This window comes from Mesocricetus auratus, unplaced genomic scaffold (genome assembly GCF_017639785.1).
Source record: "Mesocricetus auratus isolate SY011 unplaced genomic scaffold, BCM_Maur_2.0 Super-Scaffold_100007, whole genome shotgun sequence".
In the NCBI taxonomy this organism is placed as follows: Eukaryota; Metazoa; Chordata; class Mammalia; order Rodentia; family Cricetidae; genus Mesocricetus; species Mesocricetus auratus.
The window spans coordinates 3,878,888-3,950,976 of NW_024429191.1; positions in this window are offsets into that span (position 1 = coordinate 3,878,888).

Consider the following 72,089-nt stretch of genomic DNA (forward strand, 5'->3'; position numbering starts at 1 on the left):
CCAGGCCTTCTCACTGACACTCACATTTGGGGGGTCCAGATCAGTCCCATGCTGGCCTCCCCACTGTCGGTCTGGGGTCCAAGAGCTCTCCCCTGTTCAGATTAGCTGTCTCTGCTGGTTTTGCCAGCCCCTTCTTTGCCAATTTGCTCATCACTCCTCTCTCTCTGTCACTGGGTTCCTTGGGTTCAGTTCAGTGATTAGTTGTGTGTTTGCCTCTGCTTCCATCAGTCACAGGATGAAGGCTCCCGGATGTCCTGTTGTTTTTCTCCAAAGTTTTTTTTTAAACTGTTCTTGAGCTTTTGTCTGAGTCAGTTTTTAAAAGTGCTATTAATTGCCTAAGAACCCCTAAGAAGGAACCCCAGCTTCTCTGACAACAGAACCAGGAAATTGCTTCCTTGGTGCTACGAACATTTCCCAAGGCAGCCTTTAACTGCCAGTCCTCTTAGAGGATGGTCTTGCCTGAAAAAAAAAAAACCAAAAACCTGCTTTGCTCAAAGCAGGTTTATCGGGTGTCTGACCAGATAAGCCGAGAACACTCCGGACAGACATCTCATCTCCGCTGTGACATCTTTCTGAGTCTTTCAATCAGTTTACATTACACTCAATGTTCCTTCTCTTCACATCTTCCCTCTTCATCCACCTTTCATCAGGTGCTGACCTCCATAGCATCAGCTAAATGTCCTGCCACCCGACCTCTAGATTCTGCTACCAGGGACAAGGTGATATTTAGGACATGGTTTCTAAATTATTTATGATGTGGCCACACAGATGTGTTAATTTTTCTGTAAATAGATCCTACACACATGTTTACAGGTTAGCGGTGTTGTGCACAGAATACTGGTGTGTTAAAGATATCTACACCCAAGACTCTGGAAACTGTGACTGCTTAATGGGGCATTAAGGTGGGAGATGAGATTAACATGGCCACTTGTCGCACCTGCTGTGCGGCCTGCATCCGAGAATGTAGCGAGGTGGTCGGGATAGATGACACAGAGACCGGTCGGTTGCTTTAAGAAAACTTTATGCTTCCCAAGTCAGCTTAGGAGGAGACCCCAGTCCGCTTAGGAGAGAGCTCTCAGGAGAAGTCTCTCTAAGAAAAAGGAGCTTCCCTTTTTAAGGACTTCTGCCATTCATCTACATACCATTCTTTCCACCTTCTCACCCTCCTGGCTGGTGGTTTAATCTCCGGCCCCAGAATTGGGGAGACACCACAGGGGGGACAGGAAGAGGCATCTAGCTGTAGGGGGTGTGAAAGGCATGGTATTTCAGTGAGCAAGCCCTTATCTGAGCCCCATCAAGAGCTTTAGCACTAAATTGTTTTCAGTAAACATTACACAGCTGCCTGCTCCCAGGCCAAAGGGGAAGTGGGTTTCTGCTCAAGGTCTGGTGTCCCCACAGCCACTCAGATAGATTTAGAATGGAGAGATTATTCTGGGCTGTTTGGGTGGACACACCATAATCAGACAGGTTCAAAGGGAAAGAAGTGATAGCTGAATTAGGCTAAGAGATGCTGTAGGCTCTGAAGACAGAGCGCTTACCAGACAGGGATATGGGTGGTCTTCTGCAGTTGAGATAAGCAAAGAATGCATTCTTTTGTTGTGATTCTAGAAGGCCTGTGAGCTGCCGATAACTTGACTTTAGCTCAGGCAACAGTGGATCACTGGAGATCTTCCCCTGAGAGGTGTAGGTGTAGTGTGTAGTTTATCTTTGACTCTCCCCGTGTTCTCTCTCTCTCTCTCTCTCTCTCTCTCTCTCTCTCTCTCTCTCTCTCTCTCTCTCTCTCTCTCTCTCTCTCGGTGTGCTGCTTCAGCCATGATATTCTGTTCCACTTCAGGCACAAAGCAGTGAATCCAGCTAATTTTGGGTTGAATCCTCTGAGATGGAGCCCTGATAAACGCCCCCCCCTAACTGTTTTCCTGCAATGAAAATTCCAGTATGTGATGTGACCCTTTTTGGAGAACTCTAGGATAATATGTGTCAAAGTTATAGACATGTTTCTAACTCTTTATTCCCCAAATGGATGGCCCAGAAGGAGCCAGTTGTAGACTGTAACACCAGGAAATCACAGGCTTGATGCTGGCTGTAGTGTTAATACTATATGCAGCTTTCATCCACAATAAAAGCCAAATTGAATCCAAAATTAGGAAGCATTTTGGAATTGGCAGAGTGAAATATATGAGATAGTTGAGGTTGGGAACATTTTAAAGGCTCCTTGGAAAAAACAGTAATACTCCTACATCAGTCTAAAGGAGGCCGTGGGAAACATCAAACTGATGGGACAAGTAGGCTTTTCTCATTTAAGACTCAAGAACCTTCTGACTTATTCTAATATTCCTTCTTTTTCTACATACTACATTCTTAGGAGTTTAGTCAGTTTTATGTCTTGTGGTTTTCTTCATCTAGGCCTGACTGTTTTTGATATATTTTCAAATGAGTGATGTATTTTGGCCTTAGAATAATAAAGTGATGCATAATTAATTTCTTTGCACACCCATATTAATCTATCACAGTATTTGCTTAAGTATTTCAGAACCAATGTTTTTATTAATTTGTATGTGCATATATGTTTGTATGTCTGTGTGACATGTATACAGGTACCCGTGGAAGCCAGAAGGGGGCATCAGAGCTCCTGGAGTTGGAGTTACCCAAGGTTGGGAGCCACCTGGCCTGGTTGATCTGACCACCGGAATTTTCTCTTCAGCCTCTCAAATATGTTCTTTATATAATTGGTTAAACTCATGTGAACAGATATGAAAGGTTGTAGGCACACACGTGCTCATGCGCATGCACACACACACATGCACACATGCATGTACACACTATATATACATAAAAAATTTAAGCCACTAAATATTTTCTCTTAGTTCTGGTGTCCAACTTCTGGAAAGGCCAAACAAACATTCACACATAGAATTTGGGGTGTTGAACACAAGGAAGGAAGAAAGGGTAAATTAAACGAAGAGGCCGTTCCTGTGAGAGTATAGAAATGTTCCAGTAGCTGGAGTGTTGTAATTCAAGTGTCTGATAAGATAGCAAGTATTTACTTTCCCCTCATCCAGTAAATATCTACTTTGAGACTACCTCTCTCCTCCCCTCAAGCCCCAGCATCTTAACTGATTGCACTAAACTTGAGAACCATTGCATATCTGTTAACATGATAGACTCCCAGGTTTGACCCACAAGAGATTTGGGCTAGATAGGCTTAAGGTTGAGTGCTGGGTTCTGAATTTTTATCAGGCTCACCAGGAGGGTTTGATTTAGGTCGTGTGTGGGCCACATCTTATGAAACTCTGCCCTGCTGGAATATCCAAACCATCTCATGTCTGGAGTTCCTGCATGAAAACAACTGATGAATTGATCTCCACCAGAAGCAGCAAGTGAGTTAGTTGGGGACCTCTCCTCTACTCCCTCTCCAGAGAACAGTGCAAAGTAATCTGTTTCAGAAAGGAAAATCTCTTGCAAGTCAAATATTTCTGTCCTATGTAGGTTTGTAGAGAGCCCCTTTTCTATCAGACCTCTTCATAACATCCTTTGGAGTGATGCCAATAAAAAGTGATTGCTCTTGGAGAGATTTTTATGATGTGATTTCAACTAACAAAGGGAAGAGAAAAATCCAATTAAATTCCAGGGAGGAATGACAGAGGGTGATCAAAATAGGGCCGCACTGTCTCAGGCAGTTTCCTCTGTTGGAACAGACACTGTGGCAGAGTCAACACCTCTGCAGACAGCAGGTGCCCTGATACAGTGTCCTGTACAAATGAGTAGGGTAAGAGAGATGGAAAAGTGCCATATGACTTTTTAGAATGCTTGAGATTCAAAAATCTCTTTGAAATGATATCTTAATGTAATAAAAAATGTAAATGTACTGGCTTTCCAGCCTGGAAAAAAATAAGGATCATACTCAACAATTTAAACTCACAGTACTGAGAAAATAAGTGGTTGCTGGATGGTGTTGTAGAGGGACTTCAGACTCTGTGTGACACTGAGAGGATGTGAATAAATATCTACTTAGCTGATAGGAAACTGATGACATGACAAAGTAATTATTCCACCAAAGCCTGACTTGGTCAACTTTTAAGTTTATTGGAGTTACTTACAAGCATATGGTGAGGGTTCACATAACAGGAGTGTGGATGACTCAGAGGCAGCTGCAGTGCTGACCCTCATCCCAGTATAGGTGACAACTCAGGAAAACTGGAACTTTGGAGCTCTTTGAATGAATTTTAGGTAGCTTGAGGGCTGCTAAGTTTTAGAGCCTTCCTGATATTTGTGAGTTGTTTGTTTCCTGAATCTTAATAGCCCTCACTTCAGAACTTCTTGCGTCTTAATGAGCTTCCCTTCAGGCTGGGGTGTTTTGATTAGGAAGAAATAGCTATGCAGCCCAGACTTTGGGATTTAGGGAAGGTTGGGAAGCCAGGTTAGGGAAAGTACTGTTTAATTGTTAATGGTTCCACAGCTCTTGAAGATGAAAAGAGCTCAGATCTGGGGGAGGATGAGTCTGAATTTCCAGGAGTGGAGTCAAGACTGGTGACAGCTAGCTAACATCTCTTTAGTGCTTTAAAGTTGATACCTTTTATGGAATCAGTTTCATATTTACAATAAAAAGTGTGTTTTAATCAAGGAAGTAGTTGCAGATTTTCAAGTAGATCTATTATATTGAAAATCAAAGGATTCTTCTTTTTCACCCATAAGTCTTCACTCTCAGAACCATTTACTTCTTCCTTCATGGCAGGAGTAATATTTGATGCTCTGAGCCATCAGGTTTTATCTGATAGGGGTCTTGGCAGAGCAAAGATGAATTGCTGTGCATAATATGTTTTTCTTGACTGTGATAATTGAGACATAATCATAATTAGGAATAATGGAATGATTGACATAGAATAAATGCTCAGTAACAATCAGGATAACTTTATTAAGTTCTTTGCAGAGATGAATCATCTTGAGTTTTCAAGAACTGCTGTACACTCTCAACTCGTACTTCTCACGAGAGAATTGGTGTGTGCAGGAACTCAGTAAAGCCCCTGATCATTTTGATAGGTTATGGAGATAGGATTTGAGTCCTATAATCTTGACTTCTATGACATGAGCTCACTTTCTTTGTGCCATTTGTGGTGGTTAATCTTCATTGGATTTTGAATCACTTAGGAGATACACATCTGGGCTTACCTGTGAGAGTATTTCTAGGTTTAACTGATGAGAGAAGACCCAATCTGAGTGTGTACAGGGATTACTGTCTGAATAAGCAGGGGAAAAAATAGGAAACCAGCTGAACATCAACATTTATCTTTTTTCACTTCTTGACTGGTTACACTCTGTCTCTGAGCATACTTCAGTTGTTAAGGTGGACCATATCTACTCAAACTGCAAGATGAAATAATCCCTTTCTTCCTTAAATTGTTTTTAGTGTATTTTTCACGGCAGTGGAACAGTAATGAACACACCATTTTTCCATGGACAGATCTGAGAAGTGAGATGAGGAACCCATGGTCATACAGAGAGGAGAATGCTGGAGCTTGCTGTATAAGCAAGGTTTCTAGACCTTGCATCTTGGGTCTCTTTTAACATGCAGCTCTCTTTCTTATCTCTGAAGCTTTCCCTCCACTTAGAGAAACTTTTGGAGAATCCCAGGAAATTAAAGAATAACGTCCAGCCTGGCAGCCCTTCCCTGGAGCACTTAAGTGAACTGCAGAAAGGCCAGGCCATTTATTTTCGGGAACAGCCTAATGATCACCCAGCAAGTCTAGTTACAGATGTGGTTCATCAGGCCACCTGGATATACTAGTGCAAAAAGCTCACAGTCCGTCTCAGGCTGATGGATTGCTTGAGTTATTAATACGGAAAAGGAGGGAGATTTACTTTCGGTAGTGGAATTAAGGTGCTCCACTGCACCCTGGACTAGTTGTTTTAAAATAACAGGGGACCGAGTTTCTCTTGGAAAAGGACTTAATTTTTATTGAAAACCTACCACCTTCAAATGGCCGGGAAGTTGAAGAACTATAAAACTGTCAAACAGACCCATTATTAAAAGCTTTATTTGACAAATCTTCCACTGCTGGGGCAGCTCGTGCGTTTTCCCTCCTTTCTCACAAGAAATAAAACCACTCACTTATGCAAACTGCTGACAAGGAATGGAAACAGATGGACTTCTAAACACAAGGAGAAACACCCTGGCCCTTTTCCTCAGCCTAATGGAAGCCAGAGCCATTCATAAATCTTGGGCCGCTTGGGCAGAATGGTGGCTCAAAGCTTCTCATCTCTTGGGTTCATGGCTGAGGAATAAGTCCTTTTTCTGGAAGGCTCTCTGTAAATGAGACTGGTTTAGAGGCAAGGAACACTGCTTTGTCAACACAGGTCTTCTGTATTGATTTCTATTGCCCTATTAAGAACGGTCTGCAGATGGTGAGACTTAACTCACATTTACTATTTCACGGTTTCTAGGGGTGAGAGGACCAGGCATAATCTTATTGAGGTTTTTTGTCTAGAATCTTGGAATTCTGAAGGCCAGATGTCAGCCAGGGCTGGATTTTCATCTAGGAATGAAGAATTCAGCCCCCCATTAGCACCATTGTTGGCAGCCTCTATTCCCTTGTGATTGCCACTTAAATTTGTTGTTGGTTGGCTGTCTAGCCTGGCCATTTCTGACATGTGAACTTCTCCAGCATGCCTGCTTATTTTATCTACCCAGAGGAACCTCCAGTGTGCTAGCAAGCTAAACTACTACACAATGAGCATGTTCATGGGGACACAGCCCATCACCTGTTATGTATGATACAGAATGGAAACGAGTTATGGATTCTGTTCACATTCAAAAAAGGGAACAATATGATGTTTGGAATAGAAGATGGGCATGCATTTAAGTCATGGTTTCTCCTTGACTAACATGAACTGCTGGTAATGAAGGAAGGAAAGACAAAAGGAAGGAGGGAAGGAAAAAGCTCCTTTCATGGGTGGCTTTGGACTCATAAGAAATGGGTAGTTTTCTTTTAGAATACTTGTAAAAGAAGAAATGGAAGCTGGATATGATGCTACATGCTTGTTTCCCAACACCACGGATGCTGAGGCAGGAGGATTGCAAGCTTGTGGATAGTCTGAGCTACATAGTAAGACCTTGATAAAATGTAGAGGACGGAGGGATGAAGTTCTTTAACGAACAAGCTATCTTTGAGTAGCAGAGCAATGCCTTCAAGCAAGTCTGGTATGATTCACTGAAATCTGGGCTGCAAGTGTACCCATAGAATAGCTATTGTCATTATGATTTCTACCTGGCTTATATGATTTGGGACTCTAACATTCGAAGTTTTAAATAATTGCTTTTCCCATCCAGAATAGACTTTCTTATCGACTGTCATTTTCTGCATGCTCATTCTGTTTGTTTACCAGAAGCTCCGACGGTCACTTAGACATACCAAGCCCTAAGGAAATAATCAGTGAACTAGCATAGTTGTCAATTTTATTCTGGCTGAGTGAGTGCACAGGAATTAAGAAGTTATGACTGGGATGGAGGCTGATATATAGTCAGTGTTCTTACACACCGCAAGTATAAGTCAGGGCTTCTCTACTTTGGCAAAGTTGGGCCAGGTCATTCTTTGCTTTGGGAGATGTCCAGGACACTGTAGGAGGTTCAGTGTTTTAGTTACTTTTCTATTTTCATGCTAAGACACCATTATAAATACATCTTATAGAAGTAAGTGTTTACTGAGTTTATAGATTCAGAGGGCGAGTCCATGACCATCATGGCAAGGAGGGAGCATGGCAGCAGGCAGGTGGCATAGCATAGTACTCAGGCAGTGGCTGATCACTTACATGTTGAGACAACAGTCAACAGTCAACATGAGAGAGGGGGAAGGGGGGAAGAGAAAACTAACTGGGAATGGCATAGTTACCTTCTTCTAACAAAGCCATACCTGTTAATTCTTTCCAGACAGTTCCACCAACGGGAGACCAAACATTCAAATACATGAGCTTATTGGGGACCATTGTTACTCAAACAACCACATTTAGCCTGCCACAGGACTTTCTGGCCAGCCAGTCTAGCCTTCTGCATGTGTTCTAGGCTAATGAGATATTGTATCTCAAGAGAGAGGTTGACAGATGGCATCTGAGGAATGGAGGTGATCCTCTGATCTATGTGGATGCATACACATTTGAGTACATCTGCACATACACACATTCTCTCTCTCTCTCTCTCTCTCTCTCTCTCTCTCTCTCTCTCTCTCTCTCTCTCTCTCTCTCTCTCTCTCTCCAGCCAAGTAGATGTGAAGTGTTACCACACCAATTTTAATTTGTATTTCTCTAACAATTAATGATGGTGAGCATATTTTCTTGTTTGTATGTTTCAGGAGATATAGTCTTAGGAGGCTGCAAACCATTTCTAGCTAAAGAGTTGTATTTAACAGTGGCCTTGGAGGTGACTGTAGGGAGGACACGATTTTTAGGCAATGAGATCTTCTCTGTTCCAAAGACACTGATGTGCAGAAGTGCACTGGACTGCTTAATGCCTGTGTGAAGTCTTTCCCAGATGTTGTAGGGTATGAGAACTCCCTGGTATAAACTATGCTCATTCATCTTGGTTATCAAGTAATATCCCGCCTACAAAGTCTGCTGAGGAAAGTGCGGCCAGCTGCCATCTCTTTAATATTTAGAAATCTGCTTTAATAAATCCTAGTCCTTCCTGTACATTGCTATCTGTATCCGTACTCCCCAGTTTTCTGGGAATTCGATGGGATGGCTTATTATCTGTTAGCTTGTCAGAAACAGGCGTGAGGACAATCAAATGCTCATTTTTTCGCATCTGGTGTTCTGCGGGGAACAGCATTTAGACCCCTACCGTGTTTAACTGTATAAATGGTCTCTATCTATCATCTAAATCAGAACTGCTTCTGTGCAGAGCAAACCATTTCAGATAGAGACCCACATGTGGTGGGCGCTGGGGAGGGGGCAGCTTACCTTACCCCTATACCTCTGTACTGCCGAAAAAGCTGAGGACTTGAAGTCTCACTACAGCACTTTATTGCCATTCTGTTGTTTGGCTGTGTGTGGTGTATGTGAACGTGTTTGCATAAGTACCTGCATCTGTGCATATCTGCATGTCTGCACCTTTCATGCCTCATTCCTGTGTTTCCATATGTGGCATCTGTCAGTCATTCACACATGCTCTTATTTAAGGCTTTATTTTTGCATAATCTTTTGGTAACTTCATGTCTACCTGTGTTGATTTGTGATATCTGTCTGTATCGGTGGCTCTCCATGCCAGCTCAGACTGCAAAGGTTGGTATGTGCCTCTGTGCTTTCTATGCAGCTATCTTGGCCTGTAGGTTGAGAGAGAGAGAGAGAGAGAGAGAGAGAGAGAGAGAGAGAGAGAGAGAGAGAGAGAGAGAGAGAGAGAGAGAGAGAGATGTGTGTGTGTGTCAGGGTGGGGAGGGAGCTCCCATGTCTCATGAAAGCATACCGATTTCTCATCATGTTCTGTGTCATATGGAAGGATTCAAAGTATCCATTTCCTTGCTGGAGGAGTGTTATGGGCCGGGACCGCTGTGACAAGAAGCAGCCATCCTTGCTTGGAGTGTAAGGTGTGGCTTGCAGTGCCTCTGGGGACTACTTCTCTCTGTGTGCAGTCATCTGCCATAAGCACTCTAATGGAGAAGAATCACCTGTGTTGAAACCAACACCTTCTTGCTTTCAGCTGCTAACACGTCATGCACACAGCCTCCTACCACCATGCTTCCTCATTCTGTAATGAAGGTGTTTAGAAGTGGTAGGACTGGGGGTTAAGGAGACAATTCACTAGGTAAAATGCTTGTGGCATAGGCACGAGGACCTGAGTCTGGATCCCCGGTATCCATGCCAAAAATTGAGTGTGGTGGCACATGCCTGTAATCCCAGCACTTAGGGGCTTGGCTGAGACAGGTGTATTCCTGGGGCTTGCTGGCTTGAACTGGCAAGCTCCAGAAATATTGTTTCAAAATAATAAGGTAGAAAGCGATTGAGGAAGACACTCAACATTGACCTCTGACCTACACCCCACCCCTAGAAGTTGTGAGGCTAGCATGGTTCACCCTTTTGCCAGCTGCTCTGGCATCCCCTCTCTTCCAGATATGTAGTGATACTGGTTCTCTTGTGCAAATTCCTGACTTTTCTTTTAGCAACTTGTCCTGTGCTGTGCCCCGCTTTCTCTGTCTGAGCTACCATGGAGGGCTCACCTCCTCTGCCTTATCATGTCTAGCAGGCATGAGGATGGTGACAGCAATAATTGTCACCAGTCCCATCATAATCAATCCTAACTTAGCTTTACACACACTTTGTGAATTACAAAGCCCTGGGGCCTGGCACACACAACCCCCTTCACTCCCTAAGTCAAATTAACAGCCTAAATGAAACAACCACATTCCTCCAGCAGAAGCTGGTATTGATGGGGCAGTCACAGTATGTCAGACACGATGCTGAACTTTTCACATCAGCTAAATGATCAACATCACCCCGAGAAGGGGTGCTGAATGACAGTGTTATCACAATGAAGGGGGAACTGATTTCAGGACAGGTTAGGTGACTTTCCTGAAGTCACAGTTAGTCAGTGGTACAAGTAGGAAAAGAACATGGACATTCTGTATGGACTTTATTACTGTTGCTTTTATTTACTTAGCATATAAAACAATATCTTTCATTATGACTTCTTGGACACATATACCATTGTGTTTTGCCCAGATCTGTGCATGCATTACCCTCTCTTACCTCCTCTAACTAGTGCACTTCCCACCCACAAATAAGTTAGTGCCCCTTCTGCTTTTATGTCATGCACACATATATTAAAATCTCAATTCTTCATTTGACAGAAAATATGCAATGCTTGTCTTTGTTTCCCCCATTGCCTTCTTTTGTCTCCTGTTGTACCATCCCTCTTTTTACCCCTAGTTCATCTTTATTCACAGCGACCAGCTGTTTCTGCTAGTTGTTCATCATCTTTCCAGAATGACTCTATACCTGTGCATGTGTGTACATATGTGTGCATTAGCATCCATCCCTCTGTGTGTGTGTGTACATATGTGTGCACTGGCATCCATCCCTGTGTGTATGTGTACATATGTGTGCACCGGCATCCATCCCTGAGCATGTATGTATATATGTGTGTATCAACATCTATCCTTGTACATGTGTATACATATGTGTGCACTGGCATCTATCCCTTTGTGTTTGTACATATGTGTGCACTAGCATCCATCCATGTGCATGTGTGCATATATGTGTGTATCAGCATCCATCCCTGTGCATGTGTGTATATATGTGCATTGGCATTCATCCCTACTTATAGCAGCAACACACGTGGGCTGGCTTTTTATCTTCTTTTCTTTATTTTCCATCTTTCAAATTCTTTCTAATCAGGACACAAAAACAGCTCCAGTTTGTAAACTATCTGCCTATTATATAATTACACAAACATGCATTTATTATCCTTCCAGTCTCCTGTTGATGGACTTTTGGGCAGTTCTGGATGTTCTTCTCTTACAGACATGATTATAATTAATAATGTAGCCCTAGCATCATTTCTCACAAGTGCAAATCTATCTGGAGGATGGATTCCTAGAAGTGGAATCATGTTGGCTTACAAAAAAATGAATGCTTGGTTAGTTTAGTTTTCTCAGGGAGGGGGGAATGCATGGCAGTGCTGATCCAGAGGGTAGCCATGCCATTGTGTGCCATTATGTCAGAATTAAAAATCGACTCATTAAACAGTTAATGGGGACTTGCAATGAGTGGTAACTTGGAAGCTCTGCTCACTGCCCCTCCCTCTTCCTTGAGGAGATGCATGAGTCTCTGAGGCTGGAAATGACTCTGATAGCAACAACAGAAGACATAACCCCCCCTTAAGAGCAGCATAGAGTCTGAGCCTTCCTTAAGGTGTGCATTTTTACTAACTTTGGCTCTGCTTTTGCTTCACTGGAGTTCATTTCTAATCTTCTTCATAGCTGGCCTGTGGGAATGGGTAGCATGTGGCTAGTAAGGCTGCTCTAAATAGAAAAAGAATGAAGCGGGAAACAGAGGATGTGATCTCTGCCTCAGAATCCCGTGAAGTTCTGGACACTGAAGATTGTCCCTCTGAGAAATGAAAATAATGACACCTAACCCAGTCACTCCTGATGCTGCAGGCTTGTGATCTACTTGAAGAGGCTGAGGCAGGAAGATTCAAGTTCAAGGCTTCCTTGGACTACAGAGAGAGACTGAGGCTAGCAAGTGCACCTTAGAGATAGGCTGCCTCAAAAACATAAAGTAAAAATAATAAGAAAGGTTGGGGATATAGCCAGCGTCAGAACACTTGCCTGGTGTGTACACAGTCCTGAATTGTGTCTCCCTGAATAGCAGCAGCAACAGCAAAAATGACAGCAGCAGCAGCAGCAGCAGTGATAACAAATACAACACCACAGTGCCCCTACATGGAGCTCTTCTGGGAGTTTAACTAGTCCATGTATTCACATACTAAAAAGACCTTCTGCACCCCATGCAGGGTTGAGACTATTTTGAGTTCCAGAATGTAGAACAGAACACAATTTACAAAGTTTCCTGATCACATGGATGTGGCAGTCTATGGTATCTGCCATGTAACAGACACTAGAGAACAGAAAGGGGTGTTCTGGCTATATTTGCCTTGAAGGGTTAGGGCATTTGTTTTCTATAAGGGAGGCGGTGTTGAGGGTAGTTACCTGCAGATGGAATCTGCAGACACAGTTATCTGCTGTGGGAAAGACACATAAGACAGAGAGACCATGAAGATGCTTAGAGAATAGAAAAATATGGCTCAAGACACAGCAGATTATGGGAGTTGAACCCAGGACTTTATGCATTATAGGAAAGCACTCTATCACTGAGCCATAACCCTAGTCACTTTTTAAAAAATATATATTTGAGATAGATTCCTTCGAAATTGTCTAGGCTGGCCTTGAACCCAGTTGGCCTTGCATTTGTGGTCCTCTGCTGGGTGCAGCATCCTTTCTCTCTCTCTCCAGGGTTCACAGCCTATTTTCCTGGTTTCCATGCTGAGTTCTTTCCATGTTCTCAGCTCAGTCTGCACCTGTCTAACCCATGGCTGCCTGTGTCCCACTGAGTTTCAATTCACACAAGACCCCATGCACTCTCTCCATCCCTTTGCGCTCTGTGGCCTGCGTACTTTAGCAAAATACCAACTTTTGCCCATGTGTGTTCTGTCAGTTCCCTTATGGTTTTTAATCACTCTCTTTTGACTTGATAAATGAGTCTCGACTTCTCTTAACTTTCCTGAAGACCCAGGGTAGAAAAACATCCTTCCCAGTAGCTGTAGCAGTACTGAGGGAAAAATGAGCCTCCTCCATACTCAATAAATCACTTTGTCACCTTAATCTTTTATTGATCTCAATAAAAGTTGTATTTTGTTTCTTAACAAAAATCCACCAGGGAAGACATCCTATACAGGTGGGGGCATGATAAGAATCATGGTCAAGCCATCACCTCATATAGTTATTTATGGGAGAGCAATGGATTTGAGAGGGACTGGGGGTGGAAAGAGACTATGGAGCCATTCTCACAAATGATGCATTGTATTTTAAAAGACACACTTGACTCCAGGTAGCCCACTCCCAGACAGGACTCTGAAGCTGCATTTTATGCAGACATTTATAAACAGGTTGTAAACATCCTGCTTCTCCAAGATGAGAAAGCAAAGGCTCGTTCAAGCTTGCAGGTAATGCATCTGTGCGGTCAGTTAAATTTAGAACATGGCAATCATTGTAGCCCAGGCCGACTTGATCTCCAGGGGAGGATTATCAAAACAGGGTACTCAGGGAGGAATGGCAACATTTCACCAGGGCCAGAAAGAAAGCTCTTGTTAGGGTTTGAAGTAAATATATTTTCCCCTTGCTGCAGAAGCAGAGAAATAGTAATAAAAAATGGCCTTCAGTGTTAACACACGTGTCTTCTCATCTTCCCCCAGGGTGTGAGTAAATGGAAAGCGTGGTGATTTTGTCTGAAAAAACAAAACAAACAAAATGAAACAAAACAACGAACAAACAAGTAAAACAGAGCAGTGTGCTAATGCACGCTGTCCTTTTCCTGACATTTCCTGTGGGTCTGAACTCAGCTGTCATTTCCATGAGGACATCACCCATGACCTCCATGTCTCCACCCTGACCCATGGTAGAAATGCTGTGGTGCTGTAAGATACAAACCAGATGAGGTGCATGACTCCAGTGAACTTTTGGTCTCTAGTGATGTAGACAGAGTCATCCCCACTTCCTAGGTTTCAGCTACCAGTAGTCAAATACTGAATGGAAGATTCTTGAAATATACAAGTCATAATTTGCACTAGCTTAGTCATACAATACAGTTATGATTGTTTTATTTCATTGTCTACTACTGTTAACCTCTTCCTGTACGTAATATATACATTGAACTGTATAGTAGGTGTGATCATATAGAAAATATATGGCACAGAGGCAGGGGCAGCTGGAAGGTGCAATATATAAAGATTCATGCACAAGCCTGACAACATGAATTCAATCCCAGAACTTCAGTATAGACAGAAAAACTGACTCCACAGTTACCCTTTGACCCTCCAAATGTGACTATGTGATGTGTACCCCATGCATACATACTCAGCAATGATAATAAGTGTAATTAGCAAAATGAAAATACATGGTATAGATTTAGGTGCTATCTGTAGTTTCAGACTTTCTAATGAGGGCCTTGGAATGTGTCCCTGATAGCTATGTGGGATAAAGTTTCTACAACTGTAACTCAAAACTCAAATCTTGATACTTGGTGCATGGTACTTAATTCATGGGAGCTAAAATTTGTCTTCATTTTTTTTAATCTGATGGACAAGTGTTACAACAACACTTCTGGACTGAATTGTGTGTGTGTGTGTGTGTGTGTGTGTGTGTGTGTGTACAGCAGGGATTCAGGGTTCATTGCTCTTACAAGAGAGATAAGATCTAAATAATCTCCAAAACCTGTTTCACTCTTGTCATAACTCCAGTTGACATTGAGTACTGTTAGTATGCTAAGTCCTGAGAGATAGCGCTAACAATGAATGACATTTTCTGTATGCCTACTGTATGCCATGCACTTTGCTAAGCACATTTAATGTATTCATCTCTTAATATTTCTATCAACATCAGGATATAGGTGTTGCCACGATCATTGTTTTTTCCATGGGAGAAAACCCATGGCACAAAGAGATGAAAACAAATGTTCAGTTTTCCAAACTGGTAAGGGCAGATTGGTTTTGGACTCCAGGATCTATGGTTCGAGGTCACCAAGTTCCTCTAGAATTTAGTGATTCTATTTCTACTATTCTCATTGCTGTGAATCCACAGTCACAGGCCATCCTGCATATTCAAAGCAACAATGGAAGATGTCTTGCATCAATCTGACCAGTCAGAGATGCTGGACAGGAGCTGCTTTGTTCAGATGGGTCCAGATGCTGTGAACACTGGGCACATCTTGATGACTGCATATCCATGTGGATACCGAAGCACCTCTGAGTGTGGGAAGTGAGGGCTGATCATCCAGCTTCCCAATGGGCTCCAGTATGAGTCCTGCTGGAGAGTGCTGTTTCCCCTCTGCTCTGCTCTCCTGGAAGCAGTACAGCTATACCATCCCATTAGCGTATGCCACCTAGGATAGGCTGGAGAATGGAGCCATGACTCCAGGAGAATTTTGTTGTTGTTGCTGTCATTCTCCCCTCCCCACTCATATACAGCAACTTATCCATTTGCAGGCCGTAGAAATCTCAGGTCTTTACACATTCAGGGAAATATAAAGTACTACATAAAACAAAGGGGGTTGTTAGTAAAACAGATGCAGCATTAACTGCACTTGTGAGAGCAGCATAAATAAAACAGTGCATGCACTAGATAGTCCTTTTATATTGCTCAGACTTTACAAAACTGGCTTCCATGCAATGGTATAGAAAAAACTGAAAACAGAATTACCAGAATTAGATCTTTAAAAACACTGTTTGGGTAGAGCTAATGGAACCAGTGCTTTCCATTGTTGCAGTTATCTCTCAACAGATATTTGCTGGAGGTTGCCTACACAGCAGACCACAGCTCAGTGCGTGTTTATGATGGATGTCTGGCTCCTACCTTCCAGGAGCTCCCAGGTTTCACCGTTATGTCGATGTTCTTAGGGGTGGGGTGATGGGAAGGAATTTGGCAATGTCTGGAGACATGCTTGTTTGTCACAATTGTTACAGAATTTGATGTCTCAGCCTGTGTCCCAAGAAACCATTTTCAGCAATCAATGATAAAAAAGCAGAAACGGATATTTATACAATGTCATCCCATTGGATAGGGGCACGAAGAGATTTAACTAGCACCTTATGCACTCCCCAAATCCGTCTTAGGGATCTGACTGAGATGAAAGTTTAAACAGAGAGTCAGGGGGATGCATACCAGTCAGTGAGGCCTTGCCCACCCTTGGAACCTCACTGGCCCTGTAGGCTTGTCAATCTTCAACTCTTCTTGGCCCAGGCTTTTCTTCTCCCAACACAACGTTCTTGGGGGCAGATTCTAGTCTCTTGAGGTACATTGTTTTAACAGTCTGATAGCATAGGCGAATTTGTGGAATGTATTTGTTTCCACTAGGCATGTTACACAACTGGCAGAATGTGTTAGTGCCATGGCAGGCAGAACTGGGGGTGCTGCTAAACACTGTACAGTACACCAGGCATCCTACAGAAAATAATTACTTGTGACCCCCAATGCCAGTCATGCCAAGGTTTGGAAACTACTTCAGAATGTCATCGTAAGGACTCATGCAAGGCCTGCAGGAACTCAGAAGAAGCATCTGAAACAGGTAACCACTTCTATGGAGAACGTGACATTCACCATGTGAAGGAGCTCAGCGCTGAGAGATCAGTGAGCTCGTGTGGTGGAGAAGAGAGAGCAGGGTGTGGAAAGGATGCGTGTGATAGAGGTGGCATCATGGCTTAGTGCATTCTTGTGTGTGAGGTGGGTATATCTGTCAGTGTGAGGTTGTAAAGGCCCTTTACTGCTGCTCTCAGGACTCTGAAATCTCTAGATCAGAGACAGCACTCTGGCCTGAGGGCTATATTTGTCCATGTCCATGTCCGTAGTCATCAATTGTTTTCAATGTGTCTAAATTTTTGAAAGAGAGTTTTGAGAAAATTAATATTTGTGACATATGTAAGTGACATGCACTTAGATCTCAGCATCCATAAATGAAGTTCACTGATCTCATGTTAGTCATTATTTATCAGCATTCTCACAAATAGCAGCAGTATTAGATGGCAGTGGCAGGAAGCTGTGTCTGTCCATTATTTCGCTGATACAAACAGAAAATAATGTAGTAATAATATAGAAATTGTCATGACAGCTTGGAAGATGACCCAGGAATTGGGAGATGTCATTTGAAACTATTGTTAATCTAAGCAAGATGTTATTAAGGTTGCGTATCAGTCAGGATGTGCTAGGGTGTGCAGGGGTAACAAGCAAGCTCACAGAGCTCAGTGGCTCTGAAGCATGGGTTCTTATTCATAATGCACTCACTAGAGTCATGTGTCAGCCAGGATACGAAAGTTGTGCTGCAGTAACAAGTGAGCCCCAAGCACAGAGTGAATTTTAAGGGTCATTTCTTATGCATCTATTGTAAATTCGCTAGGGTTTTATTCTAGAGTTTATTTGCCAGCATAGATGTCTCTGTTTGAAATGTTTCAGTTCCTGCAGAAGGAGGAACAGATTCAGTGAGGTTCATCTTGTTCTTAGAATCACACCAGAGAGAGAAACCAAATGGTTCTGATAACATTCCATTGGAGAAAGTAGGTTTGGTGGTGACTCCTGAGGTCCACAGGCATGGGAATAATCTTCCTATGAGAGTAGACAACAGCAGAGTTAACAAAGATAAGAAACAGATTTCTCTTGTCATTACACAGGGGTTGGGGAGGAGGATGGGGTGGGCAGTCTGGGGGCTCACTGGACACTGTGCTTTCTGCCTTCAGTGCTTTAGTGTGTGTGACAGTGGAGGCTGGGAAGCATGATGATGACTGAGGGTGGGAGACTGAGATAGGTGTGCCTGCTTGGAGATCACCAGTTCTGTTTCCCTTGTGATTGTCTTCCTAAATTAAATTACGAGATAAGAAAGCGTTTAGCACACTGCCTAGCACAGAATAAAGTATCAAATATTTCAGCAATGATTGCTTTTTATGAACAAGTGGAATGATTACAAAACCCATTAAATGATTTATCTACACACACACACACACACACACACACACACACACACACACCCTTTCCTGACATGGAGCTTATGCTGTTAGCAATATCCTGGAAACCTAAAATCCACATTCAATTTACAGTCATTTTTTTGTTTAGGTGGGACTGTGATGCTATTAACCCAGAGAAGTTTTCGGAATAATTAGAATTCTTTTAGGATTCCTATCTTTCCAGTAAAATAAACAACCAACCAACCGTTTGCATGGTGCTTGAGAGCCCTAGAGCTCAGGGAGTCTGTCAATACTCAAGACCAGGCCGCATGAACTAGCTATGCTTACATTCCCCAACAGGCCAGAGAGAACATACGCAGCAGTTTAAACTAAAATTGTTTGGTTGCATTGGGAAGAACAAGTTTTTGCCTCAGATGGAAATATGGTTTAGTAGAATCTACATTGAACTGAGAAAAATTACATAAACATATACACAATCACACATCAATATTGACTTTAGCTCTCTAAAGCTAGTCAACTTGGAGGCAAACATTGTACACTGAACAAATATTTGGGTTCTCATTACGACCCTGGCCATTGTGCTGTAGGATTTGGGAAGGGATGAAAGTGGAAAATAAGACGGAGGAATTCCCTGGCCTTGCGTGTGGAGGGGAATAAGCATCAACAGGTAGGTACGTATAGTGCTGAGTTGTGACTCCTCTAGTGAGTAAAGGTGGCAAACTGAGGTGGGGTGTGGTAAAGCGTGAAGGAAGCTCCCTCTGTGGTATTGTGTGTCTCTTCGTTGCTCTGACAGGGCAGGCTGGGGATGTATCATTCAGGAGAGGAGTCTTATTGGAGGACTGAACTCTGCCAGTATTTATTTGCTGGGACGGGGGTGGTGGTGGTGGTGGTGGTGGTGGTGGATTGCTCTCATTAGAGAAAGAAAGCGTGCAGGGGTGCTGCAGTGGGAACATACTTGGGACTTCCATGCAGCTGGGTGAACCTAAGGTGAAGGAGAGAGGCGAAAGCTGAGAGAAGTGACCAGGGTGTTATGAGACTGAAGGAGCATGGCTGGAGTGATGGGACAAGGAAGCAACACTGCCCACGCCTCCTTTCGGAAGGACTGATTGCCATGGCTTCTATGGGGGAGAGCTTTGCTGGATGGCGAAGTTACGAGTGGGTTAATGTGGGTATCAATAACAGGAATCTTTATGAGGAGTTAAACATTGTACTATTGGGGGAAGCTTTTTGAGGTTAAATAGTATTTGCTAAGGGACTGCATACAGTGCAGGAGAGAATGCACGAGACTGAAAATGACCCCACGAGTTTCAGACAGAGTAGCTGGATTCTGTCATCTGTCGAAATGAGGAAGGACCAATGGAGGAGGAACCGGTAGGGCTGGGTCAAGAGCTCTGCAGCTCTCTACATAACCAGGGCTGTGCACTCAGAGATGACTTATATCCTCGGAGCACTCAACATTTTGCAGAAACAATTTCATGTCAGACGTAGGAGCCAGGCAGGATGGATGCTATTTGTTTCCATTTTGAGAATGAAAATAACCAGGCTCAGATAGAGTAAGCCAGAAACAATGTAATAGACAGGACAATTTTGAAACATGAGACAGAAACCAACTCCAACTAGCTCAAACACAGGAAAATGGATTGGCTCTTGTGAATGGCGGAGTCTGAGAATGTGACTGGGGACTGACGAGAGTGTCATCTGTTCAATTTATCCTAGATGCTACCTTCCAACTGGAGGCACCCTCCAAACTCCTAGAGGGGGATCTCAGAAGACCGTGTAATATCTACTCAGGACAAACTCCTTTTTCCTTTCAAATATTCTTGTAGTAAACATCATGTCCGGCTAGATGAATATTCAGGGAAGGGCGTTTAGTGAGTCAGCTAGTGACAGGCTCTGGTTCTAATTTGGGAGAGGAGAATATCTTGGACCCCTGCCACCTCTCTGCCAGGAGAGGTTGCCTTCTTCTGCCCATAAAAGATAAGGAATTCCCTAATAACCAAAGAAGCAGTTTCCCTAAAACCAGTTTCTGCCAGACCATCTGGGACAGAAATTTCCTGAGACTCAACTCCAGCTGGAGCAGACATTTAAAGGGTCTAGTTTCCAAGTCTGACTTGGAAGGCTCCTCAGCCAGGAGCCTCTTTTCTTGAAATTCTACTAGTAAAAAGTTATTCCTTCGGGCATTAACTATCACCATTCCCTCTGCCCAGTCCTCTTGGCACTGATGAAAATCCTAAGCTCTTGCAAAGGGCATTCCTGTATCCTCAGCCTCTTTCTCTGTGTGTCTCCATGAAAACAGAACTTGCTTGCTTTCTTCTCCCTTTATTGGCTGGCTCCTTTCTGTGTTCTTTTGTTCTCTTATGACACAGGGTCTCCCTATGTAGCCCTGGCTAGCCCAGAGTTTTCTATGTAGTCCAGGCTGGCTTTGATGTGGCAGCTCTCCCACCTATGCACCCTGAGTGCTGGGTACAGGTGGACACCATCACACCGACTCCTTTCAGGCCACTTGGCTGATGTCTTTCCCATCCCGCAACATAAAAATGCTGTTTTCTCAGACATCAGCCCACACCACGATTTCTGCTGCACCTTTACTTTCTCTTCAGGCACTTCTATCTCTTCCTGTGGTAGAGGCAATTGGCTGCCCTCCTGACAGTCACGGCTCCTTCTTCTGTCACAAAAGTCCATGTAGTTTAAGTGTCTCTAGTCAGGGATGCAGTCATGGAAAGTGCGTGACTAGCTCTTCCATTTGTAGGACAAAGGTTTGAGATAGGAATGAACTGGTCACAGTGATTTGATGATTAGCTTAGGGAGGAACTTGTGACCAAGTTCTTGCCAATGGGGTTCAGTATAAAAGGTGGGGATTCTGGGAGAGATGTTCAAGAATTTCAACCATCTACAACCATCTCCTGCCCATGAACAATTGAAAACAACCTTCCCCAATGCTTGAATGCTGTTTTCCCTGTCCTCCCATGGATGAGACTTTAACTCCTATGTAGGACTGCATGCCAGTGTTACCTCTCTATAGCTCCTTCTTCATACATGCCTAGGTCTTCTCTCTGGTCCTTCAGTCTCCCACGTTCACCAGTGTCATGGAACCAGCCAGGATGAGAAACTTTCTTCCTTGACCGTCAGTTGTTCTAGAGCACAGAAGCGGGCTTTTGCTATTTTTAACCATCCTAATGACATGAAAAAAATGTTCCAAAGTGTAACCTGGAGCATTGAGAAAGAATTGGTGACATAGGAAAGACCAAGAGTTAAATGGAATGAGGCAATCTTGGGAAACACGCAGTTTGGATATCTTAATGTTACAGGATACCTGTCTTTTTATCTTTTTTTTTTTTTTTTGGTTTTACGAGACAGGGTTTCTCTGTTTTGGAGGCTGAGCCTGGCCTCGAACTCACAGAGATCCGCCTGCCTCTGCCTCCCGAGTGCTGGGATTAAAGGCGTGCGCCACCACCGCCCTGCTTGTCTTTTTTATCTTTAATTTTCAATTTGACACAGCCTGGAGTCACCTGAGAGAGAGGAGAGCCTCGATTAAGAGATTGCCTAGAGCAGAATGGCCTGTGTACATGTCTTTGGGGGGAATGTCTGGTTTATGAATTGATGCAGGAGGGCCCTGCCCACTGTGGGCAGCACCGGCCCCAGGCAGGTAGCCCAGGGCTCTTTAAGAAAGCATGAGCCTGTGAGTAAGTCAGCCACTAAGCAGCATCCTCCATGGTTCCCGCTGTGCTTTCTTAGCTATGAGTGAGCTCCTTGATCACAGGTAATGCTATGTGGAATAGCAAGCAGTTCTACCTTGAGGCTCCTGCTGTGAGTCCCTGCCCTGGCCTCCCTCGGTGATGGATTGTAACCTGGAAGCAGAGGTTGCTCTTGGTCAGGGTGTTTTTATCATAACAACAGACAGGGAGATAGACAGCTGCTCAAGTCCTCCTCAAGACATCTAAGCCCGATGTGATGCACTCACCACTCACCAACTCTGCCTTAAGTCCACAACACTGGGAACGTCGATGTTTTAAGCTCATGCTTGCTATGCTATTTCAGACAGCTGTGCCCTTACACCCTGTTATTATTCACAGAACTTCTCTCTGTCTCACTCACCTTCTCAAACTCTCATCTTTAAAAGCCATATTCCACATCACATTTCCAGGATAATTTTTCAGTGTCGTCTTTTACAGGCTTACTTGCTTCCATTCTGTATTGCTTCTGCAATTGAATATGCCTGAAAACGTGGCAGTTGGGCAGATAGGCTGTCTCCTGCTCCTGCCTCCTACTCAGAACTGTAGGTTCCTTGCCCGCAGAATCTAGCTTTCTTCACAGGCTTAGGTTTCAGTCCAGTGCATCCCAGAATGAATCACAGCTTCCGGTTGAATTGAGTCTCTTGCTTTCTAATCCCACCTGGAGCTCGTCTTTGATATGCCCATTTAGACTCTGGCACTAGGTTCAAGCCAATGGGAAACTTGAATAACATGGCTACCTTAACACTCTGGGCATTTGTATGTATGCATGTGTGCACATGTTCCTGCATGTGTGAGTAGACAGGTGTTTATGCATATGTACATGTGCATGTGATGGCTAGAGGCCAACCTTGAGTATTGTTCCTCAGACACCATCTATACCCCCTTTTTTTTGAGACAAGGTTTCTAATTGGTTCAGGGATCACCAGGAAGCCTAGGCTGGCTGACCAGTGAGCACCATCTATCTGGAATTACAACTGCTCACCATGCTGGCTTCTTATGTATGTGAGTTTCTGCGGATCGTGCTTGCAAAACAAGCACCCCACTCTGAGTATTTATTAGAACTGCCTTATGGCTAGGGAGGTAGTCTTTCACTTTCTCTATACAGCCACTTTGCAATAATACACCGGCATTTGTATTTTACAGACAGTGCACAGAAAGGTTAAGTCAAAAGGTCACAGAGTCAATAATGGACAAATCAAGGATTCAAACTGGGCTATCTGACCCTGATCCTGGCACACTTCAGGAATTAACAACGCATGCCAACCTGTTGTCACTGTGGTCTGCCATATTTCCTGCGGCCTTGTCCCACATCTTTGCAACAGGGCTTTTCAATTCAGAAGTCTGCTAGAATTACTTCTCCCACCTCTAGCTGCAGAAAGCTCCGTGATGTACATCACTGAGAGCCCGTGGCAGAGTCTTCAATCTTCTCCACACTCAGCCACTTCCAACCTTGACCTTAGAGTGGTGGAGATGATTCTTATGGGGCTGTTACTCAAAGGGAAAGTGAAATGGCCCCTGTGGGGAGACTGCAGGATTTCCGTTCCAGCCTTCTAATTTCAGATCAGCCTGAAGAAAAGAACTATGCTAGACGCCCGATCCGCAAAATTAGGTGAGCTCCGTTTTCTGCCTCTCTTAAGAAATATGGGCGCCGCTCTAAAAATCTTTTTTTAATCTCCTCTCTGGTCCATGTAACAGGAAATTGGTCTCTGCCATAGGCCGATAAATCTCCAACTTTTTATTGAATATTAAAGAAAGACTTCAAGTCAAGTTCAAAATCTCTGTGCTCGGAGCATCTTACATAACGTTGCAGCTCTGGTACCTCGGGTCACAAGAGCTTTAAAAAGAAGGAGAAAAATGGGAAGCCTGCAGGTCAGTGGCCCTCAGGGATGATTACTTCTCCTTAAAAATAATAGCCTATTACTCTGGAAATCTTAAACAAGGCATTCCCTTGCTGGCTTGCACATTATAATTGAGAAGAAGGGGATTAACAACTGCTGGTCTCTGGGTGTATCTACAACGAGCTTGCAGTGCCTTCTCCCAGTAGACTTTGGCCTTTCAATAGCTGTAACAGGTGATGGATGGTGGAGGCACTTCTACGATACCCTTTTAGGACTGAGGCTTTCCCTTCTTACTGCATGCTCTAGCCATGTTTCTCTCTCAGAGACGTCTTTGGCCTGAGAAAGCTGCATGACTTAAGGTCTTTTGTAGTTTGAGTGTGAAATGTCTGCTGTAGCAGGACAAAGTCCCTTGCTAGGAGGAGGTAGGGCTTGACCTTTGTAACCTGGTTCTGCTTATTCGGGGGAGGCTCTGACAGAGGATCACAGTTACTCATTTACGCTGGACCAAAGAATCACCCTCCTTGAACTGGCAAGGTCATCTTATTTCATGTAGTGCTTTGAAAGGATGCACATGGAACCATGAGAGAAGAAGTGGGAAACAGAGCTAGCCTGCCAGATCACCCAAATGAACCCTGGTGGAAATGGGATGGCAGATGTCACAAACAGATTTCCCTCACCCCATCTCTCTTCATGCTTCCGGTTCAGCAGAAACGTAAGGAGGCACACCCCTCACTGTTGTGAAACTACCTGCTGCAATTCCTTCCCACTCACGTGGAAAGCCTCTTGGAGCTGGGTGCCAAAATAACACCCTCTCCCTTAAGTTGTTTCACGTCAGACATACTGTCCCTGCAGACTAGTACAAGGTCACATCCTCTTCCTGAGTGCAGCCCAAATGCATGAATGGAGGAAACACAGAATGGAAAACAGGTTTACTTGTCCGCATTCGTAGCAACACCGAAGGCCCTGCCCCTCCAGAGGCCTCCATGCTGTGATTCTCTGTTTCCTCCCTCCTCACCTCAGATTTCCCATTCTGCCATAGGTGTGGACCTGCAACAAACTTCCTCCTGCATGGAGAAGTCTAGGGCTCTGGAAACCCTTCTTAATTTAGAAGCACCTTGATTCATCCACATGTTAGAGAAAGTTTACATGTTTTCTATGGAATGATCTGTAGAGGGAAACAATTTTGTGATATTTTAAGATACAAACACATATATTTTTTTCAGATAAAGATGGTTTACTTTTATTTCTGTTGCTGTGATAAAGTATCCTGACTAAAAGGAACTTAAGAGGAAAATAAGTTTATTTCAGTTCACAGCTCTGGGTTATGACTCATCGTTGTGGGAAGTTAAAGCAGGAGCTAACGTAAGACACCCTGCTTGACATGTGCACAGGACAGACCAACGTAGACAGTTCCTCATTGAGACCCTCCTCCTGGGTGATTCTAGGCTGTGTCAAGTTGACAATAAGTTAACCATCATAGAGCATATAGAATTGGCAATTACTATTTTCAAACGAGTGTTCACATTATGGATGGGGCAGCAGAAAGCAAGAAAAACGGGGTATAGGAGGATCCCAGAGGTCCTTTATTTCTGTTGGTAAAAATAAATGTGTGCATATCTATTTTATTATTGGCTGTGTATTTTGGAGGCTGATGCATTCTATATAAAATCCAAAGGGGAAATTTTATAGTTGCATGTTTGAAACTTGTCTCTCCCATTTAAGAGCTGTGTGGCCATAGACAAATGCCTTGGCTTCTCTGATGCTACTACTTTGTAAGGAAGAGAAATTCTTTCACCCTCCCTCTAATGACCACAAGCATTTAAAGGGCCATAGTCAAGATCCAAGTAGGAAGCCTTTCTCTACTGGGGAGTCAGATTTCTGCCGGTTCTGCTTCAAGTTCAAAGCCAGCCTAGGCTATATATTGAGGCTATCTCAAAACAAAAAGCAAAACCATGGCTATAAACAAACAAACAAACAAATAAAGACAAGCAACAAAACAAAGATAGGTGGACAGGTTTCTCTCAAATATATCTCAACACAGATATTCGACACTAATAAATATCAACTTGAACAAAACTTGTCATTAAATGGTGCCCTATAAGAGTGATCTTCCTTCCTCATTATGCCATCGTCACATGGGCACTTCACATTCAATGTCCTATATATAGATCAGCAGTTAAAAGGGTTGCCAAGGGCTGGGGAGATGACTCAGGGATTAGGAGCATGTACTGATCTCTTACAGTGTACCAGCTGGGGTTGGGTTCTTGCCCATGCTGGGTAGTTCCCAATTGCTTGTGACTCAAGCTCAGAGGAATCTCATTTTTTTTTTGCCTCTGTGAGTAATACACACACACACACACACACACACACACACACACGCACGCACTCACGCACGCACGCACGCACGCACGCACGCACGCACGCGCGCGCGCATTCAGGTCAGTTGTTTCTGTCCGTTTCTCCAGACTGGTCTTGACCCCTTTGCTTATCACTTCTCCCTCTCTGCAACTGGATTCTAGGAGTTATGCTCAGCGCTTAGCTGTGGGTGTCTGCTTCTGCTTCCATCAGCTACTAGATGAAGGCTCTAGGATGGCATATAAGGTAGTCATCAATCTCATTATCAGAGAAGGGCATTTAAGATAGTCTCTCCACTACTGCTTAGATTGTTAGTTGGGATCATCCTTGTAGATCTCTGGACATTTCCCTAGTGCCAGATTTCTCTTTAAACCTATAATGGCTCCCTCTATTATGGTACCTCTTTTCTTGCTCTCTATTCTTCCCCTGACTCCATCTTCCTGCTCTCCCCTCCTCTTCTCCCCTTCTCTCTCTCTTAACTGCCTCTCCCCTCCCCCAAATCTCCCAATTTGCTCAGGAGATCTTGTCTCTTTCCCCTTCTCTGGGGGACCATGTATGTCTCTCTTAGGGTCTTCCTTGTTTCCTAGCTTCTCTGGCAGTGTGGATTGTAGGCTGGCAATCCTTTGCTCTATGTCTAAAATCCATATATGAGTGAGTGCATACCATGTTTGTCTTTTTGTGACAGGGTTACCTCACTCAGGATGGTTTCTTCTAGTTCCATCCATTGGCCTTCGAATTTCAGGATTCCATTTTTTTTCCTACTGTGTAGTACTCTGTTGTGTGAATGCATCACATTTTCTTTCTCCATTCTTCAGCTGAGCAGCATCTAGGTTGCTTCCAGGTTCTGGCTATTATGATTGATGCTGCTATGAACATGGTTGAACATATATTCTTGTTGTATGAATGTGTATCTTTTGGGTATATACCTAAGAGTGGAATTGCTGAATCTTGTTATAGATTGATTCTCATTTTCCTGAGGAACCACCATACTGATTTCCAAAGTGGGTGTACAAGTTGGCACTCCCATCAACAGTGGAGGAGTGTTCCCCTTTCTCCACATCCTCTCCAGTATAAACTGTCATTGGTGTTTTAGATTTAAGCCATTCTTACAAGAGTAAGATGGTATCTCAGAGTTGTTTTGATTTGCATTTCCCTGATGGCTAAGGATGTTGAGCACTTTCTTAAGTGTCTTTCAGTCATTTTAGATTCCTCTATTGAGAATTCTGTATTTAGTTCTGTACCCCACTGTTTAATTGGATTATTTGGTGTTTTTGTGACTAGCTTCTTAACTTCTCTGCATATTTTGGAAATCAGTCCTCTGTCAGATGTGGGGTTGGTGAGTATCTTTTCCCATTCTGTGGGCTGCCATTTTTGTCTTGTTGACTGTGTCCTTTGTCTTACAGAATCTTCTCAGTTTCAGGAGGTCTAATTTATTGTTGATCTCAGTGTCTGTGCTACTGGTGTTATGTTCAGGAAGTGTTCTCTTGTACCGATTTGGAATGATTATTTTTAGTTATCAATGAACTTGGGAATCAGGAGAAATAAATTCCTTTTTGGATAATGAACTCACATGTCGATACGATTTGGTCTCTTCATCACAGTCTACCAAACCAACCAGAGATGCATTTCCTGGGCACATCTCAGACTGGCTACACACCTTTTAGCACCATCCAACACTCAGTTACTGCCCTTCACATATCAGAGAGTGGGTTTGGCTGTGTTCCTCCCATTGTCGAGTGTCAATGCTTATCAAGAAATGGGCAACAAAAGCAAAATAATCCCCTTTCCTGTCTTTAGGCAGACCAAGTCACTCTGCTAAGACTCTCCCTACAGTTCATAAAGCAGAGCTTCTAAGACTGGCTGGCAAAGATTGAATATGCAGTATGTAAATCTACCAGAGCAGAGCCCTGCATGTAATAACTGCTATGCGAGCATTGTAATTGTTTCATTATTATTGTTTTATTACTATTCACAGCATTATCACTATTATCGTTTCCCAAGGTCTTATGGGTTAGCTCTCCGGCTCTCATAATTAATTCTTATTACATTTATTTATTTCTGTGTCTTTGGGCGGGGGTGGGTGTGTGCCATGGCATGCATGTGGAAGTCAGAGGACAATTTGTGGCAGTTAGTTCTCTCCTCCACCGCAGGGTCCTGGAGATTGAACTCAGGTCATCAGGCTTGGCAGTAAGGGCCTTTACCCAGTGAGCCATCTCATTGGTACTCTTATACTTAAAAAGACATTTACCTCCCAGATGCTCCTCTCTTATGCTGCTGTGTGCAGACACCTGGGCTTTGTGTACGTTGGCTCATTGGCAGTTAAACACTAGGTCTTGTTTTCTTGGGTTCTTCTGGGGCTTTCTTTTTGCCTTTTCTCCTAGTTCCCGTTTTCAGCCTGATAAAGCCACCCATACCCATCACTAAGCTCTTGGCTGTCCTAGAGGCCAGAGGCGTGTGGACACAGAGCCAAACAAATTAGAAGGTCAGATACCCACACTCATACTTCCCCTGAAGCAGCTAGGCGCTCCTCTACAAGACCCCCTAAGCCAGGTGCTCAAAGAGGTTAATTTCCAGGAAGATTTCCAAAGACATGACTAACTACTATATTCCAACATCCACGACAGCACAAGCATCACTGCAAAATTAGTGACCAGACTTTCAGGCTCTCACAGGGAGCCCGGCTGGGCTATAAAGCTCACCCTTACAGGCTGCTTTTTCTGATAACCCCCACTCTCGCCCTTAAAGAAGCCAGCGATGACTTTTTGATACCACCCAGACTCCAAAGTAATATTCAGCTTACAAACCCTCCCCTCCCCCAAAGCGAGTTATTTGCCAGATCCCAAATGGTCCGAGGTTGATGGATGGTGGGTGATTTCTACATCAGCACACCTTGGAGCCCCAGAGCTAACCCTCTGACAGCGTTAGCATAAAAGATTTACATTTATGTTACGAGGGCCACACAAGAATAATAATTTTAAGATACATTGCCTTGGCTGCTGGTGCGGCTGCTGGTGCACCCTGGGAAATCTTGCAGCGGCAGGAGCAGAGCAGCACTGTAATTACAAAATGGCAGTGCAGGAGAGGGTTTTTAAAGACAGGCAGCTAGAGACCAAAGCCATCTGCATGCCTTGGCGGATTGAAATTACAGTAATATATTAAGACATTACCTGAAAAACCCAGCACCATTTAAATGATTTACTTTTCAGCCCCGGCAAGCTTTAATTTAAGGATAAAGTCATTCAGAAAGCTAATCTGATAGGGGAGGCATTATTTCACACAGTTAAGTTAATTTACAGTAGCTGATTGTTGTGGTTGCTTTTGTATTGTTATCTTCCTACAAACAGCTGATCTGCCAGACAGAAACAGTAGATTGCTTACCTCAGTGTCTTAATTCAGCCGGTGAGCTATCTGTGATAAAGGTTTATTTGTAAGCAATAATGGGAAAGTCATTTTGAAGCCACCCTGATAACACTGATGAGAAATAATTTTAAGGGAGAAAACACACAATTAAATAAACAAATGGACTCACAAGGCCTGCACTCCTGTGTCTGTTTGTCTAGAATTGCTGCCTAGAATGGTGGATGCCTGCATGGTGAATCTTCTCACTCCTTTCCTATACAGTTCCTACCACTTGGTTCTCCTCTCTGCCCCCTATTGTGGTTACTACAGTTGTCTTTGTATCTCTTAAGGACTTCTCTATAATCATACTTACTTCTTTAGAGAACACTGACTTTTCTGGGCCCCATGAATTTAACTGCTCACTTGACTATCTTATTTCCAAAGGAGGGGAAAATGAGCTTTGTTTTTTTTTAAATTTTTTAATTTTTTTTGAATTTTTTGAATAATTTTGGGTGATGGGGAGGTGAGATGTCTCAGCGGGTGAAAGCGCCTGTGGCTAAGCCTTATAAACTGAATTTGATCTCTGGGACCCACAGCGTGGGAGCAGAGAATAGGCTCCTGAAAATTGTGCTCTGACCTCCCCACAAGTGTCATTCCACACACACACACACACACACACACACACACACACACACACACACACACACACAGAAACTAAATAGAACATTACAAAATTTTAAATAATTATTTTGAAGACAAAGTTTCATGTAATCCAGACTGACTTGAACTACAAATTCTAAGTGGTGGTATTACAGATGTGCACCACAATGTCTGGCCTTTGAATACATTATTTATCATTTTAGAGAGAGTCAGGATATAAAAACACCAGGAAGAAGGCTCTTGAAAATCATTGAACAGGTGAGGTGATGGATGAGACTCTGAGAGGGTGACAGGAGGGATTGTGCAGAAACTCAAGGGGGCATCAGCTGGGCTCAAGCATTTACCTTCATCTGTGTGAAGATGTTTTTCTTTGGGTGGAACATCATTGTCACTTTGTGAGTTGATCTAGACAGAAGAAGTATTGCTTTTGGAAAAGTGGGGACGGCAGGGCATACTTCCCATCCCAAATGATCAGGAAGGCATTTTCTAGTATGTTAAGAAAGAAAATCAGAGGATTAACACCTGTTAGGAGTCACCAGGATAAAACGATGCCTTAACAAAAATGAAAATGATTTAGTCCATACTTATTAGAATCACCACTTGAATGCTTATGGGATGGACTCAAGTATATGTGGATGTTGCTCTGTTTCATCTTTAGTTTATAGAGGAACAACCCAGGTTCAGGAGTGTCCATACTTTGGTCAAGAGCAGGCAGGAGGAATCCCTTCCTATATGAAAAGTATGGCGGATGGAATATGAGAACATTCTGCTGCTGGCTCTCAGGAATGCTATTATGTGACACCATTCATCCGGGGATGTGAACAAATGTGTGTTCAGTCCAGATGGTGGACCAAATGAATGAATGAATGGTAGACATATCACTGAAAAGTCTACCCCAGTATGGATGATGATTTATGAAAACTGAAACTCTGGAGTTCTGCATGACTTGGAGAAAGCATGAAAGTTTAGAGAGAGTGTCCATCAAGGCTGGGCTGGTTTTATCTCTTTAGCAGGCTTTACTTCTTATATAACCTTGGAGAGGTGTCCTGTGTATCTGATCAATTTCAGGTACTCCCTGAGACTTATGAATTGTTTGTTTCCTGAGTGTTAAGGACTTTTATTTAGATTCCCAAATGTTAATTAGCTTCCCTCCAGACTGGAATGCTTCAACTAGGAAGAAGTTGCTGCACAACAGATGCCCACTTCTTGGAGTCTATATCTATGTATAGTCATCTCCTCTTGAGTAAGGATTATCTCTTTCATTAGGCTGTGATGGAAAACATCAAATTAACTGAATACATAAAACCCATCAGCCTAGCTCGCTCTTGGAGGTAACCCACCACTGAACACATTTTGTTGTTTTGAATAGTCACTAAATAGCCTATGCATGAATGGTTCAATTAATCAACAGATGAATGAATTTCTTCAGCTGTAATATGACGGCATCTAGCCAGTGGGGTTAATGAGCTAACATGGGCTAATGTAGCAGAGCATGTGTGTCAACTAATATCCATGTATAAAGACATAGGCTATAAAGAAAATAAAGGAACAAAGTATTAAAGAAGTCAGAAGACAGTGGGGACAACACCCTCAATCCAGGGAGAAGTAAATTGCTTATTTTGCACATGAATGGCTGTCACACATCTCTGTGTGATTTCCTTCAGTGGGAGCTGGGTTTTTTTTTTTAAAGATTGGCTTCCATTTTAAGTGCACCTCTTCAGTCTTAGCAGGAGGAAATGGATCTGAGAAAGGAAAGTCAAAGGAAATCACTGGACCCAGAGGGTAGAGACCCTGCCACATAAATGATGACACTGGTTAATCTTCTGGACTGCAGCCTGTGGCTTCTATGGGTAGCCTGATTACCTGCAAAAGAGACTAAAGAACTTGAAAACTTGGAGGGCATAGGACAGCTAAGCATTTCCTAGACAAAGTACTCCTCCCAGGGCAGGGCACAGGTGTCTGACACAACCCATCATCCTTTCCCAACCAGGTCCTCTTCCAGACAGGTGTCAGTCAACATATACTAGAAGATGTATGTGCGTGTTTTAATAATCCTCTGTATTAGGCTATGTAGATATCAGTTTATGGACAGTCGTTTCCGAGTCTAGACCTATTTCTAGTTATAGTGACTGCATAATTTTTCTCACTCTCTACCACCCCCACCCCAATGAATCTGAGATTCTTAACAGAATGCATTTGGCTAACCCTGACTTCCCACTTTCCCATTGTACCCCTCTGAAAGTTCTCTAAGCCACATGCCATGGCAATTGGGCCTTCTTTGTCACCTGAAAGACTGTGTTTACACCCATCTGATGAGTTCTATTAAATATGGGGCCCCAATGCATTCAGAAGCACCAACTCCTTTTCCAAATACCATGTCCATTTGACAAGACTGAAGTAGATTAATTAACGTGGTGGGTCTATCTTCTGCCCAGCTGTCTTGTGCTGCAATGGAGACCAAGAAAAATCCATTAGATTATACTGAAAGATAGCAGAAGAAGGTTTAGATTAAGTTTATCTCTCGAGGCAATTTTATTAGATAGATTAAGTTTCTGTTCATCTCTCCAAAGACGGCAGTAATAACCAGTGTCATGACTTTCAAATCCTTTGGACTGCAGAGGGTAATCAAACATGGTTGTCTTTTTATCCTTCTCTTTTACTTCTTAGCATTCTACAATCCTGCCTCACTCATCTGTCAGAGGGATAGTATTAAGGGGATCAGTGTTGACAAGCGATAGTACAAATTATGTAATGCTGATGACATTTCACTGTCTCCTTTTGATCTGCAATTCCCACTCTCAATCACTCCTATTCTATAAAAAACATTGAAAGAGAAAGGCAGTATGGACACCACTGACTGAGGTCCCTGAACCCCAGGGGCAAAATGGGGTGAATTTGAAGTGTTCAGGAAGCTTCTGAATTACATGTGGGGCTTGGGAAGATGGCCTGACTGACAGAAGGGGAAATTGAGGTCATCTCCTTACAACAGGCCTTTGACAACTGTCACTTGGGACCACAGTGCTATCGTCCCATGAAATATTTGACATGTTAGGCCATGCTGGCGATGGGCTTTCTATTCCAAGCATGTCCCTCCTGACTTTTCCTGCAGCAGAGGTTCCAGCCTTCCATTTGGGGAACTGATGGGAATTAATCTAAGAGGAAGAAATGAGCTGGTTTTGTGAGTGGGTGGAAGACCGAAAAGCTCAGTACAGGGAGCTAGCTTTCCTGGAAGACATAGCACTACATTTAGACTGGGAAACAATAGATCAAGCCAGATGAAACATCTTCTGTGTCTATCAACAGAAAGTTTAACTGAGAAGGGGGCACATCTTTCCTTATTGTGTTTCCTTTCCCATGGAGGAATTTCAGTTTCTGTAGCACCCTTGGACTTCCTTCTGGCATTATCTACCTCCACGACAGGCCTTCTCTTACAGTGTCTTAAAATGGCTAGAGGAGTGAATAGGTAGGATAGAGTTTGGCTGATCTAGACTGGTTATTGGCTTAGCTCCTGTATATTCATTAATTCCGTAATCGTTTATTAACTACATACTATGTATTAGATATTAGAGGATTGTTTTAGTTAGCGTTACTCTTGATGTGACAAAACACCATGACCAAAAGCAACTTTGGGAAGAAAGGGTTTATATAACTCACATTTCCATGTACCAGTTTATCATCAAAAGCAGTGAGGGCAGAAATTCACACAGGACAGGAACCTGGAGGTAGGAACTGATGCAGAGACCATGGAGGGGTGCTGCTCACTGACTTGTTCAGCCTGCTTTCTTATAGAACCCAGGACCACCAACCCACAGATGGCAGCACCCACAATGGCCTGAGCCCTCCTACATCAATCACTAATTAATAAATGACCTACAGACTGATCTTATGGAGGCATTTTCTCTATTGAGATTCCCTCCTCTCAGACAACTCTAGTTTGTGTCAAGTTGACATAAATTTAGCCCTCACAGAGACTGAATGGCAAACAATGCATTCAAAGCTTTAACAGAGGGCTGCATGTACTGATGAAAGAGTACTTGCCTAGCATGAGCAACGTCCTGGATTTGATCCCCAGCACCACATTAAAAACAACAAACAAATTGGGTGTGGTGGTTCATGCCTGTAACCCCTGTGCCCGAGAGGAGAGGTGGAGGCAAGAGGATCAGTATTTCAGTGTCGTTCTCAGCCATGTAGCACATTTGAAGATAGCCTGCGCTACATGAACCCTGTCTCAAAGAACAACAAAATAAAACTTGATAGGTACAAATTTGTCATTTCATTGATGGAGTTAGATCTGCTTCATCCATGTTGGCATTTCCATGACCTGCTATGTGACTGCTACACTGCGTACTTGAATAACAATTCATGAATAAATGAATAGGTAAATGCATATACACCTCTCATACACTTCCTAACCACTAACACCAACTTGCTGAGAGGCAGAATCATTACTGGAAAAGTTTCTCAAGACACAAGAAAACACTATCACTCAAGACCAGCAGTGAAATCCAGGAGGAAGAGATAGGTTTCAAGGCCCTATTTCACAATGAGGTATCCTTTGGAATGTAAAATGAAAACAAATAGAATTTTAGTAATCTATTTTTGCCTACAGCCTGGAAAAACCCTTATGTCAAAAATCCCTGCCTCTAAATTATGCCTTGTCTACCCATTATGAATTTTATTAACCACTCTTTTATTAGCAATCTTATTACAGTTGATCTGCACATGAATAGAAACAATTTACAAATGATCAGGGTTGGATTAGAAAAGCCATAAACTCAATGCAAATTGTTAGAAATTATTTACTGGCTTTGCACAAATCTGCATATAGATTGAGGAAGTCAATCAGAAAGGTACCTTCAGGTATTCTTCACAAGATGCGATTGTGAAGATAGATGCAGACGGGCATGTGTCGTGCAGAATAGAAACGGAAATAAATAGTTTCATTTGTCAAATACGTTTAGGTGTGGGTCTTCTCATTTAATAAGTGCTTTGGAGCATGGGATAGCTGGGAAAACTGAAGAGGAGTGAGGAAGTGGCTTGACTCCAAACATAAGGTCAGGAGTCTGAAATGTATAAAAGGATTTTGGACAAACAAAAGGTGGAAACATTGGCCCAGCACATTAGGGGACTATAGATGCGTCATCTGGTAACCTACTAACTCTCTGAGATAGGCAGGACTGAAATCAGTGACAAATGAATCACAGCTTGGTTAAGGTCACATAGAAATCAGGACTGGGGTCCAAATCATGTGGTTTTTGTTTCTGAGGATCCATCTGGGAAAGCCTTGACTGTTTCCATGAGACTTCTTTTCTGAGGGTTTGTGGGTTCTTGGACATCTCTCTCAAGTTTTAGTTGTCTATCAGAATCACCAGACTTGCACAACCCTGCTTCTGCTTTTAGTTCTCCTGTGGGGGACTGGCAGTTTAGTGCCAGGAACTTGGGCTGGGTGCTAGGAGGGTCAGGTTCACTCACCCACTTTCCTGTTTGACCTCGGACAAGTCCTCCCTCTCTTTGGAACTTGCTTCATAAAGGAGAAGGGGACGAGGTTTCCCCAAACTCTGGAAGTTTGCCAAGTTTTTGGTTAGCGCTAGGAGATATGATACCTGCTTTTCTTCCATCTGAGCAGATGGTCCCATTGCAAAAGGGACATTGGCCTGAGTCAGAGCAATCAAACCTCACTACCAGGTGGGGAGCAGTGCTCTACCTAAGTGAGTAGACCTATGAATGCAACATGAGCTGTCCAACTCCAAAGTCTACATTCTTTTTCAGGGTAGTGCAGGGGGAACCTTTATTATTTTTAGAATTTATTTATCTATTTACTTATTTTACATCCTGACCGAAGTCCCCTCCCTGCCCAGTCCCTTCCAGCTCTGCCCGGCCCCCCAATCATCTCCTCCTCCACTTCTGTTCATAAAATGGCAGGCATCCAATGGATATCAACAAAATATGACACACCCAGTTGTAGTAAGACTAAGTACCTCCCCTTGTATTAAGGGTGGGTATGGCAACCCATAGGGTCACAAAAGCAAGCCAAAGCCTTAGGGACACCCCTTCTCTCATTGTTAGGAGTCCCACAAGAAGATCAAGCTACACAACTGTCCCATATATGCAGAGCACCTAGGTCAGTCCCAGGCAGGCTTCCTGGTTATCAACGCAGACTCTGTGAATGCCTATGAGACCAGGTTAGTTGATTCTGTGGCTTTTCTTGTGGTGTTCTAGATCCCTCTGGCTCCTACAATCCTTCCTCTCTCTCTCTTCAGTAAGATTTCCTGAGCTCAGCCTAATGTTTTGTCTCTGTATCTGTTTCCATCAGTTACTGGATGAAGCCTCTCTGATGACAGTTGGGGCTAGGCACCAATATATGAGTATAGTAGAATATCATTAGGCATCATTACATTGACATTTTTTTCCAGTTGTGATTGGTTCTATCCTAGAACAGGTTATCCAGCATGTGGGTCCTGGCACTCCAGGCAATGTCAGGGATGGGCTTAGTCTCATGGCATGGGTCATAGGCTAGACCAGTCATTGGTTGGCTGCTTTTACCCTAGCACATCCCATAGGCAGGGCAGACTGTAGGTCAAAGTTTATGTGGCTGGGTTGGTGTCCTAATTCCTTCACTGGAAGTCTTTCCTGGTCATAGATGTTCATTTCAGGCTACATAGCCACTGTTGCTAGGAGTCTTATCTGGGTTATCCTTGTAGATACCCTTGCACCAGGTTTCTACCTAAACCTGATATGCATGCCCTTTCCAGTCATCTCTTTCAGTACTTTTCCCTTCACTCACCCCTACCCTGATAACACATGTTCCCATCCCCAACCTCCCAAAGTACACCCACAAAATCTCTTCTTTTTCTCCTTCCCAGGGAGATTTGAGTGCCCTCCCCTCCCCAGCCCTCCTTGTCACCTATACTCTCTGGGTCTGTGGATTGTAACATGATAATTTTTTTTTTACTTTACAGCTATTATCCACTTATAAATGAGCATACACCACGTTTGTCTTTCTGGGTCTGGGTTACATCACTCAGGATGATTTTTTTTCTAGTTAAATTTGCCTGCAAATTTCATGATGCCATATTTTTTAACAGCTGAGTAATACTCCATTGTGTAAATATACCACTTCAGTTGAGGGACGTCTAGATTGTTTCCAGGTTCTGTTCTTTTACAAATAAAGCTGCTATGAACATAGTTGCTGTTAAAGGCTAGGCTCACAAGTTTTTTTTCTCCTCAGGAGCAGCCTCTAACAGTACAGAGCTCAAAGGGAAATCCACAGAGTTGGTGAACTGTGACATTTTTATCCGAGGGGGTTAAGGGAAAAGACACTCACACACTCTCTTGATGTTTTCTTTCCTTATTCTTCTGTATTCTGATTTTGTATTCTATATTTGCTTTTCTTGTCTCTATCCAGAAAGGACCCTTCTCTCTCTTTTGATTTTTTTCCTTCTAACTCTATCTTTATTCTTCCTCATTCTCTCATTCTTGATGTTTTCCTTCTCCTCTCTTTTTCCCTTATAGCTTATATACCCCAGCAAAATCTTTCAAGAAATATAAAAATTACAATGTAGTTACATTCTATTTTTCAAGTGAATGATTACAGTGAACACAAGTATAAAACAGCATGTTATCCATATCCCTTCCATGATTAAACATTTTACACAATATAGGTGAAAAACAAATTATCCCCAAGAACACACATACATTCATACCCAAGTAACTTGTTAAAGATTAACAGAGTACAAGCAAGCAAGTTATTTTTCTCAGTCAGTTCTTTTACTGGCAGGCTGCATTTTTGCAGTTACAAAGAAAGGATCAATCACTTTACTATTTATCTTGAAAGGTAATCTTATAAGAATCTTAAAGGAATCACAAAGCTTAACTTTTATATATGAAAAACAGTCAGATCTATTTTAAATCTTTAACATGCATACCCACTTACCAATAGCTTTTTTATATCAGGAGACTGAGGGAAAAAATGGGTATAAGGAATTAATAATCACCTCTGGTCATCAACCAATCCTAGCAAAAAAAGGTACATCTGCTAATGATATTTGGGCTGATAGTTTCTTGACCTTAACAGATTTTGCAATCGACTATGAGCCTTTCTAAAATTTTAGATTGTCTTCTTGGGTTTTTTCACCTCAAAGCTATTTACCAAAAACATTTTAGTCTAACTTTGTCCTTTTTAAGGCTTTGTTTCAGTTATGATGCACTCTGAAATCTTGAACATCACCCAACACTAAGATTAAAAGAATTTAAGCTGGGTGTTGGTGGCCCATGCCTTTAATCCTAGCACTCAGGAAGCAGAGGCAGGTGGATCTCTGTGAGTTTGAGGCCAGCCTGGTCTACAGAGTGAGTTCCAGGACAGCCTCCAAAACAATACAGAGAAACCTGGTCTCGAAAAACCAAACCAAACCAAAACAAAACAAAACAAAAAACAAAAAACAAAACAAAACAAAAAAACCCAAAACCCTCCCAAAATCCCAAAAACCAAAAACCAAAACCAAACCAAACCAAACCAAACCAAACCAAACCAAAACAAACCAAAACAAAACCAAACAAACAAAAAACCCAGAGAAGCTATCTGGGACTCAACTGTTTTTCTTATTCTTTAGCCTAAGCCAAGGTCTATACAGCTCCTCATTAGAAACTCATGTATTCTAGCTATGTGACACTTCCTTGTTTTATTTTTACCATCAAACTCCATTTAAACCAAATTTATTATTACCAATTAGATAGTACAACTTACAAAGAAATCATCTTCATAATAATCCACAGGTAAATATGTTCAGTAGAACAGGATATTTCCATGAATTAAACACACTGTATTACAGGCAGTGGTGATCTTCCCACATCCATTCACACCATGCCAGATACCAGAGAAAGATGGTAGCAGAAAACATGTAAAGACACAGCAGAAAAAAAGACATTATGAAATCTGTGGGCCTTGTCTATCTGAGATTCACCCATCAGGGATTTGCCTTCTGGGGGACTGACCCCTCAAACTTCAGTTGCCACCTGCTGCTCCTCTGACATGGCCAGCTGATGGGGTATTTCCTTCTGTATATACATTTCTCTTATTGGTTGATTACTAAAACACTGTTTGGCCAGTAGTCAGGCATGAAATATAGGTTGGGCTACGAGATGAGGAGGATTCTGGAGAGAGGAGGTAGATAGAAGCAGTCAGGGAGAGGTGCCATGTAGCTACTGGGAATATAGGATGCACTGTGCATTCTCTTGTAAGATAAGGGCATGTAGAAATACATAGATTAATAGTTATGGGTTAATAATTAAGAGAGAGCTAGCCAGTAAGAATCCTGAGCCATTGGTCAACAGATTCTAATTAACGTAAGTCTCTGTGTGTTTATTTGGGACCAGGTGGAACTGAAACTATGTTTACAGCCATTGGCATACAACCAAAGTCTATATTCTTAAACTATAGACTCAGCATTATGAATTTGGAATACATGCAACCATATCAGTTAACTTTTCCAAAACTTTCTCATCTCCAAGATGTAATTACTTAATTCCTATAACTAAACAGTGCTGAGAGGGCAGGTGGTGCCATATCCCTCTATGCAGATAAAGAAACTGAGGGCTACAGAATGGGCTACCCATGGGAACTTGAAGAAAAAGGGTTTGGGCATTAAAATGGCCAGATGGGTAATCTTAACTTTTCACCTTTGCAGCCGGGCGGTGGTGGCGCACGCCTTTAATCCCAGCACTCAGGAGGCAGAGGCAGGCCGATCTCTGTGAGTTCGAGGCCAGGCTGGACCGACAGCCTCCAAAACAATACAGAGAAACCTTGTCTCGTAAAAACCAAAACAAACAAACAAACTTTTCACCTTTGCAGACTGTCACATATGGAAATGTTCCATGCACTTCCTACCTCTAGGGACACTATTTATACTGCCTATATGAGAAACGCCTAGAGCATTTCCTTATCTTCATATTATTGTATTCCATTGAAACATATAGAAAAACTAGCATTTTCTGGCCTCCCTTTTTTTTCTGAAAAGAAAAGCGGAGATCTTGCAGCTATTGGGTTGCTGGTACCAATGACTTTGGAGAATTCTAGCAGATCAATGAGGAACTTCATTGCTTGGCATGGGTTTTCTCTCTTTCCTTTTCATTCTCTTTCTGTGTCTCTCTCCCTCTGTGTATGTGTGTGCATGTATGCATGTGACTTTGATACTTTTCCACTAGCAAAGAACTCAGGAACGGGGTGTAATTATATGCTATATTCAGTCTTGCTGCCTATAGGGTCTTTGCTCTTGCTCCATTAACGAATGCTCCAGTGGTCCTGTGCATCCATTAAACACCAAGGCACCTGCTGTCTTCAGAGCCTGCTGACATGGGCTCCCCCAGAATGTGATCCAGAGTATGGGGCCCACAAGGGAAATCCATACTGTTGTTGGGGATTTTCTAGGCTGCTAAGGTTATGCAGAATAAACTTAGCAAAGTCAATAGGACCTCTCCAGATACTCTGGAGGTGATACCAGTGGCCAAGATTTTATTCCTCTTGGAATGCTTAGCCAAAGTCCTCAAAAGTTGAATTCAGATAACAGTGAAAGGTAAACTAATTATAGTGGGGCCATTTGTACTTTTGTGGTTTGGCTGATGTCAGCATTTCCCAACTAAATGGAGTTCTTTAGGAATTTCAGAATCTGCTTTAAATGTCTTTTTTCACTCTTATTATTATTCTGAATCTATTTCCATTACAGGTTCTGATATTCAGACAAAAGGAGTGTATTGCCACTACACATGGATTATGTCTCAGATACAAGTTTGATATATCTATCTATCTATCTATCTATCTATCTATCTATCATACACATACACCCAAACACTTGAATAGTGTATTTGTTTAAGACAGGTTCAACTGCAACTGACAGATAACCAGATCAAAATGAAACAAAATTTAAATTTGTTCAAGCAGAAATCAAAAAACTGGATGCGTGTTGGCAGAGCTTTGTCTCTCAGTCTCTGTCTCTCACATCCTCTGGTTTCTCCCTGCCTTTCCCCCACCGCTGAAGCAAGGTCTCCTGTACCCCAGGCTGATCTCATGCTCTCCATCTAACAGAGGCTGTCCTTGAACTCCTGATCCTTGCCAGTCTCTCTGTGCTACCATATTCAACTCCTCTGCCATTTTTCTTCCCTAGGGGAATCATTACCTCAGGTAAGGCTAAGAGACCACCTGTATCCGTGGAGCAGAGATTATCTCTCAACTTCAGCTTCAGTGGGGCAGTGATTAGCATGATCTGGGATCGTATGTTCAATCCCCCCCAGACAACCACCACAGCTATGGGAAGATTGGGCACTTGCTTGCCTAGCATTGACAATCTCAGTCACAGATGGCTCTTCCAGGCCACAGAAAGCCACAAACCCTGGGCTCTATGTTACAGGGCAATATACTTATGAGTTCTCTGCTTTTCAGCTTGTTCATCTCCCAGATCAGGAATATGTGAAATACTGTCACATGCAAAAACATTTTCTAGGGGAGCTACTACTCATAGAGCCTGCTCACCTATGTTCCCTTTCTTCTCATGCTGTCTAGCCCTGGAGTATTTGCATAGTGTATAATTTAAACACGCTACAACCTCTTCCTTATGCACAAAAGAAACAGCTCAGTAGAGACTGTTTGGGGAATGAATATCCACCTAACCACTAAGCCAATTTTACTCAGACTCTTTTTGGACTCTGAGTGACAGTGTTCCACATAAGTCACCCTATAGACATGTCGCTTATACCTTATACTTCATACTTATCTAAGGGTGACTCAGGATTTTTTTAAGTGACTGGCCTTACTTCAGGTTCTTTCTAACTGATAACATTGAAATTTTCTTTGACAGATTTCATTGTGAGATAATTACATCAAATCAGTTAATTCTAGCATTGAGTCCAGTTTTGTCTATGATGGGATATGGCTGAAGTTATGAAATAACACTTCCATTAGGACAAACAGTTCACAAACTCTGGTGCCAGGGAAATGTGTCCCTCATCCAAGCAGGTGGCTAGTTTGAAATTTTCTGGAAACTGTCTCTCTTTGCTGTGGCTTCCAGGCAGCTTAGAGCCAACTGTTAGTCTTGCCACTAGCAAGTGCACAGAGCTTTTGCCTTACACCTAATGTGCATAACTTCGTCCTTGGCTGTTCCTTTGTCTTCTACTTCTATTATCTTTACTCTAGTTTTAAAAATTCTTATATTTACTTTGTTTTATTTCTGTGGGTAAACCAGATTTTGTGGGGGTGACTTGGAGTTTCTTAAATAGACAAAATAAATAGATAAATAAATAAAAAATGAATGAATGAATGAATGCAGGTGGTCTCTCGGGCCTTTTTCTTCCTGTATAGATAATGATAGCGGCACCAAAGCACTTTCTCCTTCATTGCTAATGTCTTGGCTCTGCTTGGAACCACTTGTTCAATTACAGTGCCAAGCTCCTGTTTTACAAGACTTCCTTTGAGCCCATCTAATCAGGAGCAGATCCTCAATGCAGTCTCTTTGTTCACTGACTGGAACCTTGAATGCCTTGCTTTGCCTAATAAATAACCCAGGGGCTCAAACTTGGCCTTCATTTCTATTTGGAAAATAGAGCTGGTGAAGCTCTGTAGCACACGCTGAACCAAAGCTGTTGGAAGGTCAGGTACCTCTCAGGCAGTTCAGCAAGGTTGTGTACTGCTCCCCTTCCTCCCACATTTACTGGATCTTTTTTTTTCTTTTGCCATAAAACTCTGTCCTTGCTCTGTCTTGGACTGCAGCAGGTAAATCTCTTGGTGAAAGGAAAGCCAGGACACTCAAAAAGTAAATGTTGGTCATGTGCAAGGTGAGGTTAGTCTAGTCACCATCTGTCAATCTTGGATGCAGTCAGCATCTCCCCGACCCGTGTTTCCTTTTTCTGTTGCTGTGATAAGATACCCTAATAACAGCAGCTTAAGGAAGGAAGGGTTTCATTTCACAGTTCAAGGTCTAGTTCATCACAGTGGGGATGCCAAGGCAGCAGGAGCTTGAGGCAGGTGGTCATATAACACCCACAATCAGGAAACAGAGAGGGCTGTGTGTGTGTGCTCAAGGGCAGTTCTCAGCTTACACAGTCAAGGATCCTAGGAGGGATGAAGCCACCTAGAGTAGGCAGGTCTTTCCAGGCAAATAACATAATCTCCAACAGCAAATCCAGAAGACAGTCTTCGAGATGATTTTAGATTCTGTCAACTGGACTGTTAACACCATCACAAAAGGCAACTAACTACCATAGGCAAACGACAGGATGATTAACAGCTGTTAGAGTGAGGCTCTAATGTGAAATGAGCTCCACACTGGCTCTAGTCTTGGGTTCAAGTCCTAGCTTTGTCATTTTGGGCCATGCAACTGGAGACTAGTTGTACCCCATCTCCACATTGTGACTTCTTATCTATAAAGTGGGGTACTTTAGTACTTACCTTGGTGTTGTAAGATGAACAGGGATTTCATATTGCTGCAGGATGGAAGCTTTCATCCCCTTAAAGTCCTTCTGTTAAAATCAAATTTCCTACTTGATGGAGTTTGAATGAGGTCCCAATGAATACTGCTTTCAATACTATTTAATTTCATTTTAACATTATTTTTGCCTTTTTTTTAAAGACAGGGTCTCATTATGCAGCCCTGGCTGGCCTGGAACTTGCTATGTAGACCAGACTAGCTTCTTTCTTCCTAGTGCTGGGATTAAAGACATGTGCCACCACACTGGGCCTTTTGTATTTAAAAAAATAAATTTTTAATTAAAATATATTTATGTCATTTCTCTTTTCTTCCTCTAGTCTCTCTCATGTTGTCTCTCTCAGTTTTAAACTGATAGCCTTTTTCTTTATTATTAATATGTATATATATGTGCACACATGCATGCATGCATACATACATACATCCTGCCAAGTCCATTTTTGTTTGTTTGTGTGTATGGTTTCAGGGTTGGCCACTTTATATTGGGTAACCAATTAGGGGGCTCATCCCTGGGAGAGGTTAGCTCTCCGTCTCTCAGCATTGCTAGTCACTAACTGCCTGTAGTTCTTTGTTTAGGTGTGGGGCCAGGTGAGGGTTTCCCCTTTCTGACTCAGCACATCTATTGACATTGTCATTTGTGCAGGTCTTGTTTATTCAGCTATTTCTAGGAGAGACAATCTCACAGCAGACATCTGGTATTCTGGCTCATTCAGTCTTGCAGCCCCTCTTTGGTGATGTTCCCTGAGCCATGGATGCAGGATGTGCTGCAAGTATGCCTACTAGGGCTGAGGTCCCCATGATCTATTAATCTCTGCATTGTGTCCAGCTGTGGGTTTCTGTGATGGTCTCCATTTTCCGTATAGAGACCTTTCATGATGGGATGGTGATACTTGTACTTCTCTCTCTGTGTCTCTCTGTATCTCTGTCTCTGTCTCTCTGTCTCTGTCTCTGTCTCTGTCTCTGTCTCTGTCTCTGTCTCTCTCTCTCTCTCTCTCTCTGTGTTGTCAGCAGAGGCCAGAAGAGGGCGTCTGACTCCCTTGAACTACAGTTACAGCAGCTGTGAGGTCTGCTGTGGGTGCTTGAAACAAGTTTCAGGTCTGCAATGGCGAAACAACTGAGTCATCTTTCCAGTCCCTGCATTACTACTTTAAATAAACAAGCAAACACACTTCCATTTCATGATCAGAGCTAAATGTCATTTCCAAAATAATTCCGTAGGACAGAGGTCTGAATCCTCTTTACACTTGTTTTCTTGATGGTACAAGCCAGGAAAACAATAATTTCTAGTGAGAACCACTTCCTCCCCCACTCATGCAAACCTCAGCTCATGCAAGATGGTGTGTGCTCTTTATTTATTATACATGTCTGCATATTGAGATAATTGGGTTGTATAATATTGCATGCAGACTAATCTGAGAGTGATTTCTGCTGAATAGAAATTACTTATTTTGATTCCTCAGGGGTTTGTTTTGTCAAAACTCATGTAGTATTTAGCAAAGTAATCATTGTTCAATTGCCGAGCACAGGAAGTGTAAAATTATCCTAATAAGAACGAGAAGGATGAAGAGAATGGGCAAGGCTGACCTCGTCAACTTGATTAGTGATGGTATTTCATCACATTCTCAAGGCTTAACCTCACACGCTGCCCATGAAGACTGTTCTGCACCTCTTCATCTCACTGGCCCTAATTAGATATGTAATTTGTCATATGGCTGTTGAGCAATAATAGAAACACACACACAAAATATGTACAAAAGAAAGAAGGATGATATTTCTGAACTTCTCCAGAAACAGTCACCCACGTGGCAGCATTTGAAAGCAGGTCGACTGTCTTCCACATACAGAGTCACTCTGTCACCTTGTCTTAGGGGCATCCACCTCCCTTTACACAGATTCTTCACGAGTATCCTCTTCATGTTAGTGTCTCACGATCACGAATCTGTTGTGAGCCAGGCACAGTGGGCAGACTCGCCTTTGACATTTAGGCGGCTCTTAGGTCTGGGCAAGCCAGTGAGTCCCTGTATCAAAGTAGAAAGTAAAAACAGGGATGAGGGCACTGCACACATAAAGAACTTGTCTGGCATGTGTCTGACCCCCAGGGCAATCCTTAATGAAGAAAGAAAGAAAAATACAGAAACCAAACAGACAAACATTTGCTATGTCCATCCACTTTACTCTAGAAATTCATTGACCATTTGGCTCTAGGTACTCAGATGCTCTGAATAAACATCTGTTTTGTGAAAATGTAGAGGCTTATAGAGAAAAGAGCCCTTGAGGGGGCGGGGGAGGGGAATAACATTCCTGTTGGTATCTTCATGTGCACATAAAGTTAGATAGAACAAGTATTGCATGTGAATTATTTCATATACTTGATACCATTTTGGGGTGGGTTGTATAAAAAGAAAGCAGTATTTGAATGCATATCTCAGATCTTCTGTTATCTTTGGGTTCATCTGACTGGCACTGGTGATATGTCTTAGTTGAGGTCTAGATGAGCCATCTTCTTTCTTATGTTTAGGAAACTGAGGCAAAGAAGAAAGGTAAGGCACCAAGGGGAAATTATCTACCTGCCTGGAAGGTGAAAGAATATTTAGGAGAGTTTCTGGAACTGCTAGACATGTTGGTCAGTCACAGCTCTGATTATATATGTATATATATATATGTATATATATATATGTGTGTGTGTTGTGTATGCATGCTATGTTTAAGTCTTTCATGCATGTGTGCGTACCACATGCATGCAATGCCAGGAAAGGTCAGAAAAGGGCATTGGATCTGCTGGGACTGGAGTTACAGATGGTTGTAAGATGCCATGTGGGTGTTGGGAATGGAATCTGAATCTTCTGCAAGAGCCGTCAGTGTTCTTAACCTCTGAGCCATCTCTGCACCACCTCTGATGCTTCTGAGATATGTGGTCTTAGGCAGGAGGATTAAAATGAGGACTTCGAATTCTTTTATGCTATTTCCATCAAGATATGGGTTCCTTAAGATATGAGTTCTCAGAGAATAAGGACTCCTGCTTTGAGATACCATCCTTTAAACATGACAGGAAGCTGAACCCATGAAATCTCAACAGTACTGGTGCCCAAACAAGACCTGCATAATGACTACACCAGTTGACATGTCAATGGAGATGTGGGAAATCTCATAAAGGAGGGAGAATCAATTCTCATCAGGGACAAGCCCCTGGTATGTTTTCTAGTCCTAAGCACATGTGTACATGACCAATATTAAATGAGCTTCATAGGTTGTATTTATATATACATATGTTATTATTGTTACAACTGTAGAAAAGGAGGCAATGAATTCAAGGGAGACTCTGGGGGACGTGGGAAGGGTAGAAGCGAAGGAGAAGGAGGGTGGAATAATTCAAATACAGTGTGCTTATATATGAAATTCTTTAATAAATCAAATAAAAAGCTCAAAGTTTTGGGAAAAAATGTGGGCTGGCTGTTCCATTCCCTTGAATCTTTGTAAACTTAAATCAGTATTGTTCAGCAGAAATGAGACTTGTAATTTGCAAGTGAGGTCACAAAAGGGCCAGGTACCTGTTGCTGACTGATTCAGCAGAGGTCACCATGTTGTAAGCCAGCAGTCGCACAGTGTTGATCTAACTAGCTGAGTCTTCAATTACCCAGCTCAAGTGTCAGGTGTGAATGAGAATAAGCCCTGTTATTTACAGATATGAACCACTCGAGTCTGCACAGCCAATTGACTCTTTCCTATTGGACTCCCAAGACTATATAGAAGATAAATCACTCTTGCTATACCTTGTTTAAATTCCCAGCTCATCACATCCATGAAGGTTGCAAAGTGGGTGCTACACATTCTGTGCTTTGGGTCACTTGTGATGCAGCAACAGTCACCATGACCTGTTGAAACTGCAGCATCCTAATTTGCATAACGGATGGTGCTGATGCCTCTTATGTAGGATTTCTGGGTATTGCAAGTTAAAGAAAAGAGTGCACCATCCTAACTTGCCCATAACAAGCGCTCAGCAAAGGTTAAGGATACATAATTATTGGCAACATTCTGTCTTGTGGGGAGATGGTTTTCAGGACACTGACCAGAGAGGTTATGGAGTTTAGGAATTCTCAGGCTGGTGTGTTGTCACTGAACAGAGTCAGCAGCCAGTAGGCAAAGAAGCAATACCAGCTGTCAGAAGCCTTTGTTGTCTTGCTTCTACCTCCTGGGAAATAAGGAAGTTGCCACAAGTGCCCAAGGCAAGCTCAGCTGGAGTGTTTGCTGTAACTTCAAAAGTTCTCAGGAAGGCAACTTCATTCATTTACCTACCACACCGTTCTGAATTATCAATAACATGCTACTAAAAGGGAATTTCACGCTTCTAAGATCCACCCCAATTGCCATGCCAACACAGTCCAGCAGGTTGGTCTGTTTACTTCTGGCTGCAGGAAAGTCAGTTAACATTAATTGTGCCATGTGTTTTCTTTCCCTCCACACTTCCTCCCCTTACCCCCCGCTGGCAGGTTCTCAGCCTGGACAGTGGGATGCTATATCTTTTGCCCATCCAGGCCAGACGTCTGCTGGGGCATCCAGCAGAGCCCTGAGGTCTCATTATAGAACCTAGCACCCTCTGAGCTTGTATCAGGCTGTGTTTCTCTGCATCCCTTTGAAATGGAGATTCTGGCTATCTCTGTAACTCACAGTTCCTCACTAGGTTACATGACCTATTTTTGCCTTAATGCATTGATGCTTTGATTACTGCCTGGCTGTGGTTGGCCCAATATTTCTCCCCCAAAGCTGAATGCAGCCTTGAGAATGAGACTCAGCATGAAGCTCTCGGAGCTGAGCTCTGGAAGCTGGTTCTTGTTGCCAGGATCAGCCCTGTGATCCACTACACTGCTTCCCATGTACTCACACTTGGAAGACTTGGGGTTATCATTCTCAATTTTCTTCCTGTGGTGACAGCGTCTGAGATGTGATAAACGCTGGTCAGAGAGAAGCCAGCTGTACTATTTATCTGCTACAAGGGTACCAAGGCACCTTTCTTTCAAGAGATAGAAGCAGAGCTTAAAAGTAATTTTTTTTCAAGCTAACATCCCCTAAATGTTGACTGTGTGACAGTTGCTATTGTAAGTGCTTTTGATGAATTCTCTCACTAAATCTTGACAGCAAACCCTCTTCTCAAGCCCATTTTAGAGGTGAAGAAGATGAGGTGTAGAAAGATAGGTAACTTGCCAAATGTAGAAATTTATAGAGTCATGAACTGTATTTAGGTAACCCAGCTCTAGAGACTGGAGTTCCAATCCACTCCTCATGCTGCCTCTGGGTGTGAGATAGTTAAACCTGTCCATGTCTCCCAGGTGGATGACTTATAACCTGGTAAAGACTGCTACTCCTCTCTGCATACCTTCATCTTTGTCTAGGGCCTGGCTAACAGAAGGTGTTGGACAAGTATTTGTGAAATGAGTTAGTGCGGTGGTTAAAGGGTACCACAAAGACATAGTGAACCAATTACCAAAGTTGATTCATGCATCACTCTTAAGGCCCAGATGCTGAGGAGCTGCTGCGGTAGTTAGCATAATCCATACAGAACTGGAATAAAGAAATACAAAGTGAGTGGCAGCAGGATCTGGAGGGTGACAGAGTATCCTATACAAGTCCTCAAGGCCACATTTCAGCAAGGCTGGGGCTGGGATACAGCAAGGCAGCAGAACCTTCACTAACCATATTAAGACTCTATGCATCTCATTAATTTTTCTCCCCATGCCAGGGAGAAGCATGTGTTTTTGTTTGTTTGTTTGTTTTAATATTTCCCCCCTTTGCTCAGCTCATGCCATGAGCACTGGGAAACCTTCAGAAGGTTCCTATCTTAGTTAAAGTCCTAATTACAAATTCTTGAGAGAAAACACACAGTTTTCTAGGCTGGTTGAAATGCTCAGTGTCAGTTACCTGAGGCATTGAGGGACAGAATGTGGAGTGCAGATGTGGTTTCGAGGAAATGTTTTCCTTAGGTTGCGAGATAAAAACACATCTGGAGCTGATGAGTAATTTTTGAAGTAGATCTTCCCTGAGGGTGTCTGAGTTAGGAGGCAATCAAAGGGTTGTCTCAAGTCAACCTTCTGCAATAGAAATTTTTCAATACGCCTTCAGAAACATGGTACCCAAGAATGGAGGTCATTCTACAGCAACTAAGATCACCTTGGAAGCTGGGAGATTTGAAGGCCACATTTAAGATCAGTTCCTTACCCTAGAGGTTCATGATGTATGTGAGAGGTTTCTAAAGAGTATCCCTAAGAAGTTCTCTGGGAGAAGAAATCCTTGATGGAAGGGGCCATATTCAGCACTGCAGTCCATCTTAAGTTCCCTGCCTGGAGTGTAGCATGCATGTATATTGGCAAAATAGCAATTTATTTATGAGGCCATTAGGTACATGTATAATTCACCCATTAGGGTTTTTCCCTATTATTACTTCTCTCCTACTTTATAGACAAGGCACTTGGAAACTTGGAGAGTTTTAGTAACTCAATCTAGATTAGAGTTAGTAAATTATGGAATTAAACCTAGGTTTATCCAATTGGGTATCTGGCTTAGTCTCTTCTCTATACTCTGCCAAATCTCCCCAATCCAAAGTGAAAGTCTTAAAAGGAGAGAAGACAGCAAAGTGATTTATCTTCCATGAGAATTGTAAGAGGTCATGAGGCACCTCCAGGTATCCAAACACAGAGTGTGAAGGGAATGCTGATAGAGATGGGGTCTTAATTAAGCTTGGCTTTAATCTATAACACTTGACACTTTGGCAGTAGGAGTGGGAAGCTGTGCTACCTAAGAACTCTGGGTAAACAGAGTGGATGCCAGGGCCAGTTCCTCTGTCACCAGGAAGTCTCAGTAGGCAAGTCTAATTCTGATGAAAGCAATATACCCAGAAGGGAGCAAGCACGGCTCTGCCAAAGATCAGTACCGTATCGGAGGAAGGAAGGCTAGTGGGAGACAATGCCAGTACACCAGGGACTGGCTAGGAAGACAACATATTCATTTTCAGTGCCTAGGGTCTGGGGAAAGCTGAACCTTGGTAGATGTGATGAGAATTAAAACTGCAGGCAAAGGTCTTTGAAAGCATTTCCAAGGCAACAAGTCTGTCTGTCATTCCTTCATGATATTCGTGCTATCAAAGCTTTTCCCTCAAAGCTTTCTCTTTGTCTTCCTATCATCCCAAGAAACAGAAGAGCCTATTCCTCAATGGGCATTAGTTTGACTTCTATAGAAGTTGTTTAGAACTGACTCCTTATCCAGGAGACCATCTTTGAGCACTTGTTCTTGTTGGTTGAGTCATTATTGCTACACTGACCAGGAATGACCAGGGAAGCGGTGCTTGGTTTCTTAGAAAGCTGATTGTGAAAGGTGGCATGCTGGGAACATTCAGATCCAAGACACAACCTAAGGTTTTCAAGACAAAGTCTCTGTAATAATCAATCCACAGTTCAGAGAGCTTTGGGATTGCACAAGGTGAAGGCCTAATGAATGGCTCACGATGATTCAAAAACTTGCTAGGTTTCTTTCCAAATGTGTTTGTTTTATTTGATGGAAGAATTGCTGGAGGGGACAAGGGACAGGTAGGTGCTCCTGTCCCTGGTACTATCAGAAATATGCTTGCCAGGTATTAGGTAAACACCCATTCAGCACTCACATCCTTGGAAGTAGATACTGTCATTGTTTTTATTTTGCAAATGAGGAACCAAGGAACAAAGATGCTAAGTCTTTCACACCCGTCTAGTAAGTAATAGAGCTGAGATTTCAACCTGGAAGCGGTGGTTCTAGAGTTCATGGTCTTGGATGGCTTATACTGTTGTGATGCATATAGGTCCCTAGTGAAGACAGTCTCTACACTACTAATTCTCATTGCTGTGGCAAAACGCCTTGACAAAAGCAGTTCAAGGGAAGAAAGGTTTATGCTGGATTACAGCTCCTCAGGGTACGCCCACCAAGGCTTGGAAGCCATGGAGAGGAGCAAGAGGCTGGCTGGTCACAATGTATCCAAAAGTGAGGGGGAAACAGGAAGTAGGGGCAGATAATAACACCTCAAGGGCTTCTCTAAGTGGCCTGCATCCTCTGCAGTGTCTCTAACTCCTAAGGGTTCCACATTTCCAAACCAGCTGGGGATCAACGGCTCAAACATGTGAACCTTTGGGGAACATTTCACATTCAAGCCACTATATCTTCTAAAACGAAGGTACCAAAGAAAATGAGATGAGATATTCTTGGGTTCCAGATTCTTGGATGCTCTTATTTCTAAGTAGGGTTCCGGTAATTTTCGTGGGTTATAGATCTGGAAGTGTTCTCTAGCAAACATTGATAGGCACCTTCTCTATTTTCCTGCTTCAGTGTGATTCAAGTGACTTTGAACTACAGTATCTGCTTCTCTACCACTTGGCATTTCTGGGAAACCACTCTGATCACATACAAAGCAGACTGAACGTGCCAGGGAATTAATACTCCCAGGAGTAGACTTCCCTCAGCATCTAAGGGTGTTAGGTGTGTGCATACCCAGATTCTTCAATAGCAAGGCCTGTGTTCATATTTTCCCCCAAAGTTTTCCACCATTAGAGAAGTTGGTTTAGTCATGCACATTTTATCACTTGCCTTCTTTTCCCTGTGCAGTTTCTCCAATTCCCTTTCAGTGCTCCATGAACTTTCAGCAAAACAACTTGTGCAAAGATTTTTGTCTCAGGGGTCTGCTTCTGGGGGAACCCAAACAAAGACATGCTCCAGTTATGCCCTGACACCCAGGCATTCTCTCCTTTGCAGAGCAAAGTGCCATATGCAGAAAAAGCAACAGCTAAATGAGAAACAAAGTACTGCTTTTTTCAAAGAGCTGGGTAAGCACCCAATGCTCCCCAGTGCGTGGTTGGGAAAATGCTAGGCGGGGAAAGTGAATTCAGACTGAAGGAGGGTTCATGAGGTCCCCTGCCACCGTTTCCTGTCTAGATGTGCTGACAGTATGGGGGTGGAAAGCCACAGGGAGTTCAACTCAGGGATGCAGACCATTAAGGCATAGTCACATATCCAGCAGTGAATGTGGCTCAGATTAGCATCTTATCTCTTAGGGGAGCAACCAGAGGTGTGATCAGGAGCTTAGAGAAGCAGGGAGGGAGAATAGGCATTTATGTCTTTTACAGGGACCCAGGACCTGACGTGGATGCTCACACCTGACTCAGTTTGACTTGTTCCTCTTTCATGTGTGAAAAGTCATTGACACCTCCCCCCAGATGCTGGGGTTCTTGTTTTTTTTTTTTTTTACTTTTTCTTAGGTGTTATTGGGAAGTAGTAAAACAGTATGCTTAATATTTATGCAACTTGTTCTCAGAGACACATTGGTGAGATACCTGTAGTGTTTATATATTTATAAATTGAATATACATGTTAGGAACTATGAAGAAGTCACAGTCAAAACTGATGATGGCAGTGATAATAAGTAGAAAAGGTTGAAGAATTTGAGATTTTTATATGCTGGCTCTGTTCCATGCATGTACCTCATGGGCACTCATAGTGAGTCTGTGACATAGTGCCTTCTTTGTGCAGATGAAGAAACTGATGAGGAAGTTAAGTTGTCATCACACAGTTACCAGAGGCTACTAAAGTGGTACCACATCCAGTCCAGTTTGTACTGAGTACATTTTTATTCATTCTCTGAGCATTCACACATGAACACAATATATATTTATATCAGCACCCTCCAGTTCCTCCTAGATGCCCCTGCTATATCCCCCTCTCAACTTCATGTTCTCCTTTTATAGTCCACCGAGTCCAGTCACTGATGCATGAGTGCAGGACCACCCAGTTGAGAATGGACATCTACAATAAACTCTCCTGACTGCCGCTAGTTGCCAAAGCTCCTCAGTTAGAGGTAGGCTTTGTGAGCTCCTCTCCCATCTATGCTGGACTTCTGATTGGCTTGGTCTTGTATAGGTCTTGTGTTGGCTACTCTTCATGCTTGTAACTGCCAATTCATTCAGGAGATGCTATTTCTCAACATTCCCACCAAAATCTTTCTCTCTCTCTCTCTTACAATCTTTCTGCCCCTTCTTCTGAAGTGTTCCCTGAGACACATACCAGCCAATTTCTTTTTGAAGTTCTTGCTCCTGGAACACTCAAGTATAGGAGAACTCAACAGAGCAAGGGCTGGGAAAGTGAGGACAAAATGAAATATGGAGAGGGAGAACTACTGACTTCTATGAGAACATCATTGTGACACATACTTTTTTGACTTGGGCTAATTCACTCCTCCTTAGGCAACCCGGTGATCCCCTAGCTCCCTGAGGGGCCATCATATTGATGCTGAACTTAGTAAGGACACCTTATCAGTTTAGCATATTACAATATAGAAATCTTGGACTCAAGCAATCTTCCTGCCTGGGTAGCTAGAACTATAGTTTTAAACCACTGTACCCAGTTGATGTGATAACTTATAATGCAATGTTATCATTCTGTTACCCTTTACTTACATCTACTTCAGCAATTAGAAGGGTCATTTAATAGGATGAAAAATATGTTATTGTTTTTTTATTTCACCTGAAGAGGCAGTGTTCGGGTTTGAATATGTAACATTTGAATACTGAGTGCCTGAATGATGGTACTACTTTTGGAGGTTGTAGAAACTTTAGAAGGTGGGACCTGGCTGGAGGAAGTAGGTCATTGGAGGCAAGTTGTTGGAGACACAGTACCCTTGGCTGCTTCCTGTCCTGCATGATGTGAACTGAGATGTTCTAGGCCTCCCTTGCAACAACAGGTGAAGCTATTTGAAACTGTGAGCTCCAATAAAACCATTTCTTCTTTCTGTCAAGAGTTTGTCATGGCCATTAAAAAGCAAAGATTTATGATAGTTAAGTTTTTTGTCAACTTGACACAAGATAGGGTCATCTGGGAAAAGGGAACCAAAGTTGAGAGAATGCCTCCATCAGATTTGCCTGGAGGCAAGTCTATGGTATAACTTTTTAAAAAATTAATGATTGATATGGGGACTGATTGTAGATGATACCATTCCTGTGCAGATGGTTCTGCAGTGCATAAGAAGGCAACCAGCTAGAGAAAAGCAATAAGCAGAATTCCTCCTCTCTGTCTGGATTCCTGTCTTCAGGTACTTGTTCTGCTTGAGCTCCTGCCCTGGCTTCCCTCAGTGATGGGCTCTGATCAGGATGTGAATCACAGGAACCCTTTGCTTTCCAAGTTGCTTTTGATCATGATCTTTATCATAGCAATGGAAAGCAAACTAGGATGCTAATGTAGGCAGATAAAGCCTCATTGAAAATGTTTGTAAGATCTGCCATCACACATTTGACCATCACTGAAGGGGGGAAGGTGCAGGATCTAGATTGGTGTCTGTGTTTGAGAGGACTCTGGGTCGTTTCTGGCATACTGCAGCAGTCTTTGCAAGGGTACCTATAGCTGCGGTGCATTTGCTTCTCTTTTCCCAGTGCTGACTTCTGTGTCCCCCTCTTATTGGGACCAAGGCCTTGGTAGTTTTGATACTGGCTAGTAGATGGAACCTTTCTTCCATTAGTTGAAAAATGTAAAGGCAGGAAAATACTTTAGCATAAAATGGAAGTGCTTATTGACAAATGTTTACAGACTTGATAATGAGTCCCAGAGCTGTGGAAACCATGGCCACTAAGGGTTTGGGGGTTTTTATTTGGATTTTGGGTATCCTATCTTGTGATTTTCCCTCCACCTTCTCAGGTGGTCCAAAGGTGTCTATGTTTCCAGTCTATAGCAGGGATTTTGTCCCTGTAATTGTTGATTGACAGGGCTAAGAGTAACACTTCAACTTCTCTGTGGTATAACAGGCGCAGAAAGACCCACTGCATGGGAGGGGAAATAGATCATGTTTCAGAGAAATTTACTGCTAAGGACAAAAAGTCACAAAGAAATGGAAGCAAACTGCTTATTGCGGGGACACAAAAAGCCATAAAAACGCAATCTGAGGTTTTCATGTTCCCACTTCTCCCATCCTTGGCCTCTTTTCATTTTCAAAAATTTTCTTGCAAAATTGCAAGGAAGATGTGAATCCCCTGGTGACAGAATTCAAAGCTTCATCTTTGGTGAATGTAGGGCAAAAGGGTCATTCTTCGTGGTTTCCGGTCCATTGGCATAACGTCTTCCTGGATTCTTCACCCACCTGTGGGTTGATACCTAGAACCCTGGAATGCAAAGTGAATTAGGGTCCAGTCACAACTGAAGCAAGCAGAGGAGCTGAGGAGGAAGAGGTGTAAGAGTTGTGTGACCCTCAGTTTATCGCCGTCTTCACCAAGAAATCTGTGTCCTATCTGCTTTCCCGCTGTCACCAAGATAGCTCCCAGAGCCACTCAGTCCCCACTGTGGTACCTTGATGAATTCTCCATGCTAATTAAGAACCCAGGGAGCAGCAGGAGCTCCATGCTTCTGGTGGGGCTAAGCCAGCTAATAACCCTCACAGCACAGGCAAAACCAGTCCCATTTTAAACATTTTATTGACAAGCACAGAAAGACTACTGTCTGGGGCTCAGGTAAACTCACCACTTCTTTTCTTTTCACTTGCTTGACACAGGCAATTGACAAGAGCATTTAAATTGTTCAGAACCTTCCATTGTTACCAGACAAGAGGCCATGTTGGAATGGTATGAGAGGGAAATCATGTGTACTTTCAGAGTTCCCACAATGTGACCAGGACCCTCTGGGTACTTTCCTCATCTTGGCACATCTTCTGCTGAGAATCCTTTGCGGTAGTGTTTATTTCAAACTCAGTCTGCAGTTGAGGGACCCTGAGATATACAGAACTAAAGTGCCCTGCTTTGAATAATGTGACCCTGTTGGAGCCAGGACTCAGAGCTTCATCTCGCATTTGTGATCACATTGCCGTCAGAATCCTAAAGGTAAAACCAGTCAGGAACATCCCCAAACTGTACTTGGGGGGTGATTTTGACCCCTGAGAGTGAGGTTTGGGAAAATACCTTGGGTTGCACTGCTAGTCTGACTTACAAGAGCAGAGCAGTTACCACTGTCAAATACGAGGCTGGGAGAAGGAAGCAGCAACTGGAATTCTGTAGAGAGGGATATCAAGTACCTATTTGGAATTGAACAGTGAGTTCTGATTAACAATTAGATCCAACCAAATGATTTTTCCCATGGTATGAGGTAGGGATGGATCTCCACTGGGTGGCTCTACCACAGGTGGGTTCCTACTAATATGTGTTGTGTGGCTACTTCTCAAGTGAGACATTTCCTCTTGGAGGAAGACTCATAAGACTTAGGGATTCAATGCAACTCACAAAGCTTAGGAGTCCCCTGAAACTCACAAGATTGACAAGACCTTCCTTCAGGTTCCAAAAGCAAGAAACAATTGCTGGGGAAAGGGAATTCTCTTTAATGGATTGTCTGCAAGTTGCACAGGTTGCTCTAAGATACAGCTTTCATGAACCATTGAACAAACTGGGGTGGGCTTTTCTTTAATGCATGCGCCTTTGAGTCATTCATGCTTTTGTAAGTAAGTCCAGTAAACTCATTGCTTCACCTAAATAGACGTGGGTGAAATATTTTCTTTGGTCTGTCATGGTCACTTAACTAGATTGGGTAGATATTTCTTATGCCTCCCCAGGAAATGAAACAATATGGCTCATATCGAGCACCTTCTAGTATGGAGGACAAGGGCCAAGCATGCTATCCTTGCTTCTGTCCCCCCAATCTACTTTACCCATAGAGGGCAATCGACATTAAGCTGAATCAGCAAAAATCACCCTGCTAAAGAATCTGGTCCATATCCACATACTTATCCTGGGCTATAATCGAAATAACCTCAAACCACATTAGTTAGATTTGGGCTGTGACCTTCAATCCTATAAAGAGTATATCTTAAATAGTACTTTATAGCCACAAAGATATTCACCTAGCAGAAGGGAGGACATGCACAGGGTAACAGCTGGGTGGGTCATTAAAACTCACCTTCTTCATTATTTAATATGTCTTTCCAACCTCCTGGGGCAAGCAGGGAGAGAAGTTGGCCATAAAAATGTGTCTACTTTGCAAGGAGGTCTTCAAAGGAGAAAATAAACACTTTCTTTTCAAAGGAGAGCCATTCTCACAGACCTCTATGGAATGGGAAAAAGAGGTCTAAAGAGAAGAGAGGCAGGGAACAAGAGAAGACACTGGTATGTTTGTGACATGAAAGCAGTGTGGGGGCTGTTTGTTGTGAGGGCGGAGCGTGAGAGAAGCATTGGGGGAAAATAAGAGCAAATAGTGAAACTGGAGTTTTATAATAATAATACATAACAACATCATATATTATATATAGTAAACATAGATAATACATAATAATAGTAATAAAATGGAGTTATGAAATGTTACAATGGATCGCATTGCTCCACACGCTAAAAATTAATTAAAAATCATAGGAGAGTTACTGTGTTGCACTGGGCCAGGTGTGAGCTGGCCGTTGGCCTGGGGCATGCTGTCAGTGCGTAGGATTTGGGAATGGCCACCTGTTCAGTCTTGCTCTGCCATTTCCTTATTCTGTTGCCCATCCATATTCTACCAAGAGGTCATTTCCAGTATTGTTGGAAACTGTTAATTGTGCCATGATCCAAAGTACCACAGAGAGCTAAGTTTTGTATCTACAACTACTATTTGGAACACCTCAAACTTGCATGTCCTGTTCAGGATTTGCAGTTGTGAAACTGTGTAACATTGAATAACATGCTGTTTACGCACTCAAAGAGATCATGGGCTCTTTCTTTCTTTTATTCTTCCTTCCTTCCTTCCTCTCTTTCTTTTTTCTTCCTTCCCTCCCTCCCCTCCCTCCCTTCTTCCCTCCCTCCCTTCCTTCCTTCTTTTTTTTCTTTTAATTTTGAGGCAGTGTCATGTGATAAAACCTAGGATGGCTTTTGATTTGTAGTATTTCTACTCCAGGCTTCCAAATGCTGAGGTTACAGGGGCAAACCACCATATTCACTATACAAATCAGCATACTAGGAAGGTACAAATAAAGAGTGCATGGCACGCATGGGCCGTGGAGATGGGGGAGAAGTTGCATTTGTCTTGAGTGGTCAGGAAAGCTTTGTATCTCAGATTATACTGAAGCCAGAGGGAGTATTCCTTAAGGTATAGAGAAAGGTGGGGAGCCAGAGGTCTGACATTAAGAATGTGTGAAGACATAAGGAAAATTGTATCTGTGATAGTGGACACATGGGGGAGAGGTAAAGACAGGAGAGATGCCTCTCTCGAAGATTTGTTAAGATTTTAGGCTGGAGAGATAGCTTATCTATTAAAGTACTGACCATGCATGCATGAGAGCCTGAGTTTTATCCCCAGAACTCATGTAACCATTGGATGTAGTAGCAAGCACTTACAGTTCCAATACTGGGGAGGCAGAGACAAGTAGATCCTTGGGGCTTAATGGCCAGCCAGCTTACTTCAATAAATTCCAGGCCAGTGAGAGACCCCATCTCAAAAACCAATCTGGGCAGCATCCTGAGTCATAACTCCCAAGATTGACTGTGATTTCACAGTCACATACCTATATGCATACATACTTGCACATAATACCTATATGCACATACACATCTGCACCTGACAGATACAAACATAACACACATGGATTTTGAATGTCACTGCTGCTATGCCCATGCTTTTATCCTTTGGGCACAGTGAATCAGTGATGGTGTTAGATTTGTGTTTTAAAGAAGGGTCTGTGACTGATGCTTACCCTGCCCAAGTATCTGGATTGAATTAACAGGGTTCTTCTTTACAAGGAGCACACTGTAGAGGGCAGACTTACTCACTTGCAATCCCAAATCCCCTCCCTGCAAGGTGAGAGAATGCAAGGAGGAATGATACTTGAATTTACAGAGCCTCGTTTGGAGGCGAGAGGGAAATCACAGTTCCAGACAAGACAGAAAGTATTAAGCTGTACTTTTAAGTCCTAATCAAATGCAAGCAAAGAAATTTCAAAGCTGGAGCAATTGGTAGTCAGACAAAGCTTTCTTTTAAGTCACCAATGTTTTCTCCATACCCAGAGACTGATAACAGGTTTTCCTAGCTCCATTTTCTCCCAGGTGGCTACTTAAAGCAGCAGCACCATTTCTTTGTTGGAACCCAGTGGAGACATGAAACCTAACCATCACCAGTGTCTGTGCCTTTTGGAATTGCTGGTGTCACAAGGTTGGTCAAGAGTACTGTGATGGCTTCTGCACAATCTGTGGGCACACATACACTCGACAGAACATAGGCACCCATAGGCTCCACCCAAGTCTTTACACACATCGTCAGCACTGACATCATACCCTCATCAGGGAACTGTACCCTTCATTTTGCATCCTCATACTACCTGTAGCATACATATCATACATTTGATAGATTGCTGGCAACCTCACACACCTCCTACAGCAAACAATGTTCTCTGCTCACTCACCCACATCACCAATGCTCATGGAAGACTCACTGCTTCAAGGTTTGTCAACCTGCCTGTAGTTGGAGGTTTCTCATCCCACCCAACAGTTCACAAATGACCATTCTAAGTCTTAATATTAATTATATGTATTTTTGGCCAATGGCCCAGACATATGACTAACTAGCTCTCACAATTAAATTAATACATTTTCTATTTTACCATGAAGCTCATAGCTTTTTACTTCACATCTTGCTTCCCCAGTGGCTACATGGCATCTCCCTGACTCCACTTTCTTTTTCTCTGCATCTTTGGATTTCCTGTCTACCTATATTCTGCCTGGCCATTGGCCAAAACAGCTGTATTCATCAACCAATAACAGCAACACATATTTGCAGCATACAGAAGGACATCCTACATCATCTTCCCTTTTCTGTCAAATTAAAATGAAGGTTTTAACTTTAGCATAGTAAAATCATATATAACAAACCAGTGATCAAGCAAGAATTACAGTTACAATAGTTAGTCTATTCATTTGGAAAAAGTAAAGAATATTTTATCATCTATCTGTCTTTGTGAGTCCAAAGTTTTATACATAATTTATCTCTTATCATAACTATGGAAAACTATGACTATAACTATCTGTGTTCAACTCCATCAAAGATCCCAGAAAGATATAATATTATCTAAGTAAACTGGAAGTACATTGTAAGCAACTTTCAAAATCTGGAAATGACAGATATCTGACTGCCTGGACAGTCACCCAAAGATTTTCTGTAACATTGCAGTATCCATTTACAGGCTATAGGCCTAGAGTGTCTGGCAGATTTTTCAAAGAAGCAGGAAATTTGAAGATCTGTTCTGCCTTGTACTGGTAAAGTTCATAAGTTGCTTTCTTCTGTTTCCTGCAGAATGTCTGGCAGTTACTTCTGTGAAGCAGGAACCTTGAAGGATCATGCTGTCTTGTTTTGGCAAGTTTAGCAGTCACTTTCTTGTGGGTCCTACACATCCATTTTATACAACGTACAGTCAGTCTGGGTAAGAGCAGTTTTTTTTTCTCAAATGGCTAGTCTTGCCACATTGAAGGCAAACTCCATATGGAACTTCGTTAATGCCCATCATCCTCTTGAGGTAATTGGTACTGCTGGGAGCAGACACATCATATCATGAAAAGCCTAAGTCCTTAAGACATTTTAAATGTAGGTCTTCGAAGTGTTTGGAGATTGCCTGTTTATCTGAAATATATCACTGTATATCTAGAAAACTCAACTAACATGACTAATTTTGACTATCATAGATGACTATTAATTTGTATTTCTTAACTGTATCTTACATTTTTTTTTGGTTTTTCAAGACAGGGTTTCTCTGTGACTTTGGAGGCTGTCCTGGAACTAGCTCTTGTAGACCAGGCTGGCCTCAAATTCACAGAGATCTGCCTGCCACTGTCTCCTGAGTGCTGGGATTAAAGGCATGCACTACCACTGCCTGGCTTGTACCTTGCATTTTTTTAACTGAGCCTTAAACAACAGTATAACAAATTGACCTTAGATTTGTATCAATAAACGAAATCCATACCAATGTAAAGTATCCATTTCTATATCATACACAACATCACACCCTCATCAGGGAGCTGCATCCTTCATCTTGCACGTTCATGCTGCCTGTAGCACATACATCACACATTTGATTCATTGCTGGCAACCTCACAGCAAGCAATGTTCTTTGCTCACTCACCCATATCACTGATGCTGATGTCAAAGTCTCACTGCTTCAAGGTTTGCCTACATGCCCCTGTGTCTCCTGGACATTTCTCCTCACCTCACATCCTCCAACTCACTCTCAGCTCCCAAACAACATAGCTTTCCTTACAACATAGTCTTCCAGCTTATGTCCAATGGGCAGTGTTTAGGACTTGCACTTGTTCCTGACAAAAAGTTTAGGATAGTCTTACTTGTCTATTTAGGTACCTGGACCATGGTTGGTTGAAAGCACAAGTATTAGCCAGATCCTTGGGGAGCTCTAAGATACAGCTTTCATGAACCATTGGACATACTGGGGTGGGCTTTTATTTGATGCAGGTACCTTTGAGTCATTCATGCTTTTGTAAGTAACTCCAGTAAACTCATGAATGTCAGTCTGACAGAGGATTATGACAGATGTGCCAAGTGGCTGTGGCTGACTTTGGGTTTAGAATTTGGGGACACTGTGGGGAGAGGGTTAACTGATCCCAACCCTTGTGTACTAGTCCTTAGTGACCTTTTGGTGGAGGTGATTGGTCTTGGTCATTATTTATTTGCAGCAGGTAGAGCTCTGGCATTGCATAGCTCATTCTACCAAGCCTTTGAGATTTCAGTGATCAGTCTGCTTGCTCTTCCTCACTGTGGTGATAAGGGCTACTTCCTTCAAGCTTCCTTGCTACTCTGCTGTTCTGCCTCCCTTTACTGAAGGGTGATTATGTCCTAGAATTTGTGCTAAATTACTGCCCATGATCTTCCTGTTATTGGGTCATATTCATATTGTATAAGTAAGAATAACGAGGCTCCGATTAGGGTGTGGGGAGTGTCCTCTCTTTTAGACAGTGATTGGCGACTATGGACTATCTGGAGCCATATGTCTTGGTGGGTTTCTCATGAAGAGAGGGGACAGAAGGTCATAAGGATATTCATATACACACTGTGGGACTTGGTTGCTAGATGTGTGAAGCCATCTCTCTGTATCCCAGCTCCTTTTATCACAGAGCTAATATCCCCTTTCTTGCATGTGTGAGTTTCTTTGCAATTTGATCTGTTAGAAATCTTGTCATTACTCTGCCATTTTGCCTCTTTAAGAATGACAGAGAACAGGTCATGTATTGCCAGCCTTGTCAGGCTTAGCTGTTATTGATTGATTTTTACTTTCAGAGCACAAAGGGGCATTAAAGGCAGCAACCTTCAAAGACATTAACTAGTTGATATGAGGTTGGAAGACCTGTGATGCCTGTCTTCAGATCTTTGCCTCCCAAACACCTGCTGTACCTGTGATGTGTCCTCAGATGCCCACTTGCTACCCTTCACAGTGGACATGGTCAAGAGCAGAGTATTAAGAGTCTGGAAGAACAGTGTTTGAATCTTATACTAAACAGCTTTGACTTCAGATAAATCTCCACAAACTCTCTAGATGCTTTATTGTAAGACTAGAAAACTGAGTAATTGCAATTCATTAGCTGTGTGTTATTCCGGGGAAACTGAGGCTGCTGCAATTCCAGAATGAGGGAAACTGATGCAACTGCAATTCCAGAACTGGGAGGCTGAGGCAGCAGGGTCTTGAGTTTCTGAGACTGAGCTCTGATACTGGCTAACAAGGAGTTGAACATGAGCTGACAGAGGAATATTGCAGCTGTACCTTGACTGATGGTCAGAATGTCCCTTTGTGGTTAAACATCCTCAAAGATGAAGTGAGGCTGGACATGCTGTATCAGAAATCAGGGCATCAGATCAAGGTCTCAAACACGTGCACTAATGAAGGATCTACAGCCACAAAAGGACTGAAGCCATCACAGTATCACTTGCATTATAGTTATGATAACCCCACTACTTCACAGAGCTTTCTAGAGGATCAGGAAAAGAAATACTCCAAAAGGGAGACAATCTGGTCTATCATGATTTGATATAAATGAAAGGAACCCTGTCCGACAAATATGCCACTTACCTCATGAATCCTCATATGAATCTTTAAAAAATCCTTTAAAAATACAGAACATTGTGTAAATGTACCACATTCTCTCTATCTACTCTTTGGTTGAGGGACATCTACTTTGTTTCCAGTTTAGGGCTATTATGAATAAAGCTACTATGAGCATAGCTGAGCAAGTGTCCTTGTGATAGGATGGATCATCCTTTGGGTATATACAATAGAATAACTGGGGCATGAGGTAGATTGATTCCCAATTTTCTGAAAATCTGATATATTGATTTCCAAAGTGGTTGTACAAGTTTGTACTCCCACCAGCATTGGAGGAGTGTTTCCCTTATTCCACATCCTCACCAGCCTGACCTGTCACTTGTGTTTATGATATTAGCCATTTTGACAGATATAAGATAGAATCTCAGAGTTGTTTTGATTTGCATTTACCTGATGGCTAAGGATGCTGAACATTTCTTTTTTATTTTATTTTTTATTTTTATTTTTAAATTTAAATTAGAAACAAGGTTGCTTCACATGTCAATTCCAGGTCCCTCTCCCTTTCTCTCCCCTCTTCCCACATCCTCCCACCAACCCCTCCAATATCCTCTCATTTCCCCAGGGAGAGTGAGGCCCTCCATGGGGGTGTCCATAGTCTGTCATTTCATCCAGGGTAGAGCCTAGACCCTCCCCCAAGAGTCCAGGGTGAGAGTGCATCTCTCATTGTTAAATGGGTGCCCAAAGTCCATTTGTATACCCGGGATAAATACTGATCTACTACCCAAGGCTCAATAGATTACCTAGGCATCCTCAATGACACCCACATTCAAGGGGTCTTGATCAGTTCCATGCCGGATTCCCAGCCATCAGTCTGGGATTCAAGAGCTAACCCTTATCAGGTCAGCTGTTTCTGGGGGTTAAACCAGCCCAGTCTTAACCCCTTTGCTCATCAGTCCTCCCTCTGTGTCACTGGATTCCTTGAGTTCAGCTCAGTGTTTAGCTGTGGGAGTCTGACTCTGCTTCCATCAGCCACTGAATGAAGGTTCAGTTTTCCAGATTCTCTGGTCATGGGATTGTAGGCTGGCACTCTCCAGATCTATGTCTAAAATCCATATATGAGAGAGTACATGCCATGTTTCTCTTTTTGTGACTGGGGTACCTCACTCAGGATGGTTTCTTCTAGTGCCATCCATTTGCCTGCAAATTTCAGGATTCCATTGTTTTTTTTTCTGCTGAACATTTCTTTAGGTGTTTCTCATCCATTTTGGTTTTCCCTGCTGAGAATTCTCTGTGTAGATCCATACCCCATTTTTAATTGGATTATTTAGCTTGTTGGTATCTAATGTATTTTGGATATTAGCCCCTGTCAGATGTGGAGTTGGTGAAAATCTTTTCCCATTCTGTGGACTGCTGTTTTGTCCTATTGATGGTGTCCTGTACCTCACAGAAGCTTTTTACTCATGAGGTTCTGTTTATTAATCATTGATCTTAGTGCCTGTGCTATTGGTGTTCTGTTCAGTAAGTTGTCTCCTATTCCAATAATTCAAAGTTATCCACCATTTTTCTCTTCCATCAGGTTCTGTGTGTCTAGTTTTATGTTGAGGTCTTTGATTCACTTGGACTTGAATTTGGATTTGTATTCTTCTGCATACTAACCTCCAGTTGTATCAACACCATTTGTTGAAGATGCTTTCTTTTTTCCAGTGTATATTTCTGGCTTCTTTATTGATACAATAATGTGTTACAATGACATCAGGAAATTTTCATCCCAAGTAAGGTAACCCAGATCCACAATAACAGACATGGAGTGTACTTACTTATAAGTGGATATTAGATGTCAAGTAAAGTATAATCATGCTATATGGTCCACAGACCAAGAAAGTCTAAGTAATAAGGAGGGATTAAGGGCAGAAGAAAGGATTTCCCAGGTGGACTGGAGCTGGGTTGGGTTGGGAACAGGAAGGATAAAATATGTGTGTATGTAATACTGGTAGGAACAATTGGAATTGGGGGGATTTTGGAGTGTGTGATGGAAACCTAGTGCAATGGAAACTCCATGGAGTCCAGGACAGTAACCCCAGAAAAGACTCCTAGTAATGGGGGACACGGAGCCTGAACTGGCCATCTTCTGTAACCAGGCAAGGCCTCAAGTGTTGCGTCTGCCGCGCAGCCTGTGTCTGAGAACGTGCGGAGGGTGTCAGGGATTGACAACACAGAGACTTGTTTAACGATGTAAAGAAAACTTTAAGCAGGCCCCAAAAAGGTTCAAGAAAACTTCCTAAGAAAGGCTCCCACCAGAGAAGCTTCTGCTCTCTCTTCTCCCCTGGCTGGTTCTGCTCTGACCCCAGAAACTGATCTGGGCGTGGCAGAAGAGGCGGTTAGTCTTTGGACAAGGCCGAGGTCAGGGAAGTTTCTGTGGGCAGGCCTTTTCCAGGAACTTAATGCCCCCAGGCATTTTTTTTTTTAGTAAACATGTTTTTAGTAAACATTGTCTTACAGCTGCCTACTCCCAGGCAGAAGGGGAAGTGGGTCTCTGCTCAAGGTCTGGTGTTCCCACAATTCACCCCTTTTTATTTTTAAATGAGGCACTCCTGGCTTAGGTCAAGTAGGGTCGCCCTCCCTTTCCTGTCCTTGGGGGACCTTGAACCCCTGTCTTAGGTGGGAGGGGTCTTCCCCACAGGTTGCCCGTCATCAGAGCACCCCAACTTTAAATCATCTGTAACCAACCTTCATGGCTATCGGGATTGCCATGGGCTAGGCTAAGTAATACTTGGTTACAGATCTCTTGCATCTGGAACAAGGCACGTTTGAGCTCGGCATAAAGCCAGAATGCCTACCGCCACTGCCACCATTTCCAGGACCCCCATTGACATAGCGCCTCTCCATCACCGTACCCATCACCAGATCTGGGCCATAACATTCTACCAGCCTTCGTCTGTTACAAGGGTAACCCGCATGTGATTTACATTTACAATTTGATAAAGTTTACAATTGTTCCAAGATCTGCTCAGGAAAGCATTTAGAAAGTGCACTTGCACAGATACATTAGGTACAATCGTTGATGTTACACATGTAGCATTATGAAAAATATGAACAATAGGCTTGTTGCACTATCCACAGAGCACCAATTTGTTCCTGTGGTGATGCAGTTTGTTGATTTAACGTCAGCTGATTATGTGACTTGAGTCAAAGTCTCCTTTTTGTTGCATTAGGACACGTTGCATCTCTCCAGAAAAATACACTGGCCTAGGCACGATTCCAGAAACAGGAACCACCAAGTCTGATATTTCAAGTGACCATGTCCTGTTCAATTACTGAAAAGAGGCTTTTGCCCCTCATCACAGTCCATACGAATGTCCAAATGTTTTAAATGGGTCCTTTTTTCTCTATTGGCTTCACGATGAAAACTCATGGGTCCGGAAGGTTGATGCAGCAGGTCTGTTGAGAAACTGGAAATCTCGAACCGACTTTTTTCTTTCTTTCTTGGGCTCTAGATTCGATGACATCAAGGTTCAGGAACACTGATTTAGGAGATCTCACTCAAACTGGCTTAGGTAGGCTCCCATGGTCTCAGGTCCAGTTTTTCTCTGCTCCATGTATCTCACTAAATGGTCTGACAGCTGCCGAAGCTTTATTCTTTTCCTGCAAGAAAACACAAACATGCCCTCGACCCCAAATTAGGGTCTTCTCCACTGTTTAGTGTATGGATGTCTCCATTTGACCTGAGCAATGGTTGCTCAAGTTCCATCATGCCAGAATCTGTCTGAAGCTCACTGGCATTCACATTATAAAATTTTTAAATGAGGAGTGTATTATTTGATGAGTCATATGGGGACTGGGGACATTATTCCCCCTTTTTTATTTTCTAAAAAATTTTTTTTGAACTGTTGAAGTTGGACCATAATAGTAGAAGGATTTGTCTACCCTCCTTGGTTAACTATCTAGGTAAATTGGGATTACTACTTAGATTTTTTGTAGATGTCCATTAAAAAGGACATATCCATTAAATATTTTCCAAAAACTTCTGAAAATCACTCAAAGATTGTAAACTATACTGTGTCCAAATAACTTTTGAAAATTATTTGAAGTCTGTGAGCAGTCTTTCCCAATCTAACCTGTAGAGCTCTCACTAGCTGACAAGGCCTCATTTGTATCTTAAATTTTTCTGTTAAAACATTAACAGACTGGCTGGATGTTCCTTTTAGCTATATATAAAGCAATCTAGGTAGCTTCTGAACTATTTTTGAAGGGATTTAAGTATCCTTTTAATCATATAAGCAGTTCACACTCACGCATTCACAATCACATTTCATACATACTGGTGTGGCCACACCATACATTCAGAACATACATGCATCTTTTAGTCATCCTTTTTCCCTAGGTCATGATTGGTCTGTGGCAATGAAGCTTCCTTAATTGAAATCTATGTAAAAGAACAACTCCAGCCAATCCTTGAACTAAGAGGTTAAAAAGTCCTGTATGTTCTTTATCATTCCTCCATTTGAGCTACAGTCATGGGGTACAGCCGTACCTACTCCTTGTAACTCTGTAGATGTAAGGTGGAGAGGCCAGGATTTTGGCCAAAAGTTTTTAGAGATGATTCACAAAATAGAACTTAAATGTAAACAAAAATTTTCATTCTATATACCTTTGTCTTTTTCTTTTTCTTTACTTAATACCAGTACCTCTTTACTGTTACAAATTTTTTTTCACCCATTTTTTTTAAGTCAGGGTTTCTCTGTATTGTTTGAGGCTGTCAGTCCAGCCTGGCCTTGAACTCACAGAAATACGCCTGCCTCTGCCTCCCAAGTGCTGGGATTAAAGGCGTGTGCCACCACCGCCCAGCTTGTTACCAATTATTTTTCTCTGTATTATTTGGAGGCTGTCTTGGAACTTGCTTTGTAGACCAGGCTGGCCTTGAACTCAAGAGATCTGCCTGCTTGTGTCTCCGGAGTACTGGGATTAAAGGCGTATGCCACCAACACCCGGCTCTCTGAATATCATAGCAAACATCCTCCCAATCTGGGACATTTAAGCCTTCCCCACTAATGAACCATGGCCTCCCTCGTTCAATCCATTTTAAAAAGCCTGCCATGGTTGTAGTCCCGTGTTCTTCAAGCAACTTTTTTATGTGATACTGTAATTTAAACTTCCAGGGACTATTTCCCATTGTTTCTTTTCCTATTTTCCTCCATCTGTCCTTGGCTGGCAAAAGGGACGACCCAGTCCACTTACCTTGCTTTCACGATCTCGGTGGGACCTCCAGTTGTCGTGTCTGCCGCACAGCCTGTGTCTGAGAACGTGCGGAGGGTGTCAGGGATTGACAACACAGAGACTTGTTCAACGATGTAAAGAAAACTTTAAGCAGGCCCCAAAAAGGTTCAAGAAAACTTCCTAAGAAAGGCTCCCACCAGAGAAGCTTCTGCTCTCTCCTCTCCCCTGGCTGGTTCTGCTCTGACCCCAGAAACTGATCTGGGCATGGCAGAAGAGGCGGTTAGTCTTTGGACAAGGTCGAGGTCAGGGCAGTTTCTGTGGGCAGGCCTTTTCCAGGAACTTAATGCCCCCCGGCATTGTATTGTTTTTAGTAAACATGTTTTTAGTAAACATTGTCTTACAGCTGCCTACTCCCAGGCAGAAGGGGAAGTGGGTCTCTGCTCAAGGTCTGGTGTTCCCACACTCAAGTGGAGAGATTGGGACACCAACCCAGCCATAAACCTTTGGCCTACAGTTCATCTTGTCTGTAGAGTGTTCTGGGACTGGAGCCTAGCAGAATTGTCATCTAGGAGACCAGAGAGACTTCATCCAGCAATGAATGGGAGTAGATGCAGAGTCCCACAACCAAACATTAGGCAGAGTTCTTGGGAGTCCTGTGGAGAAGGGAGAGAAGGGCCAGAGGAACTGGGCGGACAGGGGCACTGGGAGAATACACCCTATAGAATCAACTGACCAGGACTCATGGGATAGAGACCAGGGAGCATAAAAGTGTCTGACCTAGGTCCTTTGCATATACATTGTGGTTGAGTAGCTTGGTATTCTTGTGTTATTCCTAACAGGGGGAGCAGGCCTGTCTCTGAGTCTTTTGCCTGCTTGTGGGACCCTGTTCCTCCTACTGGGTCTTTTCATCCAGCCTTGATAGGATGGCATGTGTCTGGTATTGTTATAGTGTATTATTCCATGTTTGGTTTATGTTCCCAGGAGGCCTAATTTTCTGAGGGAAGGAGGTGGGGGTGGGTCTGGGGAAGTGGAATAGTGGAGTGGGGGATACTAGGGGAGGGGAGGGGAAACTGTGGTGGGGATATACTATAAGAGAGAATAATAAAAAATAAAAAGAACACCCACCCACCCAATCACCATCACCACCACAAAACAAAAATAAAAACCACAGAACAACTAGATCCAAGATTCATACATGGATCATTCATTCATTCATTCATTCATTCATTCATGCTATTGTAGGAAAATTCCAGGGGCATCAATCAGCTGAGCTGTGATATCCACAAGGAGAGAAATTGAGAGTTTTCACTCCACTTTTATTGTGTAAGTATTTTCTCCATGTCAAGCTCTGTGCTTGTGTTTATGGTCATATTTTACAGTGACTACCATACCATGCCTCCTGGGAGTAGGAACTTAACAGGGAAAACTGGGACCTTGGAGTGGTAAAAATTCTACCCAAAATCATGTTGTTAGGAAGTGGTTGCTGAGGAGAATAAGCAAAAGTAGCATGCATTCCCAGTCTTAGAGTTTATGTATGGGATAGAGATGGACATGAACTAATGAGTGAGGAATCTGAATGGAATTTGTGACTTTTCTTTATCCTCTTTCCAGTCTCTAAACCTTCAGTATGACTCTCATACTCATTCAATGTTTCTGTGTCTCTGCCTTGGATCTTACTTCTTTATTTCACTTCTTGATTCTCTTACTTTCAATTCTTTTTATTGTCTTAGGAATGATGCTTTAAAATTCTTTGTCTACTCTCCACCCACCATCTCATTTCTTCCCTTTATCCCTGGTACTACGTGAATGTTTAGTGTCTCCCCGTTGATGGTAGTATTGGGAGGGAGTTAAAGGTTTAAGAGGTGCAGGTAATTGGGATGTGGTTATGTCATTGGGGGTATTTCCTTGAAGGGACGGCTGCCTCTCTCGCTCCCTGTCTCTGATGTCTAGCTGTCACAAGATGAGCAGATCTCCTCTACTATATGTTCCCCACTGTGTTATCCTGCCTCTCTACAGATTCAATGGCAATGGGGATAAGGACCATGGAGTAAAATCCTTGAAGAAGTGAGCCAAAAGAAGCCTTTCCTCTAGTTGACTATCTTATGTATTTCATTGTAGCAAATGGACCCATACTACTGTATCCTTAACTTTCATATTGCACAACGAACTTGGTCATGTTTCTCAACCTGTGACATGTTGGTATTATTTTTCAAGATGTGTGCTTTTGAAAAAGATCATGGGTTCTGCCTGTTTCTTCTGACCTCCTGCTTCATGAAACAAGCGGTTTTCTGTGTGACATGCTCCTTTTCTGGAGGCCCAAAGCAATAGTACCATTTGAAAATCCAGTTCCAGGTCCTCACAAACCATTATTCTCTCTCTCTCTCTTTGACATGGAGTTTCTCTGGATCCTGTCCTGGAACTCTCTCTTTAGACCAGGTTAGCCTCAAGTTTACAGAGATCGCCTGCTTCTGGCTCCCAAGTGCTGGGATAAAAGGTGTGTGCAGCCCTGCCTGGCATCCATTATTCTTTATAAGTTAATCATCCCAGGCATTTTATTATAGCAACAAGGAGCTGACTAACCTATTTATAAAAGCATTGGTGTGCCAGATCACAGGCATTGCAGTCCATGTAATTATACCCACAATATCTAGAGGACTCTAAGATATACAGGGAGGTGTGTTTCCTCATGTTCCATTCACATAGAGGTTTTCAAGTACATGTAATTAATTTTCATTGCACAAAATTCTAGACATTGAAGCTTCTTGTTGTACACACTCTAGACAACTGGTCTTCTTCTGGGACATTGCAGGCTTCTTCTAATGTTCTACTTCTTTGTCACACGTTTCTGAGAAGACACGGCATTTGTCAAAAATAGGCAAATTTGTTAAGCTCCTTCAAGTTTGTGCTTTTGAGCTTCCAGGTACTCATTCTGCATTGTACTCTGAGGTCACAGTCCTATTCAGAATTTTCTTTTAAACTCAACAGTACTTTTAATACTGAAAACTTAACCTTTGAATTACTTTTGTGTATAGTGTGAGGTAGAGATTGAATCTTATTTTACCATAGACATTGGTAAGACATTACAAATGGCCCCAATATTTACTAAATTATATTCTCCGTTGTGATTCTATTTCACTTCTCTCTGTCTCTCTCTCTCCTCTGTCCCTCCCTTGAGCCCCCTCCCACTCCATGCTGTCTATTCTGTTCCACTGTCCTAATTGACATTTTATCACAGTGCGT